Genomic DNA, 72,089 nt, shown 5'->3' with positions numbered 1-72,089 from the left:
TTCACTGATTTAATGCATATCAAATTCAAACTAACCTGGTTTTTACCCTAAAAAAGGCTTAAACTAAAGGGGTCCAATCGATACAGAAATATTAATCTGATGTTATTTCGTGTACCTTAAATTAGAACTTACTGGTTTACATACATTATGCTTAATTGCAACTGATAGTTTGTGACTCTAAATATCACTTTATTATGTTCACTTCAACTTAAATTTTTGACTAGAGGCTGAAAAAGTAGTTTCTGAGACATTAGTATGGTTGGTTTATGAAAACAGAGATTTATTATAATACAGAGCACTGTTCAACCCATTATCTAAAAAAAATAAAAAAAATAATACATGACAAGAAAACTTCAATATCACCCCAAACCGACCTAAAAAGGCATTGTTGAAAGAAAACCAGCAAAAGATAGTCTTACTTCAAGTGTTCACAAGCCAGAAAGGGGAGCAAATACCTGCAACCATAGAAATAATTGGCCAAAAAAAGAGTTTATTTCTGCATCTTTTAAAGAAATGTAAGAATGCCTGTACTTTAACACTAATAGCAGTGAGCACAATTCAGGCTTTTGAGGAAAATCAAATGAAGAAAATAGAATTTTAAGTCAGAATTACAACCCAGCATCAGAACAGTTGGTTCTCCTTAAAAATGAAAGCCCTCGGCTCTGCCTACATGATGATCACAGTGGGCATTTAAGAGGCTCAAATCATCTTTAATTTCTTCTGTATGCTGCAATATGCTTAGTGTTTTGTCTCAGGCAAATAATGTGATGCTCAAGAAGATTGTTACACTGGGATGTAAAGTTTGTGGTGCTGGGGCTATCTTCCCCTCCCAGGTGGCAAAATCTGCTGGCAGAATCATCAGCTGCTGCATAAAAGCCATCTGTCTCTGCGCTCATTACTCCCCAGAAAGGAAGCACAGGTCTCCTGAAAACTCCCAGCAGTTTTGCAGATAAATAAGCAGTCACAAACTTGGACGGAGTGCAGAAGTAACACAAAGAGGATAAGTTAGTGACTCACAGGCTAATTCATTTGGCTTTTACAGCACTGTTTCAATCAGTTCTTCTTTTGGCAGCTGGATGCAACCTCTGAGGAGCGAAGTCTTCTCTTATTCTCTGATGGCCTTCTCCCAGATTTATTGTTTCTTTGCATGCTTGTCACTCTGAGGCGTATCAACATGAAACAAATTTAAATATTAGTCAAAAAAAAGACAAATGTAGCTTTTGAATACAGGTTTTTAATACAAAGGGAGAAAAAAAAAAACAAGGAATTTTGTCCCACTCATCTTTGCAGAATTGATATAACTCAGCTACATTGTAAGGTTTCTGGTCATGAAATGCATTTTAAGGTCACTTCAACCCATTTTAATAGGAATAGGACAGAAATTCAATTTGTTTTGTTTCAGCCCTTCAGAGGTTGACTTTGAGGTGTGTTTTAGATTTTTGTCCTGCTGGAAAATGTATTTTTAATAAAATAAAATAACCCCTGAATGTTGGAACTGTAACTATACAGTCTTATATACATATAGTACTTTTTATTCACCACAATGTTTTTATCGATGCTGCTTACCTTTATCAAGGCTGCGCTTTAAAAAATGAAAAAGTCTAGAGGGCTGTACTTTCGTTTCTACAAAATGACAAAATACAATCTGTCTCAGTCTAAGTCTAGAGCACAATAATCTAAAGTTTATGATCTCTAGTTTCAGCTTCTCTTTCAGGATTTTTTGATAGGCAGAATTCACCGCCAGTCATCAAAGGCCTGAAGCAATAAAAGAGTCCCAGACCATCACACTACAATCACAGCATTTTTCTGTTTGTTTGATGTTTTTTTTTTTTTTTTTTTATGTGGTGTCACAGACTGGGACAGAGAATTTCTGAATGGTTTAGCTTTCTTCTCACTGGTCCACATACATCTCTTTTGAAAAGTCTTGGGATTTAACAGAACGTGTTCTGGAAAAATGAAGACAAGCCTTTATGTTTTTAGTTTTTTTGTTGTTGTTTTTTTTTTTTTTGCTTAACAGCACATCAGCTATTTTGCACAGTCTAATTTCTGCTGAAAGCATGAAAACTAACCTTAACCAAGGCAAGTGAGGCCTGCAGTTCTTTGAATGTTATTGTGAAGTCTTTTGTGAATCATTGCTGCACTCTTGGTTGTAAGAAAGGCTATTGCCCACTGAAGGGGATTATTTCTTACTGTACCAGTTCTTTCGCTTGGACCGATCGTTTTTTTTAAAATACCGCTGTAATTAAAATTTCTTGTTGTATAAAAAAACTCTCAAACAGGACTTAAACTTTAACATGATTTGATCTAAATTTTGTGGAGATATAGTGCAGAATTGCATTGCTGGGCTCATTGTCTGCAAGCTGATATTAGGGTCAAAATGATGGAGATAAGCCCTGAAAAACAGTTCCGGTGGGTTTTTATACCTTAGAGATATGAGTAAAACATGTGGCTCACCAGGTGGGTGTCTATCTGATGTGTCATTATTTGTTAAGCAGCCCTACTTTGTAACTGCATCTGCTCACTCTTCAATGCCACGGCTACCGACATATGTCCACCTTTATCAAACCTGGACCTTGAGAAGAGCATCTGTATCATAATTATCTTTATTGGCTATTATATCCTAATGCATCCCATCTTCACATTTTTTCCTCCTAAACTTCTGACTCATTCAATGAAGAACACTACTTTTATACTGACAAAAGGGATCTCTGCTTCAGAAAATGAGACTTCTAAGAGAGATGGATTAAAAACATTAGATGTATTTATTAAACTAAGGGTAGGCAAAACTATAATTAATTGTGAGATATACACATCTATCCTATTTAACAACCTATCATAAGTTGTATGGTTTACAATTTTTTTTCATGAATAATTTAAATTAATCCTACCATGGGGTAACATTTTGGTTAAGCCAGCCATGCCTGGGAAGGTTCACCATTGTTCCATGTTTTTACCATTTGTGAATAATGGCTTCCATTGTGGTGCCCTGGAGTCAGACATATTTAGAAATTGCTCTACAGTATAACCTTTACCGGACTAAGAGATCTCAATTACGTTTTTTCTTATTTATTTCAGAATTTCTTTATATCCCTTATTGGCCCAGCTTTTGGGGATATTTTGAATTACTCATCTTTGTCAGGCAGGTACTACCTACTGTAAGTAATGTTTTTGATTAAGGGCAGGTGGAGCAGTAGTCAGATAGTTTAACTGTGTTGTTTTGTACTAATATTTCAATTTGTTTTATATTCTAAAACACTTAAAGAGGCAAAACACAGAACTGCAGCTTTGTTCAAGTCATTCTTTTAGCTTTTCTTGTACTTTTCAAGGGTTGTTTTTTTCACCTTATATGGAGTTGCCATAGGTGTCTGAGTTGAGCTGGATACCTGCCCCTTCTGAGTATCCACAAAGTTCATCTTTAATGCTTTGATTGTTTGCTAGATTGGACCCATTCAATTTGGATATGCTTTACTTTACATTTGCAGAACAGATCTTCCCACTTGAAGTATGTTCAGGAAAAATAGGCTACAGGCTCATAAATGCATTGGCAATGAACTATTCAGGTGTCAGGCTGTACATCAAGTGATGTTTAAGTCATACAGTGTCAAATAAAAAGGCTATTTTAAAGCTACAGTGTGTAATAATTACAGGGATATACAGTCAGAAATGTAATATATAATACATAACTATGTTATTTATCATCATCTACGAGCTCAGCCTCTTAAACTTAATATTTGCGTTGCCTTAGAATTCGTTATTTATAATTACATAGGAGCGGGTCTCGCAGCCATGGAGGCAGACATCTTTGCGCTACGGCAGCGCAGAGCCAACAAACTAGCGATTGCGAGATCGCCCAACTACGGCAAGTTGAGAGAGATGAACTGAGATGGTACTGAAATCTATACCCTACAGAGACTAATGAAATACTATCTGTAAAATTATCTATGTAAACAAACCTCATCACTTAAGAAGGTAGGTGATGCGGACGTCGTGGAAGACATTTTGTCCCGTAACGCTCGCAGTACTGTTGGGGGGGAGAAGCGGTGGGGGGGAGATGTTCATGTTGCTGTGGTCTGCAGTCTGGACGTTAGATGTCGCTGAAAATTACACACTGTAGCTTTAAAGATATTTTTCAGTAAAAACATACATTTGTCACGATTTGTTGTGGTTTGTTGACCCAAAAGCAGAGGCAGGGATGCAGAGGTGAATTTCTTGTGGATTTAATGATGAGTTAACTGAATGCAGAAGCAGGTTTTCCAAAATACAACAGAGATGGGAAGTAACGAAGTACAAATACTTTGTTACTGTACTCAAGTAGATTTTTCTGATATTTTTACTTTACTTTACTACTTATTTTTATGGCGACTTTTTACTTCTACTCCTTACATTTTTACACAAATATCTGTACTTTCTACTCCTCACATTTAAAAAAATTGGCTCGTTACTTTATTTTTGAATCATTTCAATGGAGTTACCGTTATTATTTTTCACGTCTTCAATACCAAATTCAATCTAATTGGATGGGAATCTACGTTGCATTTGACGCACCACTACAAGATGAATCGACAGATTCGGCGGTATTCATTCGCGGCAAATCATTGCAGCTTGGTGGCGGTGGCGTTAGCATAGTAGTATGGACGACGAGATGATTGAAAATGAACACAATGGAGATCTAGTCCTATTGGCACACATCCATTTAAAATGTAGACAACGGCATGAAAAAAGTGGTTTCTACTTTTACTTTTATACTTTAAGTAAATTTACAAGCCTGTACTTTGTTACTTTTACTTGAGTAAAGAAGTTTAATCAGTACTTCCACTTTTACCAGAGTATTTTTTAATACAAGTATCTGTACTTTTACTCAAGTACAGAAAGTGAGTACTTTTGCCATCTCTGAAATACAAATATGAAAAACAAAGTCCAAACACACAAGAAACCAGGAATCCAAAATCCAAAAATGAAAACAAAGTCTAAACTAACAGGAAACCAGGAGTTCAAAAATTAAAAAGTCAAAACAAGAAAACAAGTCAAAACGAACCAGAAACCATGGAGACATCAGGGGGATAACAATCACAAGGAGGAAGGCTCAGAGAGACGGAGTTGGAGGAAGTATGACAAGGAACCAGCAAAGAAGAACTGAACAGAGAAAGTATTTAAAGGAGACTGAGACAAAGAGAGGACTGACGAGCAGATGGGTAGCAGGTGTGCACAGAGCAAAACCACTGAACTTCCCTTCTCACTTCCAGTTCCAGGTAACCAGCTCACTGAGTTCCAGATCCAACTCCTGTATGTCTCCTTCAATAAACCTGTTAAACCTTTTCCGTGCTCTCTGAGTGGTTTCTCTGCATGTGGGTCAGATTCATAAAACCGATCATGACATTGAGTCCCAGTTCAATATTAAATCAAAAGCTTAATAAACTTATATTGAAGAAAAATAAAATAAAAAGAAGAAGCTGTATTAAGACTGCTTGCATATAATGTTATATCAAATTTACAATAAATGTGTCCAATTTTGAAGTCAATTGGACACATTTGAAAATTGACTTTGTTCAGTCAATTAGTCTGACTGAACATTTCCTGTTTAAAGTCAAATAGTAATACAATAATTCCTAAGCAGGAGCTTAGGAGTTGTACAAACCCATAGTGGTAGGATCTGAGGTGTCATCCTAACCCTCAGTGGTGAGAGCTGAGGTGTAATCCTAACCCTCAGTGGCATGAGTCAAAGCTTAGATATTTTCCTGACCATCAGTGGAATCAGCAGATGCTCAGGTATCCACCAGACCCTCAGTTGCATGAGTACTTAATAAGTTGATAAAACAGACAGTAGCTGGGATAGTACTGCACAATAGAGAGGCAGCAAGACATTAGTGCTCATTAATAAATAAAGATAGATTTTTATTTAAAGCAAATTTAAAGGTTCATAGGGACCATTTTGATTTGGGACTTAGTTTGTATTGTAAAATACAGTATGTCATGATCTGCTTTTCCCAAAGTCCATGCCCTGGTTTGCATCCAGTCTTTTGCCTTGGAGAAACGACATACTGTAGATCAACCCAGATCTCTGACATATATGATTAAAGGTTTCCCTCAGTGTGATAAACTTCTGAATAAACTATGTCTTTGTGAATTCTTTAGCATTCTAAAGTTGTTAGAATCAGTTGCTGAATGATTGGCAGCCAGCTCCTTTTAATGTCCAGACTTCAGGGTATATGATTGGAGAAAGGTGTGCAGCAACAGCCTACTCATTCTTTCTCTCCAGAGAAGCACTTATACGGCACTTTGCTCTCCAACGGAACAACTGTGAACAACTGTGTAGTGATATTAATTAATGAGAGCTATTCCACATTCTCCATGATTCCTCCAAACGTCACTGTCCAGGTACTTGGTCTCCATCCTTCACCGTAAAAATACGGAGTAGTCCGTTTTTTTGCTCCATTCTGATCCATTGGAATCAAGCCAGGTTAAGGTCTGCAATTGCAATTGCATCAAACAGGAAAAAGAATGTCAACATCAACTGGTTTGTCAAAATAAAGTAGGGCAACAACAAATCAGTAACCACTGTAAAATTAGAACATCACTTTAAAATATTCCCAAAAAGACAGTAGTCGTATTTAATAATTGGATGCAAGCTAATGGTGCTTCTACATGCATGGAAGCAGATTTTCATCTCAATCAAAATATTTATTTTATTCTGAAAGGCTTAACATTTTCATCAAATCCAATCGTAATCTCAAACCTCCAAGTTTGCATCTTCCCACTTCAAGGGCAACTTCCTATCTTAGACATGCACAAAGAGACACTGATTTTGGAAGTCGAGAACAAATGAACTCTGTTTGATTCTAGGAGTCCTAGTTACAAAGACACACAACCCAAATAAAAAGATTGAGCAGTAATTGCCCATATGCTTAATGCGAATGGTAAGTTTTTTTAATGATTTCATATTAAATCAAGTATTCAATACCTCATATTATGCTCCTATGGCTTAACAAATAATAATATAATATGTGTAATAAGGAGCAAGAGGGGAGTAACAGCAGAAGCTATAGGCATTGCTTCATGGAGGTGGTCTGGAATGGAGTGGTGCAGTGGAGTAGAAAAGGTACAGAGGGTGTGGTATGTGGGGGTCAGAAAGAAACCACACAGACCAACAGAAATAAAATTCTGCATAAACTTTTGGGAAGTTGTTAACATCCCTGCTTACCATCGATGACTGTCTTCTCATCTAAGCAGCTGTGGTGTGCTGAAACAGCAGTAAAGTTCCTTGAAATGCCACAATAAAGAGTTTTACTCTCCTTTTATTTATGCTTTTCCCAAACAGCACCCTCTGACACTATAAATGGCTTCTGTTGTGCACTTAAATGATAACACCCTTTTCTCTGTGTTTACCGTTGCGCTATGACTGACAACACTCTTATTGTCCTTATGCACATGCGGTTCAGTTTGGAGCCACAAACAGTTTGCACTTAGGTCAGACATAGAAAACATTTTAAAGGTAATGGAAATGAACAAAAAAAAACATAGATTCCTGAAAAATTGGATTTTAGCATTTAGAATTTAGAACAGCAAGGAAAAAGAGGCTTTTGGTGAACTAAAATGTAAGGTCCAAGGAGAGGATCGAAGCGTTCCGGGTGTGTAGAGCTCCTGCAGATTTTGGTTAAACAGTTTGGAAAATTTAGACAAAAACAGTATTAGCTTTCCTTAATTTTAGTTCCTGACCTTTATGGGTTGTAGTTGGATGGCCTGAATTCCACTGGCTGTGGTCAAGTTAGAGCTTTGTTAGTTTATGACTCGGCTACATGAGATTGATGTTACAATCCTCTAGGTTTGTTTAGGGGAACTATGTTGACCTATGCACCAGGGCTAACATAGCAATGCCATGAACTGTACTTGCAGTTTGCTCAGCATATAAATTAACCACCTTAACGTCACACAAGCCTTTTTACAAAATGGGTTTACAAGTGTGCTGAAGTGCACTGGCCATATCTCATCTGAAAGAATTAAAACCTAACAAAGAATATTCCCAGCAAAAATTTGCTCTAAATGTAAATCAAACAAAACAATACTTGAAGATCAACGAAATAAAAGAGAAAAAGAGAAAAGATAAAAAAACAAAATCATAAAACCTCAAACAGCAACATATCATGACCTTTAGTTTCTCTAAACATTTGGTCTCAACTATATTTCCTGATTTGTGCTAGTTGCAGGCTTCAGTTTTCAAGAGTTTTGTTTTGAGCAGTTTATTATCTTGAATTTTATCTTGAGTATGTTCTTCGACAGAGTTATGTGGGAGGAATGAAGGTGAAGGGGTGAGTTACAAGAGGGAAATTGAAGTTGCAAAAACTGAGAAGTTTGAAAAGGAGCACTCGAGAATAGAACCATGTAGTTACAGCACTCAAAGCTAAAATTACAGATAACATATTCTTTGATAAAAGATTTAAATATGGTCCTTTTTTGTGATGTGTTGGTTTCACAGATCTACTAAGAACATGAGTAAAATACAAGAGGCACAGAAAAGCTCTTATTTGCAGTGCTTTAAGAACATGCTTACATGGAGCTACCTTACTACTAAATCCAACTCCATCTGCACTACTGATAGAAAATGAATAAACTGAGTGCTGTTATAAAATAATTTAAGTTCAATTGGCAGCGGGAAAAGAACATCAGCTAAAAGCCCCATGACAGACGCCTAATTGTGCTAATTGCTAAAAATTAGTTAAATGCAATGCATCTACCAAGAGGAGGAAAGCTGTCTTTGTGAGTGCAAAGTTATGAGTGATTACAACCCTGTAAAGACTTTATTAAAAAGACTTTAACTTTAAAATAAAATCTGCAAGTGTCTGTATGTTGGCTTCACAGTAATTGCAGTAAGTTGCTCCAAAAAAGATTAATTTATTTTACTGTAGCTCATTTTATCTCAAATCAATTCAGTTTATATATATAAAGAACCAGTTGTCAACACACATCTCAAAGCCCTTTACAGAGACAATTTAGACAAATCAAATAGACAAATTGGTCCCATCTAAGGAAACCCAGCTAATTGCAATGAGTTATTGACTTTGCAGGCATTTTGTCATTGACTAAGCAACAATTCCTCACAATGAGCATGCATGTAGCAACTGTGGAAATGAAAAACTCTTTTTTAACAGTAAGAAACCCCCCAACAGAACCAGGCTCAGTGTAAGCAGCCTTCTGCTGCAGCCAACTGGGGCTCCATGAGTCAATGGGGCAGACACGCAAAAACAAACATTGAATCACAGATTCATATATCCTTTCTGTTTGAAAAGGTAACTGGCCACAAATGTGTCTCTTTATAGGAAAGAAACATTTAAGCAGATGAGCTTTGAACTGATTTTTTATGCCAAAAAGGATTATAGAAATCTCCCATCTGATGCCTCCCTCCTGGATGGTCTCAGAGCCAAACAGAGTGCCAGGCCAGTTTAAGCTACTATGACGAAGAAAAGCAGAAAGTACATAAACGTATAATTGAACTCACAAATAATGCAAAATTGGCGAGTAAAAGTAGAATTAAGCAAATATGATGAAGAGTGGTCCGTATGTCCTCAAGCAGCCTAAGCCTACAGTAGCCAATCTAAGCAAGGAAAGTTTTAAACCTTGCCTTTAAAGTAGACAGTCTGCCAAACAGACTGGCAATTGGTTCCACTGGAGAGGAGCCTGATAACTAAAAGATCTGCCTTCCATTCTAGTTTTAGATATTCTAGGAACAACTTGTAACCTGCAGATTGAGAGGGGGGGATCTCTGATGTAAGTTGGAGGTTGGTTGTTTAAGTCTTTATATGTAGAAGGTAGGATTTTAAATTGTATTCCTGATTTAGCAGGAAGCCATTAGGAAGCTAAAATAGGAGAAATATGATCTGTCTTTTTAATGTTCATCATGGTCTTGGCTGCAGTGTTTTGGATAAGCTAAATGCTTTTAAGTACATTTTGTGGACTTGCTGATAGCAAAGAATAACAGAAGACCAGCTTTGAAGTAACAGATGCATTAGTTGGTTTCTCAGCATCACCCCTTCACAAGATATTTGTATTTTGGCCAGGGAGCAAGAGTGGTGGCAGATGCAGAAGTTTGCCCTGCAACCCAGGGATGTCGGTTTAAACTCCAGCTCCGGTTTCAATGTCATTGTATCATTGAGTAGGACATTTCACTTGATTTGCTTATTGATGGTGGTCAGAGGGCCTGGTGCCACCTGTATACGACAGCCTCACTTCTGTCAGTGAGTCCCCAGGGCAGCAGTGGTTATAATGTAATTTGCCACAATCAGTGTATTAGTGAATTACTGAATGTAGTATACAGTAAAGCACTTTGGTGATGTCTCCTGACTTGAAAAAGCACTATATAAGTAAAGGCCATTTACCACTATATTTTGAAGATGAAAGAAGGAAATTCTAGAAACCTGTTTCATCTGCGATTTAAATGACAACTCTAGATCAAAAATAGCATCACGATTTTTTTTTTTCATTGTTATTGGAAGCCATTTTAATGCCATCTAGATGAAGTGGCAGAATAATCAACTTATTTTTAAAAACTCTGGTACATAAACATTGACTTGTAGTGTACTGTAACTACTGTAAATAAAACATCCACACATGGTAACATCATTCAGGGGAGAAAACCCAACTGTAGCCTATTCTGCCTTAAAGTGTTCACTGAAGAGGTGTTACATTCTCTTCAGGCTGTAATTGTTCAGGCTAGACGGGCAAAACCGCTGTTGAAGAGTTCTCTCAAAGTGCAGGTGTTATCTGCATTTTCTCTATGCACCACTGAATGCCATAATTACTTCTATTGCATTTCAGGAGCCTGCTCAACACTCACATAGATGAGAGTTATCACTTTCCCTTCGACAGCTTCCCCACTTACTCTCTCACATGTGCGTCATGCAGGCAAATGACATGAATTTTTCCTTAAAAAAAAAAACTACGGCTATGCTCTGATATTCTTTTCCAACATTTTTTTCTGTTGGCTCTGCATAATAAACTCATTAACACACAGTAGCTCATGCTTCTGAGTAGCCACAGTTTTTTTCTCATGATCACATGGTATATAATTGATGAACCTGAGTACTCAAGCTTTAGGGTTCATTTAAAAAAGATAATTTTTTTCCCAGTGGAACAATAAGCTCTAATATTTTGTATTGTATGTACTATGGGAAACTCCCTAGAACTACAACTCTAAAAATGCCGGGTCTGAGGGCACTCCCACTTCGACCTTTCATTCTGTTCATAACGAGGTTCATTGTTTCTAATGAGCAGATTTACAGTTTAAAAGCATAAGATGCTGAAGTTGGTTTGTGATTGCAACTTCCATTTTAGCACACAAGGTTGCTACACATACTCCCCTTTTTATTATTTGATCAACTTACAGCTGCTCTGTATCACATCCATTAGTTATTCAGTTAGACTACTATTAAAAAATTGCTACTATTAAAAAGTAGTATCAACAATTTTAAACTCAACTTCTGATAGGAAGCAGCAACGGGATGCCAACATCAGCCCGATCCGTTTGGACTTCGACTTTTATTTTTAACTTTATGTGGTACCACAACTATAGGCCAAAGGTTATTATTCTCTCTACTTTAGGGGGAAGAAAGAGGCCTATTAACAGATCATTCCTGTGATGAGAGAGCTGTTAGAAATGTTGAGAGAACCTACCAAAGTTCAGACGTGGAATAGCAAGGAGAGCAGGTGTGTACAGTGTAAATTATTAAACATAGGTCATTGTAACCCAGTGCTATGCAGCTCTAACAATGTATTTTGTCTTTTAAGAAATGTAGAATGACAGCACCTAGTATTGCAATGGTCAACTTCAGAGAAGCAGCACAAAAAGCTGAGGAGGGAGATGAGAAGATGTTGTATCCGCTGCATTTTCATGTGCTCAAACATTAGTACAAGCAGTGTTGGGTACATTACTTTGAAAAAGTAATTAGTTATAGTTACTAGTTACTTCTCCCAAAAAGTAACTGAGTTACTAACTGAGTTACTCCACAATAAAAGTAACTAGTTATTAGTAAAAGTAACTATTGCATTACTTTTGCGTTTCTCGCCCCCGTTACCCTCACGACCCAGCCCCCACCTTCTCGCGGTGTGTTTCAAAAGCCAGCTGAATAGAGCGGATGACAAAGACAAGAACCTGCAGAGAGTTTTGCATTTATTGCAACTCAACGTAAATGACATCGGGGGGAACGCCATGTGAAGTTTTTTAACAGGGCATTCAGATCTGGTGAGTATATGAAATTAATAACTGGGGATGTCTAATTCTGAAATCCTCTGTGTTTGGGTTGTTATAGATACTGTAACATCTATCATCTATCTATCTATCTATCTATCTATCTATCTATCTATCTAGATGTATACTCTGTGTGTGACATAAAATATGGATCTCCATCCCTGCCACAAAGGCCATCAAATAATGTTTAAAATAAAAAATACAGTAGGTTGAAAAGGCAGAGTATCCATCCATCCATCCATCCATCCATCCATCCATCCATCCATCCATCCATCCATCCATCCAGATTTCTCCCTTTCTCCATATAGGCTATCATTTGTCGTTCACGCTCTCCGTAGTTCTCCTGTGGCGCAAGCACAGGGCGACTGTTGCGCGCCTTTAGCGAGCATGCGCGTTTCCTATCGCTTGAGCGGTGAATCGTGCCGCCTGCGCTGTGCGGAGATGTGATGGGGAAACGCAGCTCGAGGTAACACCGGTATTTCCATCTGGAAAACGCTGTTTTGCTGCTGGAGTCATCCTCACTCTCCATCTCTCTGTGTGTGCTGTACGTTAACACCCGCCAGCGGAAACACCCGCCTAACCAACTGACAGACGGAATCTCACTATACATCAGCCATTCTCATCCTCCCCTCTCTCATGACAAGGCGCGCACGAGTCCTATCATGAAAAAAGGTTAATTGTGGGACCTGAGTAACACGCAGTAATGGGGTGTCTGCAATGGTAACTGCGTTATAGTTACAGTATAATTAATTAGTTAGATTACTCGTTACTAAAACAAGGTAACAACGTTAGTAACACCGTTACTTTCAACGCCGTTAGTCCCATCACTGAGTATAAGTATGTTAAAAATGTGCCATAAATAGTTCCCTTCTCTGTTTCTGTGATTTTGAGTATATTTGTCAATACAAGCATTGTTTCCACGACTGCTTTCATGTTTGGAAAAACATGGGGTGTAATATATCAGAGATATAGAAAATGAAAGGCAGAAGGCAGTTGGATCTCCTCAGGATTTTTAGACTTAAACAAATTTTGTCATTTTGTGCACAGGAATGTAAACAAAAAGAAATTTTGTTAAGAACAACTCTCCAGACAATTTAATTTTGTTTTAAGTGCAGCCTTGAAAAGTTTTTTTTTTTTTTTCATAAATCTCAAACAGAGTTAAAACACTCCAATGAAAGCTTCTCGTAAAAGACCTCTGAGGTCACATCTGGAACAATAGTGTCCCACTGTAGCTGTAAGCATGGATATATTCAAACTTCATCCCATACCCTTTATATGATTTTAACAAATAACATTGCCATAATCATGACCGAACCCCGACCCCCTCAAGGGCAAATTCCAGTGGACTCTTTAGGTCAATCAGGATGTATCGATGGAAGTCCCTAATGAGAGACTTGTCAGTGATATACCATATCCTTACCACTCAACCAGATAATAAATGCCAGGACCTCTTGTTCTGGACCTGAGGATACATTGCACAGTGTAGATGGGTTCTCCATCAAGAAGTAGTTGGTTGGAGAGGGCCCGGAGGAAGACTTGTCTTAATTTCTCCCATAGCCAAATTCACAGCTAGCAGTTCTCGGTCCCCTACATCATAGTTTTGTTCTGCATGGGACAATGTCCTAGAAAAGAAGGCAAAGGGGTGAACATGGTCATCTGAGGTTCGTTATCATAAAATGGCTCCTAATCTTGTGCCGTAACTATCAACTTTTGACAATGAATTGTCTCTTGGGAACAGGGGACCATAGAAATGGAGTATATTGACCAAGGTTTTCATCCTGCAGAAGGCTCTCTCTGCCTGCTTATTCCAGGTGAACTTAGACTTGGTTGAAGTGAGAGCACTCATCTGTAGAAATTAGCAAGAACCTAGGAACCATTGCAACTATGTTTGTTCAGTTTGCCTTTGCTACACTGGGAAGGAAGAGACTTTGGAGGGATTCATGAGAATTTATTAGATGAAACGATAAAACTTAGGGAGGAAATGCATGTGGTGCGGAACACGATTTTCACCCTTCAAAAACTGATCGTTTTGTGCAGATGAAGAAGGATGGAATGGTCATGGTGCGGATGGGTTTCCAGATCTGGTGACTAAATTAACACATCATCCATGTAGACAAATACACTGTCCCAACTCATCTCGTAGAACATCATTGTGTCATGATCTGCCCTGATAGCTGGCCTTAATTGCTCATGTCATTCACCTTCTTAACTCTGCCAGGCTCCTAATTATCACTCATCTCATCCATCTGCTAGTTTTGCTTTGTATTCGGCTCAGTCCAGCTATTGGGGCCAGTTCATTGTTTGTCTCATACCTGTACTGTATGTTTCTTTAGTTTTAGTAGTTCCAAGGTTCGTGTCCTGGTTCCTGGCAGCTAGTGGATTGAGGGTTTTAGTGTTTGTCCTGTCTTCTGATCGTGTCCTGGTCCTTCTCCGCGAAGCCCTCAGGGTTTTGGCTCCGAATGCAGGGAGGGTCAGTTTTATTCCTGCAAGCCTGGCACCTAGGAGGCGACCAGTTTAAAGTCCTGCTTGTCTTGTTCCTTCAACCACTGAGCCTGCCTGTCTGCATCCGAGCATGTCTGTCTGAGCACCCTGCTGCACTCATTGGAACTCTGAACCTGCCTTCATGCTCTGTGGATTCCCGGAAGCCTGAATCCCTCTGTTCCTGTTTGGATCGGAACCCCTGATCAAGTTGGATGTCCCCAATAATGTCCCCAAAGGATATTACGAAATATTCAGTGTCCAGTAGGATAATGAAATTACATTTTCCATTCATCACCCGCCTGAAGGATGAGGACAAGGCTAGTAAGACTATTCTAGTTACGCTAGTAGTAAAGTGGTAAGCATTTTTAAGAACCAGCTTGGTAAAAATCTACTGAATCTGGTGAAAATCAGTATTCAGCAAAGAAAGAGGGTAATGATTCTTAATGATGATGTCAATAAGTCCCCGATAATTGATAAATGGCCTGAGAGAAATGTCTTTAATGCACACAAAGAAAATACCTGCACCAACTTAAACAGAAGAATGAATAATGACCGCTTTAAGTGATTCTTTAACATAATCTGTTGTCACTTGATGATCTGGAGCAGACAACGAATAAAGGCACCCCCTAGGGGGTAAGGAAATGGGTAAAAGATCAGTGGCACAATCATAGGGCCGGTGAGGGTGCAATGTGGTGGCACCAGGGTTATTGAACACTTCTTTGAGATCATGGTAATTTTAGGGGGTTTTGGAGAGGTTTTTGGCTCAAAAGTGGTGTAGGAAGAAAATGGGCAAGAAAGGGAACATGACCTAGACCATCCAAATATCTCTTTGCCCTTCGAGTCAATGTGGGGATTGTGAAGGCAGAGTCAAGATGCACAGAGAATTATTGTGATGTCAGGAGAATTAATGATAATAAATGAGGGTTCCTCTCAGTGGTGCACAGCAAGGAATAGGCAACATTGTCTGTAACTTGGTGGGACTTATTAAGGGTATGTCTATCCAATGCTGAGATGATTTGGAAGGATGGTGCTTTTAGAAGAAAATGTTGTGGTTCTTAATAAAAAATACTGATCCATGAATTCTGTGTCAGCTTTTGAATCAATGAATTTTTGGAATTTATATGTGATGGATGAAACCGAAAGATCAGCACTGATTGACAAGAAATAAGAGTATGGTAGATTTTTCCTGCCAAAAAGGGAGCACTTATTTTTTATTACTTGCACTCAAAACCTGTAATGCTCACATTCACAACTTCTGCTTTCTCTCAAATATATTCTCTTCTCCACCAAATCTTTGTTTCTGCTCTCAGATCTAAAGCTTTTTGCACAGATATTTCCTTCTCTCATTTACTACCAGTCAGAACCAGTCAGACTCAGAATCCCATCTAAAAACATTTACAGTTTTGTGAGCATATTTAGAATAACTTTGAATTTTGTCACATTTATTTGCTGTTGTTTTTCAATCCCCCTGAAAGGGAAGCAGCCCCCAGTCCCAGTAGGAGATCCCCATTCTTCCCGTGCTGGAAAGGGGCAAGATTCTGAACCAAATTTTGACTTGTGTCAAAGGCTGCTTCTGGTTATACAGTGGCTAAAATGCAGTTTAGTCATTTCAAGACAACAAGATCTGTGCTTGTCCTCTATTATCAATGCAAAATCATTAATGTAACTAAACATCTGCATCTGTTTTTTTGGATTGATCTTTTTTAAAAATCTTATTTTACACGCTAAACAGCACAACACAAAGAAAGGTTTTCAAGCACCAGTCTTTTACAAGCTTTAAGCATTTGTGTATGTACCTCAATGTGCGCTCTGAATCAGAGCAGACAGGAAAAGGAGTGGGCCACAGAGACCAAACATCTCCATTTGGAAGCACCAAGCTGCTGACCTGATGCGGATCTCATATGTTTCCAGCATCTCCCCCTGGGCTACAGAGAAATGTGCTTATACTTTTCCATTTGATTTGGTGTCAGTGGTCAGTCAGGATAATGGGTAAACACTGTAGCTCACTGAAAACTGGCTGAGAGGGGAAAAAATACAAACTCTTTTAGAACCTGGCATAGATGTTTTTTTTATATATATTGATGAAAGAATGACTTTGGATAATTTCTGTGTACACTTGACTGGTAGTAATGCTAGTGCTTGTGATCATGCCATACTGGATTGGGGGGTGTGGGGGGGTAATGACATCCCGGTAGTTCAGACAAATGAACCTTAACTTTTTTCATTGTTTCGACACAAATTTAATTTGGACTCCTTTACAGAGGAAATATGGATTCCCTCATAAACCAAATAAGGCACCAGCTTTAGATCAGAATGGCACTGAACTTGGAGAAAAGACAATCGTTAGCTATTTTTCTTACTTACACTTTTTTTTGGTCAATTGTTTCACCCTCATCTAGATTTTTTTTTGTCTTTGGACAACTGGCCTTTCATAGGTTTTCACTAAACATGACATTAATTATAAGCTCAAACTGACTGAGGACTGACTGAGGGCAATTCAACAAACAATCTCCTCTGAGGACTTGAAGTATAATTTGAAATTTTGTTGTAGATCTCCTCTTTTACTTTTTAGTACAAAGATTTAGAAAGTTTAATTTAAGAGTTATTTGGATCCCAGCTATTTTTCCACAAAGGAATGAGCTACAATCTTAAAGACTTAAAGCAACAATTTCCAGAAATTAACAGAAGGCTTTATCAGGACTTGTAGAGGACTCACTCAGGCTTGTTGCTGTTTTTAATGCTGGGAAGAAAGTGTTTGGTTTTTGTCTCAGACTTGCAACAACTGTTTTCCTTTTTTTCTTCTTTACTGTCAAAAAATATTCATCATCAAAGTACAATTGTCTGCAGTCCGGAAGCAAACATGCTAAGGGCTCATTTGGTGTTTTTTGTTTTCAGATGACTTGATCTAGGTTATCAAAAATGAATGATTTAGCTCCTTTGACATTTTGTTCCAACTTTTTCTTATTCTTTAGAGACCTGTAAGCAGAAGCTCCTAGAACGTGATATTTCTATCTAAAGTATTTCATATATTATAATTGAAAAATTCTTCTTTTCAAGTGTTACTAACTGTAATTTTGTTTTTCTTTTGTTTTATTTTCAAACAGAACACTATGGGTATTATATTCCAAGGTTTCAGATCAGGGGCAGGTACAATAAGTGGGCATGTTGCAGGTGATCTAAAAGGATTGTTTGTGCAAATTATAAGAAATGCAAACCAGTTTGGTTCTGCCCTATTACATGTCTACTGCTATTTTGAGTGGCTATAAAAGACAAGGTTCTAATTCAAGGAAATGGATAGGACGACTGGAGGAGTAAATCATGCAAAATCAGTGACTTCATTTAGTCAGCCGCATTTCTTTTCATAAAAAACTTGAGGACACCTGTCTGACTGCATGACTCGTTATGGATACCTCGCCATGCAAAGTACTGTATATTTCCCCCTAAATAATAGAAACAGGTTATTAAGTAGTTTTATTAATTACATTGACAAAAATCTCAAACCTCCTGGTTGTAGGTAAAACAGCTTTTCAAGATATTTCAATATTGGAACTGATACACAGCTGTAAAGCTCAGAACAAAGAATCCTGTATTTGAGGTAGACAAACAGTTCGATTTCTAAAAGTGTTTATTGTGAACTGAACCAAAGTGAACAGCCTCTGCGTCTAAGGCAGGAACATCTGCAGAAGGAGATTACAGGTTACTGGCCACATTTTTCTGGAGTTGAATGATAACAAACATGTGAGTCACCAACCTGGTCTTATAGTTCAGTTCGAGCCCAGAGGTTGAGGTGGGTTCCAGCCGGTCAACTGCCAATGAGTCCCAGACACTGATGTATCGATGGTTGGAGGACAGAAAGGAGATCAGAGCTGAGTAGAAGACCGCAGGCAGGATAATCCAGAAGGCGAAGCCAAATCCGATGTACATGCTCAGTTGTAAAAGCCAGGAGGTTAGACGGAGAATTCAGAGCGGAGTCGGGTAACAGTTCCAGGTCCAGTACTAAGGCAGAGATCCGGCAGGAGTCAGAACACAGGTCAGGCAAACAGATCAGACAGGGATAGGAAGGCTCAGAGGTCGAGAGTCAGAATGGGTCAGGATCAGCCAATCAGAATATAGGAATGCTCAAATACCTCTTAGCAATTGCTCAACATTAATCTGGAACTGATGACAGGTCTGAAGGCTGGTTTAATAGACACTAAGGCCGGTAGAGCAGATGAGTGATAGTCAGAACTGGGCAGAGATAAGCAGGGGGATAAAATGAGTAATCAGATCAGACATCAGTGCCAAGATCATGACACACAGCATCGTATTTGAAATCACATGTCTAAGAAAAGATGTGGCCATGTATTTGTTACTATATGGGGACAGTGTATGCCAAATTCCCTGATAATATTGTCAGGAATCCAGTTTGTGTGGTCTGTTTTTGTGTTTCCTTTCCTCCTCCACCAGGTGGTGCCCTGTCCTCATTGAGCCTCCCTGCACACCTGCAGCTCCTTGCCTCATTACCTGTGGAGTGCTCTTAAGCTGCTGACTGCCACTACCTTTAGGCCAGAGTGTTTGCCAGTTTGGGGTACTCTAGCCATGCTTAGTTTAGCAGAGTCTGACCTGAGTTTTTGTTATGCCAGTTTTGGGTACTCTAGCCAAGCTGAGTTTACTGAGTCAAACTGAGTTTTCTTTTACCTGAGTTTTAATCTTGCTGTTTTTTCCTTTGCCTCTCGGCAGGAAGTCATCATGCAAACTGGATGTTTCGGACCTTCTCTCCCCTGGAATGATCTTCTGAGAACCAAACTGAGCTGAGGATTAAAGTTTGTGGTTTGGATCAAAATTTCCCCCCAAGGATTGTCTGGGGCTTCTCTCTGAGCAGGGGATTCATCTCCTCAATAACCCGTTCAAGTACCGCAGGAAATCTAAGTGGCAGTCAGCTTCTCCGTTCACCAAGGAAAAACCGCAATCTGGGTAAACCCCATCCGCCCACCATCAAACAAGACAATCACTGAAACATCCCACACAAACTGGATTCAATTAAAGACACCTTTTTCTGGAAACGTGTGTCTGCAACCTATTCCTCCTCTTCAAGTCAAAGAATCAAATTTCCCACTGAGCCTGAACTAACCGCAGTGTCTTCCCCTCACTTTCCAGTTCCGGTTTGACAGTGTTCAGAGCACCACTGGACTCATCTTATTATACTAAATAAACCTGTTAAACTTTTCCCTTGTTGGGATCCTCAGGCTTGCCCACCAGAGGGCGCCAAGGATCCTTTTCTGCTCTCTTTGTTTTTCCCTTAGGTTTGGAGTTACTGTGGGGATCTGGAGATTACCCTCTGTCTCCAGCAGGATGCGCTGTGGGTCTTCTGGAGCTGGAACTTTCCTGTACACCTGTTCCTAATCCTCTCATTAGAAGACCTCTCCTTTATAAGCTCCTGCCTGACCTTGATCCCACGCCGCAGTGTTGATCTTAGTTGGTTATCTTCCTGAACCTCTGTTACAGATAATTCTTTGTTATCTCTATTGTGAGATCAGATTCTAATTCTTCCTTGTCTCTGCCTCACAGGAATCCTGTCTCTTCTTGAAAGCTCTGGATGAGCTTAACCTCCTGTCTCTTCGTGAAAGCTCTGGATGAGCTTAACCACCTGTCTCCTCGTGAAGGCTCTGGATGAGCTTAACCACCTGCCTCCTCGTGAAAGCTCTGGATGAGCTTAACCTCCTGTTTCCCTGTGAAGCTCTGGAAGAACTGTCTCTCTGGCAACCTGTCTCTGGCCTGCAGCTCTGGGAGAGTTGCATCTTAGGAAGCCAGTCCCAAGCCTGACGCTCTAGGAAAGCAAACCTGCTAATCTGCCCTGGTGAGCCAACCCAAGAATCCTACGTGGATGCTACCTGTTAACTTCCATGTGGAGTTTTCCCCAAGAGGTTCCCATGTGGATTTCCCCTGTTGTCTCCCTGCAGTGAGCTGGAAGCTCAGCTACCAGCCATCTCCCTTTCCCTGCTCAGACCCCTGTGAACCAGCCCCCTGCCTGAACTGTTCTCCACTCATTTCCCATGTGCTTGTGCCTTTAATAAACTTTTTGGACTTTTACCAGTGCCTCCGTGTGTGTTCTGCATCTTGGGCTTTACTCAGAGAAAACCCATCATGACATCCCTGGTCTCTCTGTTTGGTCTTCTGCATTTGGGTCAGATCATTAATTAAATTTTGACAAATATTCATCTATGTGGGTACTTGCAGGCTTGCAACCTTGCTATAACCAGTTGACTGGTCCCCATAGGAAAACTTTTCTTCTTGGGTTATAAATTATGTTAAGGACTAAGGTGTCAATGGTGTTTAGATTAAGTTTAGGGTTAGGTATGTATTATTGGTGGTTTTGGTTGGGGAAGGATCTGGGTTAGGCCATAGGAAATAATACAAACCTAATTGCAGTTAATGAAAAGTCTCTGTAAGGATAGTGGGCCATAAGGAGTGTGTGGGGGTTGTCTTGTTTTACCTATAATGTGGGAGCAGTATTTTGTAAAATATCATACATGCGGGGACTTGCAGGTACATACGGGGACATTCAACTGTTTCCCCAAAAAGAAAATTTCTGTTCTTTGAGTTGGGGTTAGGTTTCGGACTAAGGTGTTAATTCAGTTTAGGTTAGGGTTGATGTTAGGTAAATATAGTTAGGGTTAGGGTCTGTTTTAGGCCATATAAAATGAATGCATACAATGAAATGTCCCCATATGTCATGAAAACAAAGCTGTGTGTGTGTAGGCGGGGGGTGCTGAGACCAGAGCACAGTGAGGGAGATGTTGGCTACAAAGGGCCAGCTGCTGCTGTAGATGCTAGAGCTGTTTTGGGAAGCCGAGAGGTGATTCATGCCGGAAAATTTATTCATTTCTTGTGCTGATAAGCAGCTTTACTCTTTGTGCTCTCATGCTGCACTGGGTTTGAAAGGGGCCCCTGAACAACATGTCTGTTGTCACAGAGAAAAGGAGCAGGTTGGGAACACGACAACAGCAATATCTTGCAAATGCAGCACAGGTCAGCATCACAAACTACACCTTAATCAATCAGTATACAGTAAGGCTGTGGATCTATGAATGTTCTCAACATGTGCTGCATGACTCTAAGCAGTTGTTTTAGCTTTATAAATTAATCCAAACAGGTTGAAGTTTTGGTTTGAAAAATATTAGGCTCTCCTGAATCTATCTGTGTTTGATAAGAGTAAAATAGACATGTCCATGCTTTGGAGAGCTTTTGGGGTAATGGAAAAACTTCTTATCAGTATGCAGCAGTCCACAACAACAAGACAGGCTTTTAAAAGTCTGTAAAACCCCACCTAGATCTGTGTATGTCTGTCTATTCCAATGTAAAACTCTGTACTGATGGCAAGGTAAGGAACTAATATGAATATTTATTCAAGATTGAGTTTAAAGACGCTCTCACTTAAGCATGTTGTCTTTTCCCTGGGATATCATTGGAGTAATACATTTTCTTAATTGCAAGCAAAATGAGGATACCGGTCCTTATGTGATCCAGCAGCCTAAACATATAGCAGCATTTGTTTGAATAACCTGGTCGGAGCTGGATCTAACATACAAGTTTAAGTCTCAAATGAAGATAATAGTTTTGCTAACTCTGAAAGCTCAGCTGGATCAGAACAGTCAAAACCGAATTCAAATTCTACCGGGTGAGTTTGGCAAATGTATTTAAAAATAATTTAGGATTATTCCTATTCTCCTCTAACAATTAAGAGAAACACGCTGCCCGTGTTTTACAAAGGGTCATTTTATACAGCAGGAAACTGTTTTTCCAGATTAGGCAAGATTCCTGTAGTCATGTGTCATTTTTCCGGTGTCCTAGCATTTTGTTTCAACGTTTGCAGCTCTGTATTAAAACAAGTAGCCAGCTTTCTATTTTTCAATTTCTTCTGCTTTAAAGAGACTACATCGTCTACAGCAGCAGACAGAAAGCTAGAGATCCCATAAAAAAAATTATACATTTGTGAATGGGAGTAAATTAAATGGTTGCCCTCTGCATAATGTTTTAGTGATACATAGGAGAAAGAGACAGATTGTTTAAATTCTTCTTATCAGATTGGCTAAATTGAAATCTTCTTTTAGGGAAAAGAACTCTGTTAAAGTAATTTTGAAAGCTACTGAAAAGTGTTCAGATAGGACGGGTTTGTGAGGAAATACTGGTATTTCTTCACATTCAATGCCATGTTAGCACAAGGTGCAAAGCATCAATATTAAAATCACCCATTATAATGAACTTGTCACAGTTTTAACATTAATTCAGACAGGGGTTCTCAAAACTGATCTGAAAATTGAGAGTAAGGACCTGGTGGACAATGCAAGGCTTCAAGCAGAATAGGTTTCAATGCTTTACAATTTGGATTGGGGAAACTAAGGTTTAAATGTTCAAAAGAACTGTAACTATTAACTTGTTTTGGACTAATCATTAAATCAGACTGAAAGAAGTCGCTAATCCTCCCCCTCATGCAGAATTTCTGGTTATATGAAAACTTAAATAGCTGCAGGAAGTTGCCTCATTCATGCTAACTATCCTGTTGTACAGCCAGGTTTTTGTAAGGCAGTATATACCAATTTGATTACCACAAATCAAGTCAGTAACTAACAGACATTTAGAAAAAAGAGATCTTATATTAAATAAACCGCATTTAATTGTTTTAACTTTTTTTGGAGTCATTTTAATATCAATTATGCAACCTATTCTCATTATGAGTGCGTGTGAAATCGTACGAAAAGTTATGCACCGTAATTTTGTCCGTTTTGGACGTTTTTTTCATCGTATGCGCATGTGCATCTGACGCACCATTCACAAATATAGAATATAAATTACAATTAGCCCTAACCCTGACCCTAACCCTAAGAGATAAAACACCAAGCAACGTAGTTAGAGACATGAATAAGTGATGATTGCACTGTTTTTCCCATTTTTACGTCCGTCCACGGATCTGCTTTTTTTTCTGTCTGCCAGCACATGTGCACTGATGTGGTTTTTTGAGGAAAAGCGTCCAAAGACGTACGAAATAGTGTGCATAACTTTTCGTACGATTTCATACGCACTCATAATGAGAATATGTTGAATTATGTCATGATTTACTCCTTTAGAATTATTTTCTAATTTATTTGATTTTTATTCATTGGTATTACACTGTCTGGTTGAGATAATGGGTGTGGTACAGTAGAGAAGCTGCAGAGCGGTGCGTTAAACCATGACTAATACTTTTGGCCAGATTCTTAGGAAGAAGAGCTGCAACATCCAAAGCGAGATGGATGCCGTCTCTCCGAATCAGACCAGGATTCCTCCAAAAAGATGGCCAATGTAGTTAATGTGTGGGGGGTTGTGACCAGTGGGCGACGTACACCCCAGTGGGCAAAGCTCTAGAACTATGCCTACTGCATACCGTTACCCAATCTTTTTGGGCTCCTACCTTTCATGAACTGCTGGAGGACCACTACATGAACGTGTCCTTAGTCTCGGTGGCTCCTATCTGTTAACAGCTTGCCCTGGTCTAACTCCTACAGTATAGATGTTCAAAAGCCAGAAGCTGGTACTCTAGCTCTGACGTCCTCCCCTCTAAAGCTACAAAAATGCTAAACCTATTACACATACCATTATCACTAAAAAAGTAACTGAAGAGTAACTGAACATCTGACAGAGAGCAGGAGGGAGATTTAGAGAGAGTCGGAAAAGAGTCAGGGGAGACAGAGTAAGAAGCCATAGCAGTACTAAGCTGGCACTAGGCTAGGTCAGCTGCCCCTTACTACCAGAAATAATAACTGGGTGAATGCAACAAGTGCGCGGTAGAAAAGAGCAATAGTACAAGCTTTGTTTAAAAGTCCTTCTGGACAGTTAAAGTAACTATGAGATATCATAGAACAGAGAATTTAACTTAAGCTGCGTTCACACCAAACGCAGCAGAGGGAGCAGGCGCAGCTAGTTTACATGCAAAGTCAATGGTTGACGTGCGTCAAGGAGCAGCAAAATATCCCGCAGCGTGTTTTGAGCAGCAGGTGCAGCGCTTCGGGAGCGTTTGAGCATCTGTCGCGTGTGACGCGTCACAAACGTCAGATGCTGCTCGAGATGGAAAAATTTAAATTTTGCTGCTCAACACATTAGAGAAGCTGATCTGGGAGCTGGCAGGGAGACAGACACATCACTGATTATACAGAGCGCTATAATCACTCCTCTGAAACAGTTTATTAACGCCTAAATTAACTTAAAATGCTGAAACCTGCCAGCAATACATGTTCGCTTTTATTATCCTGCTGCCTGCAGGTTGGACGTATATGAAAACCGCCTTCCAGCCGCCATGGCGAACCGAGAGGAGGCGACTGGGCCAGAGGCTGCTGTTGAATGGGATTCCTACTGACAGAAGCACCGCCGGCAGCCAGAGCAGCAAAGCTGCTTCAGCCACGCGTCAGAACTTAACTGGTACAAGCATCAAAAATGAAGCAGCAGACACATTTTTGCTGTTCCTGCTGCATTTGGTGTGAACACAGCATTAGACTGTCAGTGTTCAGCTGCGGCTCGGTTTTCTTTTGTTTTTGTTTTACATTTTTTCCATTGAAGGTTTTTCTCCAGAGCTGCTGTGGTAATGAAATCATCAGCTGCAGATGCGGAGCCCCCGCAGCTGCTAATCATCAGTTACTCTACAGGGTGCTTATGTGGAGCTCGACGCCAAATACTCTCCGCCAGATTGTTAACCTAAGTGGTAAATCTCGAGCCCTTCTGAGCTCTTTGAGATCTCTTTGTGTATAGTAACTGGTTTTCATGTTTCTCCAGATATCCATTATTGTGAATTAACAAGTTTATTCTCCAAGAGATTCTCCTGAGAAGCTGAGTAGACCAGAACCATTCCTCTAAGCACAATTATTCCACCCAGTACTAGACCTGGATCTCACAAACAACCTTCACTGGAAGAACAGGTTCACTCTTAAGCCGGGCATACACTGTACGATTTTTTGCCTGTTTCGTGCTGATTCTCTAGTCGTGCGACAATTTTTTGAGAGGGCCGAGTTTCAGCCTCATCATCGGTCGTGTAGTATATGGGGGTAACGAGGTGCGATAAGCCTTTCACGACCACCTCTAGTCGATAAGCAGTTCGGGAAAAAACATCAGGTTTGAAATTCAGGTGGCCGACATAAGATTGCATCAGAGCGTCGCGCCACACAGTGTGAGAACATGCATGTGTTAGGAATCCAGTTTCTGTGGGTTGTGTTTTTTGTGTTTTTCTCTCCCTCCACCACCAGGTGGTGCCCTGTTCTCGTTGGTCCTCTTACACACCTGCGGCTGGTTGGCTCATCACTGAGGATTATTTGAGACTGTCACTACCTCGACGCCAGAGTGTTTTGGGAAGCCATCTTGCAAGCTGGATGTTTGGGCCTTCTTCCCCTGGAAGAATTGTTTTGAGTCTCGCACTGAGCAGGGGATTAACCTCCACAAGTTACATTCAAGTCCTCCAGGATTTCCAAGTGACAGTCCGCTCAATAGCTCAGCAGGATCCAATCAAGTCAAAACCTGTCCGCCCTGCAACGAGACCCTACCTCTGGATAAACCCACACTGACTGGATTCTGGGAAAAAGGTTTTCTCCACTAACGCAAGTCTCATTTTCTCTGTTTCTCCAAGTCCTCGGATACTCCCCTTCCCACTTCCAGTTCCGGTTCACCAGTACACTGAGTTTCCTGAATCCTAACCCCGCTGATTTTCCCAATAAACCTGTTAAACTTTTACCCTGGTTCTCTGAGTGGTTTACTGCATGTGGGTCAGATCTCTTAAGAAAATCATGACAGCATCGTGAACTGTGAACTTTTAAACCCTGCAGTTTCATCATACAGTTTCAGCTGTAGGTGCATACAACAATTAAAAATATCACACAGTGTATGCCCAGCTTTACCGGACTCTCAGTTACTGCAGTGGATCTAACCTCTCCTTTGTGGAAGAACCTCACCCTGAAAATAAGCCTGCTGCCTAGTCCAATATTTCCCACTCCCGTTTTGATCTAATCCTATGCCATTTTCCAGGGGACAGAACCTCCAGAGCTGTAGTTTCTGAATCTACCTTCATCATCCCTGCAATGTTATTTAATAAATCTGTTAAACCTGCCTGCTTGAGTCTTCTGAGAGTAGGCTAAAATCTTTCCGCATGTAAAGGCTGTTTTTTTTTCAAAGTCATCAACAACTTAAACTGTTCTCTGGCTGCATTAGTACGTAGCTTGATGTGCTCTTCTTCCATGGACTGATGGACTCACAAGGCAGTAGTTTGTGCATGGCAGTTACCAAAGTGAGAGTGCGTGTTTACATAAGATTAAACAGCTACTTTTTTTATTAGATAGTTGCACTAGTTTTGGGTCTTCAAATATAAAATACCTCATACTTTAGTGGAAGACCAAGTTCATCGTCCTACAGTCAGTTTCACTGTAATGTATTTTAGTTTATATCACCATACAAGCAATGAACAAAGTAATAAAATAAAGAGGACATGACCTTGGTGTCCTCAATGGTATATAATAACTATGAGTGTGAAGAAAAAACTCTGTTTTTGCCATTTGTAGTCCATGAAACCTGTCAAGCCAAAAATAGTGAATGTCCTTTTTAAAAGAAATTACACTAAAGCTATAAGGTGTTGGTGTTTTAAACCTAAATTAATTACACTTAGGACATCAGAAAGGGCATTGTTAAAACATAGCTCTGTTGCAATTGCACCCTTGCTGCTATGCTAACAGAAAAGTAGAAAGGTGCAAAAGTGTGACGCATCAAAACAGTGTAATGAGCTCAGAACGGATCTAGAATTCAGGAGAGACAAACAGTGGGAAGATTGAAAGCGTTTATTATATTAATGTTGCTCCTCAGCTGCGGCGGGCTCACTGGATTCTCTGCAGGAGTAGAGGCTCAGGTCAGTGACTTCAAAACTCAAACGAGGAACAGCAATTAGTATGAAACCAAAGTTCAGTCCTAGCCCAGAAGAAGGAGTGAAATCCAGAGGAGCAGAAGTCCGTTCTTTGTTGTGGAGCTGGGACCAGAGATCCAGAAGAGGTGCAGCGTCTTTCAGCAGCCAGAGCACACAGGCGAACTGATGGATCTAGGATGGTTAATCCAAGCCGTGGTCAGAAGACAGGTCCAAGGTCGACATCAGGCTGAATCTGGGTAACAGCCCGGAAACACAGGACAGGCAAAACAGAGCAGAAACAGGGTTGGCCGAAATTCAGAAGTCCGTGGACAAAAACTGCTTCTAAGCTTCTAAGTTATCAGTAAGACTCACATCTAACCTTGTCTAGCAGGTTTTTTGCTTGAGCAATACTTTTGCGCAATAAAGGAAAATAAGACAAGCCCACAATTATAATTATTAAGTTCCCCTCCACCCTGGGTCAGATGGCGACACAATTTTTCCATGATAATGGTATTGTGTCTCTCTCTCCTGAGTAATTCTCCTCAGGTAGGGTTAAACGTTTGACCTCATCTACAGAAAGCCTGATCCCTGTTCCAGCTGTCATCAGCATTTTTAGCACTCAGATGGAGCAAAAAACTGCAGTTTCTGTCAGAGACTTGTTGTGTATCTTTGTGGGATACAATTATACTTAGTGACAGTACAAAAGGCATTATATAGAGACTGGGCTGTTTTTTAATCTGAAGGACATGACTAGCAGGCATGTCCAGGGCTACACAGATATGGTAAGGTAGGTGCAGCGGTAGAGGTAAATAAACAGACAATCCTGCTGTACAGCTTGAACTGCTTACGAAAGACTTCACCCATAATATTTAGTACTCAAATCTAAACATCTTACGAAAGCAGAATATAAATGGAATTAATTGCTACTGAAGCAGTTAGGAGGAGTCAAAAATGCCACCAGTTTATTTATTTTTTTTATAAATGTGAATATGTTATTGTTATTTTCAATGCATACATCAAATGAATTAAAATATTTTTCTTCATAAATAATAATAAAAAATATATATATATTAAAGATATTAACAGGATTTTTATTGATCTGTTACTTTAGAAATCAAACATTTTCATGCTCTTGTAAAAGGTCACTTAAAAATTTGCATTTTTAGGCATGACTTTACCAAATTCTGTTTCAAAAATTAAATATATACTCCCCCTTGGACACCCAGCTGTTGAAGGGGATGTAACTGTTTGCCGATCACAACTTTGCGTTCCAGTGCCCCTTTACTAGGGACCAACCAGTCACTGTACAAGCATAGCAGGAGTCTGGTCCTCATTCCCCACATGTGAACTATTCCCAGTGCATATTGAACTCCAACAGGGCTGCTCTCTGTTAGTGGTCCTGTCCATGACCTTCATGGAAAGGATTTCTAGGTGCAGCGAAGGGCTGGAGGGACTCTGGTTTGAAGAAAACAGATTTTGTGTCAGCTCTTTGCAGCTCACATGGTTCTGCTGGCTTTCACCATCTTTTGACTTTCAGCATGCGCTGAAATGGTTTACAGCTGAATGCGAAGTACTGGAATGTATACCAACTCCTCCAAGTCCAGGTTATTGGTTCTCGATCAGAAAAAGGGGGTTGGAGTCTCCAGCTTGGAGGAGTTTCTGCCTCAAGTAGAGGAATTCAAGTATCTTGGGGTCCTGTTCAGAATGAGGAGTAAATGGAGTGGGAAGTCGACAGATGGAACAGTGCGGATGCCACTGTAAAGCTGATGCTAAACTGTTCTAATAAAAACAGAGCTGAGCCAAAAAGCAAAGCTTTACTGGTGGGTCTACATTCCTACCATCAGCTATCGTTATCAAATCTTGATCATGACCGAAAGAACAAAATCAAAGGTACAAGTGGGTGAAATTAGCATTCTCAACATGTGGCTGGGAATTCCCTAAAGCCGGGCATACACTGTGCGATTTTCAGGGCGAGTTTTGAGTCGTGCGAGAATCTTTTGATCGTGAGTTGTGAGTCATGTAGTGTACAGGGGGTTACGAGCGGCGATCAGCCTCTCACGACCACCTCCCAATCAGGAATCATGAGGTGTCGTGGCCCACTGTCGTGGGCAAGCTGCTCAGTTTGCATGTGCAAACAAGGATTCTTCATTAAACACAGAAGCGTGGCTGGGGTGCAATGAGTGAAATGCAGTTCTGTCTGTTAAATTGACAGACCGTAGTAGCCACGTTTGCTCAGCCATGTCTTTTTTCCAAATACGTCGTTGCCTTTTCTTTTTGCGGCTTTCAGCACAAAATTGCACAAATTGCCAAGGCAGCACGTTTCACTAAAGTGAGCTTCATATTCTCCTTCTTTTTGTTTGGCTTCCAGATAGACGAGTCAGAGCAGCTCCATCTCACTGCGGAGTCAGACGTGGTTTTTAGTCGTACAGTGTGAGCACATAGATAGCATGAGAGCGTCAGGCCGAACATAAATCGTGAGCTGTGAATTCACACTGTGTGACTAAACCCTGCGGTTTAGTCGTACAGTGTGAGCTGTAGCTGCATGCAACAACTGAAAAAATCGCACAGTGTACACCCGGCTTTAGAGATAAAGTTAGGAGCTCGACCCACCTGGCATGGATTTAAAGTAATGCCACCTTTCCTCCACATTACTCAGGTGTCTTGAACAGTCCTCCCCTCTGGAGGGGTTTCAGGCATGTCCCACTGTGCCAGGGGATGTTGATCAGCTAGTAGGACTAAGTGCCTTGGCTCATCCCCCTAGAGGAGCTAGAGAAGGAGTCTGGGGTTCGAAAGCATGGGTGTCTCTGTCCCTGCGACCTGATTCCAGGTCAGCAAGAGACACTGGAAACTAGTGTAAGTACGAGTGCACTTCTGCACACCCACCCAATCCCACAAACATAGACACTACCACAGCTGACTAGAGGAAAACAAAATTATTTTGCATGTACAAATCCAACATATAAACATCTTTGTATTGCCAGCACCAGGGTAACTTTCTCATGCTCTCTGTGTCCCTTACATAAGTGCTGTTTTGGGGTTATTTAGGCAAAATGTCTAATGTAGTGCATCAGTAAATGTGTGTTCTGTATGTTATGTAGTGTATCTCTAGCGTGCTTTTGTCAGTGGGGAAAAACCGACAGACCTTTGTTTATAGAAGCGATCTGTCCTTCACTAATGAGGAACTGGCTTTGTCCTGCCAGCTGGATGGCAGAAAATGAGACATTTGGGTATTACACACTGACACCAGAGCAAAAGTTTTGTCATCTGCGTTGTTTTTCCAGTCTGCATAACAGAAATTCACAACATATGGAAATGGCGGCTGTGTTCACGTAGCCATCCAATGCAAATCATGCTGTGATCTTATTGCAAGTCTGGGTATCAGTGAGCTTCTAACACCACACAAGCAGTCAAGAAGACAGGAGCAACCTATAAAAACATGTTTTTAATCTTCCTCCACCAGACTATACAAAATAATGTACTTACTCCAAAGGGAGGGAAGTAATTTACCGACAAACCCACTCTGTGTTTAGAGTCTTTGTCCAGCAGGTCAACAATTATTACAGTTGCAAGACATACAAATTAGTTAACATACAGAGTCAATATTTGTATTTAAATGCATTGCAAAGAGTCAGAAATATGGATAAAAAAGCTCCATTGACAAATCATATGATCTTTACATGCAGGTCAGTTTCAGATTAGGTTTAGTTTTTTTGTTTCTTTGTTTTTTTAATCCCTTTACATTCTCAAAATCAACTACATACAGAGGTAGAACATTAAATTTAAACTAGTATAAACACTAATTAACAGTTTATCTTTACTTAAGAATCCAAGTACAGTATTCTAGCAGTTTCAAGTAGTTCTATATTTGTGGACATTTTGCTCCTCAGCATTCCTGTGGTACTTGAACAGTTTTTGATTCTTTATACAGCTTCTCAGTTTAACAGTGTCTTTGTCTCAAAGATCACCTCTGCTTTTATTGTCAAGCTTTGACAGTATTTGATTTGACACTTCTAAAAAAAACATCATAAAACTGTAAAGATAATAAAAAGCAACCAGAAATATTGCCTTAAAGCTTGGTGTTTACATTTTGAAGTGTTTATTCACACTTGCAGAAAGGAAAATTGGCTGAGCAAAGAGCTCCATGCAAATATAAAGAACCAGGTTAATGCATACTATCCAGTTTATCAAGTGGATGATTAAAAATTTTCAGACTTAAGTCAAAGTAACTTTGATTTTCAGTTTTAAATGTTCTGATATTTCAGGAAGATAATGATGCGAATAGCATCCAAGACAATCAACCATGTTTACTCTTAATAATGAGGTTCTTTTCGATATATCCATCCTTTGGGTCATGAAGGACCTACCAGGAGTGTTTGTCACTGAAAACATTAGGTGGCAGGGAGGACGCTGTAGACTATCAGCTTAGTTGTCCTTTTATGACAATCTGTTCTACTAAATTACTCTTAATAGGCTCTGATTAGTGATAAAAACATCAAATACTGACATATAAACCATTTTTTCTCTTATGCATTAAATGCTTCAAAAACTAAGAGCTTACATAAATTTCAATGTCTATTTCCTTAACCAAGAATATGCATGCTGGTGCACATTTAAGCAATTAATAACATACAGATAAAGGTTTGGGACACTTGCTATGATTTATTAATAGAGATGTTCTTAATTTTACCACTGAATTAAAAGCTGCTACACTAAGAAATAAGAAGAGACTAAAAATGGTTCAAAATCTGAATTGACAGGTCAAAAATCAGAAACTAGAGAGTAATTAGTGAATAAGTACCCCATCAGAATTGATGGAGCAGCTTTTAAACATGTAATGATAAAATCATCATCATTAAAATTTACTGAGGTCTTGCAGCTTCTTCTTTGCTTGCATTCTCTGGAATTTCACAATAATTTACCACAATACCAAGATTTATTGAAAGAGGATAAAGAAAAGGAGTGCAACTAAAATTAACTGCTTCTTCTGGTGACCTTCTATGTTAATAGTTTGCATTTTAGTGTGTATAGACATCTTCTCTGTCTGAAATTGGTGGATATACATGAAATTGTTTAATTTGACCACAGCAGCAGAGGAGCAGCCATGTATGACCTCTATCTCCAGCATTAATGGCCACACCACACTTCATAGCATCTGTACTCCAGCCTCAATTACAGAATAACACGCACACTGCGTGACCCGAACACTTCTTCTGTAAAAAACAATCCTACACAGAAACAGAGGTGTGATTAAAGCTACATGATTCTGGCTCTTTTAGTAGATGTTGATGTTCTCAAAATCATTGCTTAGCAAAGAAGTAGAAACTCCACTTGCTTCATCAGTAAAAGGCACCAAAGGTGAAGAGGATTTCTTAAGGAAACTATTCTTCATGTTGAAAAGAGAGCTCAGTTTGTACTTCAAATACAGCCTTCAGTCTTCTCCATATTAATTTGGGAACCATTGTTTTTTTTCTTTTGCTTCTACATATGGTATTCCTTTCAAAGGACTCCATAGTCCCTTAGGGACTTCAGCAGCACAGTGTCTCTTATGTCGATGAAAACCTTGCGAATGTTGTTGGTGTCTGTGGCACAGGTGAAGTGTGGGTACAAGGTCTTCCAAGCCCGGGTTTCTTTGTTGACGGCCCGCTGCTCATACATTTTAAGGATGTACTGCTTTGCTTGTTCAGCATTCCGTTTTTCACCTGGAAGATAATGGAAGATATTGCAGAGTGAACACAATGATGTAACGACACAACAACAGGCCCATAAGCAACATTATCTGGGTTGGCCACATATGAAGTACAACACACATTTCTATTGGTGTCGTGTTTAAATGGCTCACCATCAAGTTGTAATCTGGCATGTGTTGGGATATAAATAAGGTCCGGTCAGTCAAACTAGTATCCGGTGGGTTTAAGATGAGTTTTTCGCACCATTACATCTGAAGATAAACGTCCTAGTCCACAATTGCGTAGGGGGCCTGCCAGATGTCAGTGACGGGGTCCCTAAGCAACTTCAGTCTCTGCTTACTGATAGTTATGCCATTGGTAAGACAAAAATAGGAGAGGAAACATCTATGTTTTAATTGGTATTAACCTATGTTTAATATCAAACTGTATTTAATGATGAAATAAATAATTTATTTCAGTTTCTCTACATATTAGACACCTTCACCTGGCCTTATTGTTATTCAAGTAATGCTTTACAGATGTTAATCATTGGCAAGACAAGATGAAATAAAATATTTTTTTGTCATTATGAATCTGAAAGACTCTTATCAGCTTCACCAGGACCTCCTGCAATGTCCCTCTCTCAAGCTTCAGCCAATCAACGACCGCACCCCCTCCTAAGCCAATTATCTTTCAATATCCCCTTCATCTAGCTTCAGGCCTAGCCTCCCTCTAGCACGCCAACAAACTTTCACCCACCTCCACCCCATCTCCTCCCTCACTCTCTGACTAAATTTCATAAAGGCTCCTAAACATGGGAAAATGCTTTCCCAGTTTTAGGTCATCCTAATGCAACAACAGGAAAAGGGTAGAGATAAGCTGAGTTTTCTCCAGCTGGATGGTGCATAGCGTAGTGCAGCATTTTGTGGTGAGCATTGCTGTATAGAAAGAAAACTGCTACCCCTTTTCTCACTTTAAATAAAAGATGATTTGACTGCTAAAAAATATGACCCAGGGTCAGGAAAAATAAAGATATTCACAGTATGGAAACTAAATTAGTCCCACCTCTCACTTTCCCTGAAGTAACACTGTTTATAGAATTAGAGCATTAGCGTTTTGAAAACCGTTGGATCCAGAGCAAAGTGTAAAGATGAGCTGAGAGGTCATTAGCAACTGTCATGAGGGATCAAAGGAGCAAGCCCATATGCAGAACACACACGGAGAAGGCAGGGAAAAAGTTAAAATGTTTATTAAAAGTTCTGAACATGAGATCGTAAATAAGTTCTGAGACTGGTTCACTGAAGTCTTGACTGGGACCGGAGACTCTTGGTTAGCAGAGTTCATGAGAGGCTAAGCGTCTAGCTTCAGGCTTAGCATGGCAGACCTTGATCTGAGCTTCTAGCTCACTGCAGAGAACAACAGGGAATATTCACATAGGATTCTTCAGGCTGAGCTTCCAGCTCATTGCAGAGAACAACAGGGAATATCCACATAGGATCTTCAGGCTGATTCCACATAGGAATCTTCAGGTAAACTCCACACAGAAGTCTTCAGGTTAAATCCACATAGGAATCTTCAGGTTGGCTCACCAGGGCAGATTAGCAGGTTAGGCTCACCTAGAGCTTCAGGCTAGAGACAGGTTTCCTGTGAGACAGCTCTCCCAGAGCTTCAGGCCAGAGACAGGTTTCCAGTGAGGCAGCTCATCCAGAGCTTCAGACTAGCGACAGGTTTCCAAACTAAGATCAACACTGCGGCGTGGAAGCAAGGTCTGGCAGGAACTTATAAAGGGGAGGTCTTCTGATGAGTAGATGAACGACAGGTGTGCTGGAAGACTCCAGCCCTAGGAGACCCACGGCGCACTCTGCTGGAGACAGAGGGTAATCTCCAGATCCCAACAGTAACTCCAGTCCTAAAAGACAATAACAAGAGACAGAAGAGGATCCTCGGCGCCCTCTGGTGGGCAAGCCTGAGGATCCCAACAGTGCCCCCCCCTCAAGGGCGGATTCCAGACACCCTCTGAAAAAGTCCAAAAAATAAACAAAAAACAACCCACCCAGGGCGGGCGGAGGGGGCACTAGGGCGAGGAGGGCCAGGAACAACAAAAAACAGAGTCCAGAAAACAAAAAACAACCCACCCAGAGTGGGCGAAGGGGAAAACAGGCCAGAAGGGCAAAAACAAAAACAGGGTCCAGAACAAAAAACGATCCACTTACGGTGGATGAAAACAAAAGAAAACCCAGACGATTTCTTGGGCAACGTCTCAGGCGGCCGGTAGTGGGACCGGCAGGGGGACAGAGTCTCAGGTGGCCGACCAAGGGACCGGCAGCGGGACAGATTCTCAGGTGGCCGGCCAAGGGACCGGCAGCGGAGGCGTAGCAGATGCTCAGGGGGCCTACCGCTGGGCCGGAGGCGAGACAGATGCTCAGGAGGCCGACCATGGGGCTGGAGACGAAGCAGCGTCTTAGGGGGACCACTGCCGGGCCGGAGGCATGGCAGAGGTTCTGGATGCCGGCCGAGGATCCGGCAACGGAGCAGAGTCTTAGGTGGCCGGCTGCGGGGTCGGAGGCGAAGTTGACGCTCTGGGGGTCTGCCACGGGGCCAAAGGCGAAGCCGACGCTCCGGGGGTCTGCCGCGGGGCCGAAGGCGAAGCCGACGCTCCGGGGTTCTGCCGCGGGGCCGGAGGCGAAGCTGACGCTCCGGGGGTCTGCCGCGGGGCCGGAGGCGAAGCTGACGCTCTGGGGGTCTGCCGCGGGGCCGGAGGCGAAGCTGCTTCTCAGGAGGATGACGCCAAAACTTCAGTAGGTACCCCCACGGGGTACCCCGTCCCCTCTTCGGCAGCTCAGGAACAGGCTCTGTAGCGACCGCCGACTGCGGCTCTGGAGGAGGCTCTGAGGAGACTGCCGACTGCGGCTCTGGAACAGGGTCTGAGGAGCCCACCGACTGCAGCTCCTGGACTGTAACAGGGGAGCCCGCCGATTGCGGCTCCGGGTCTGGAACAGGGGAGCCCGCCGATTGCGGCTATGGGTCTGGAACAGGGGAGCCCGCCGATTGCGGCTCCCGGTCAGGAACAGGGGAGCCCGCCGATTGCGGCTCCCGGTCAGGAACAGGGGAGACCACCGACTGTGGCTCCCAATCTGGAACAGGAAAGACCACCAACTGTGGCTCTTCATCAGGAACAGGGGAGACCAATTACACAAAAAATAACAAACTGATGAAAAAAGGCACCACTATAAAAGTATACTATATATGTACTATAATGAGACATGTTAAACCAAGGTGCGTCCACTAATTAGAATCAAAGATGTCTTCAATCATGCAATCAATCATTGAGCCTATATACATATAAGGCTACAGGGAGTCACTGTGCTATTGGTGGCACGGTGTGTAACAAACTCAATATGGACAAGAGGAAGTAAAGGAAAGGGTTCTCTCAAGAGATTAGAAAGAAAATAATAAGCTTGGTAAAAGTAAAAACTATAGGAACATCTCCAAGCAGCTTGATGTTTCTATGACTGCAGTTGCACATACTTTTAAGAGATTTAAGATCCAAGGGACTGTAGCCAATCTCTTTGGGAGGAAAGTGATGACAAATTAAAGAGACAGATCATATGTATGGTAATAAAAGAGCCAAGAAAAACATCTAAAGGGTTTAAAGGTAAACTTGAACCTCAAGAAAAATCAGTGTCAGATCACACCATATGTTGTTCTAGCAAAAGTTGACTTAATGGAAGATGACCGTGCAGGACACAAAAAAAACTGGAAAAGGCCAAAAACTAAATGTTAACAAGCAACAAAGCTTCAGGGAAAATATCCTTTGGACAGTTGAGACGAAATTGGAACTCTTTGCCAAAGCATATCAGCTCTATGTTCACAGAAGGAAAGATGAAGCATATAAAGAAAAGAACACTGCTCATACTCTGAAACATGGAAGAAGTTCTGTTATGGTCTGTTATGGTCAAGAGCTAAAAACAGCCAAGAATGGCTAAGAGGAAACATTGGACTATTCTGAAGTGGCCTTCAATTATCCCTGACCTAAATCCTATTGAGCATCTTTGGAAGCAGCTGAAACACGTTGTCCTTCAAACGGCTGGAACAGTTTGCTCATAAAGAGTGGGCCAAAATACATCTTTAACAGGCCTTTTCAAGTTTTTTTTTTATTGTTATTCTTTTAAAGTTTGGTTGAAAAGCATAGTGTGACTTCTATTTTATTCAACTTATTTCTATGGAGTTTTCTTCCATTAAATGAGGAGTACCCACAAATTAGTCCACATGTGTAAATTACACTTAGATTCCGAATGCATCGTACTTAAATAATTAGTTATCAATGTTGAAGTCCAGGTGGTTATTTTGGGATATTGCAGTGATACTTAGACCAACAGTGAGGTTTCTTGCAGCTTCTATGCACATTTTTCTATCCACCTGTGTTACAAGACCAAGAATCAGAACACGAAAAACCCCTGGACACCCCTGGGCCCCCAGTATGAATCAGCAGGGTAAAAAAAGATGAAAACTAGCCTCATATATTTTCAGCTGTTGCTTAGTATTTTGTTTTGATCAAGTTCAAGGATCGGAAAGATTAAGTATAAAATCTTTGATCTTCTAATTGGGTTTTACTGTGTTTTTATTACGGTAAGATTCAAAACATGCATAAAATGAACAAAGTAAAAGCTGAATGAAATGCTTTTATTATGATCGGGTTCTTTTTTTTGTTTTGCTCCAGAGTAAGTTTCCCACCATTGGAGAACAGCGTCAGGGAGCAGAGCTACTTAACAGCTGGGCTTTCAAATGCAGTTACAGCAGCAGTAATAATAGCCACACAGGAACACAACAGCATTAGCAGCAAACAGCAGCCAGTGGTAGGAGCTGCTCAGAGTTGTCATTAAGGTTAAATTGACATCAAGAAGCTTGACCCTGTATGAGTCATTATTTTACGCTGCTAATGCTGCCAGTAAAACAGAGTGGGTGCACAGAGGCACACTAGTGTTCATTCACAGTCACTAAACCTAACCCTAATCTAGCCGAACTAACAAAAAAAAACAGCTAATACATAGAGCACACCTGAAGGGGGGTGTTCAGGTGGTGGTGCAGGGCTCACTGGGAACAAAGTACCTGTGTGTAGTTGCCAAGGGAAACAGAGGGAGAGAGGGTGGAGGTGATGTAGTTGTGGGGAGTGTGATGAGACACTATGCAGCCTTTTTGCACCAGCAGAACCTAAGCAAAGCTCATCAAAGCACCTAAACACACATATTTATTACTTAAGATGAAAAGAAAGGCAGGGCATAAGTAAATAAGGAAAGGAAATAAAATATGTAGAAAGGGTTGATAAAAGGAACAAATTCAGTCAAGATGGATAACTAAAAATGTTGAAAAGAAGAGAGAAAGAAATATGTTAGACAGGAAAATAAAGAAAGAAGAGAGGGCAAAATTAAAGAGCGGGCAGAGAAGTAAACAAGCAAAGAAGAAAAGGGCAAGCATGATTAAGGATAGAGGGGAAAAATGTCAGAAAGGGAAGAAGAGTAAGAACTGTGGAAAGAAGCTAAAAAGAAAGTAGATATCGGAAGTAAAAAGCAATGAAAGAAGGAAGGAAGGATAAAATGAAGAAGGAAGGAATAAGAAAGAAACTGGGCTGGGAAGAAAGGATGTAGGACAGGTTGATACAAAGAAAACAATGGAGCAAAGAAGAATGTAGAAAAGATTAATTATAAGGAAAAAGGCAAAATAAAGGTACCAGACAATGAAGCTAAGAAAATGAAAATGAGAAGAAAATATATAGTAAAGTAGTAAGTCCAGAAGAAAAATGAAGAATGAAACGAAAAGGAAAAAGAACAGAGATAAACATATAAGAAAAAAAGAATAAATTAAGTGACGGACAGATGAATAGAAAGAAAAGATAAAAATGTAAGAAACAAAGGAGAAGGCGGTTATGAAAAATATAAAGGAACAGATGGAAAAAAAAAGTAGGTGTCAGAAGGAAGGGTAGAAAAAGAAGAAAAAGATAAAGATCATAAAATGTAAAGAACAGAGGAAGGAAGAAGGGAGGAAAGATCATTTTGACCGAAACAAATAAAGAAAAGAAAGGAGGAGTCACAGTGGGGCTGAAAGCATGTTGTCAGTATTTCTGGTGAATAATTCATTATTTCTCCAGACTGTGGTGAGATGGTTGTAAGTCAAAGTAAAATTGGCTAGAGGACAACATCATCACAGTCCTCATGTCACTGCAGCGGTCCTGCACGCTCTGTGATGAGAATAAACAGCTGCCACTGTGCTCGCTGATGGCTCTGAAATTGACTGATAACCGCACTCTGACTCAATGTTGGTGTAATTTCTGCTCTGGATGTTTGAACATCTGCTGAAAGCTTCACCAAAGTGATTCCCTGGTTAAAAGTTTCAGACCATTAATGTCAATTTCAACTCAAATCCACCCACACACATAAACACCCAAACAAAATAAGATCAGTAGAGCTAACAGCTGTTTAAGCATTTGGGTAAAAATAACAGCTGGGAGCCTCATATTATCTTTTACCGAACACACACTTACCTAAAAGATCATTAATAGCCAATTAATAATTTAAATTGTAGCATTGTATTTATCGTGATAAGTGAAAACTGAAAGCAAATCTACTAACTAACCTGTGAAAACTGGGAAGTATTTATTCAGATCAGATGTCTTAATCTTGTTCTCCAGGATATCTGTCTTGTTGAGGAAGAGGATGATGGAGGTGTTCTGGAACCAGGCAGAATGGATGGTGGTGTAGAACAGAGCCAAACTTTCATCCATACGGTTCTGAAAAACAGAATCAATACATACTTTTATAGAATCACATTTATTTCATTGTTTTTATTGAAACAAATTCACAAGAATCATATAAGTTTCTAACTATAAGCCTGAATATTTTGCATGCTTTGTTTTGGTGAAGCTGGAGTTAGGAAATATTGAAACACATAGCAGTGGAAGAATATGAGCATGAAGGATGCAGACCAACATGGAGGGTAATAAATGCTGTAGGCGACCAAAAAGTGTCTGGGAGAGATAACCGTGTTAGTTACATTCTGAGAGGGAAGAAGAGATCAACAAAGGAGCAATGGAGAAGAGAAGTGTTGTGCAGCAGTGGCATCTGCGGGTAAAAGGATGTAATTACAAAAAAGAACAGAAATACTAAAATTACATTAACAAGCTGAGACATAACTGTCAACAGAAAAGGAGACAATCAAAAAATGCACTGATCTAGTAATAATGTATAATAATAATAATAATAATGTATGAAAATGGATAAAAAGCTGCAAATTTAAAAGGATCAACAGTTTCTAAACATCTCAGTTACCATGAGTTGGTTCCCCATCTGACATGGGTCTGTAAATGAGCAATTATTAAAGATAAGTATCTGCTTTATATCAGGGGCAACGCTGCTGAAGTTAAGGATGAAGCTCTGTACAATGGGAGATCGGGCTTTCTGCTCAGCTCCTCCCAGGGTGTGGAAAGCTCTCCCGGACAACGAGGCCCTCACAGACTCTGGATGTTTTTTATTAGGTCTTAAAACACACCTTTAAAGGAGAGCTTTTCACTAAACTCTTGCTCTTTTATTTACTGTCTTTGTTTATTTTATCTGTTTTTTTTTTACTTTCTTTTTTCATGCTCTCCATTCATTTTTAGTTAGCACTTAACTGATTTACTATGTAGCACTTTGGGATTTGTATAAATAAAGAGTGCATTATTATCATTATTTTATTATTTTGACCATTGCACGACAGTCTGGGTCTTCAACAGCTTCGGTATAATTTCATATAATTTAGATGCACTGATTAGTCTGGATGTTCGGGAAGCATACAGTACGTTTTCAAAGGTGGAGCCTTATACAGCCTGTCATATCCTCTGATTTCAGCCTGCATGGTTGTTGTTGGACTGGTTAGAAGATTTAAGGAGCGTCAAATGCTAAGATTTGTCAGCTTCTCAAACTACAGTATATAAGGTCTGAGCATTATTAAACAGTCTAGATCGTACTCTTTTAAATAATGAATTGTATTTTCTGTTTTTTTTTTTTGCAGTTTGCTTGTAGTTTAACTGCAACTAATGTAATTTAATGGTATATTAAAATACAAACAAACTGCATAGAAACATGCAACAACTTTCAGAATGCAGTCTGTGTTTTTTTTAAGTAGGTATCAAATCTCATAGTCACTCACTTCTTTTAGTTGGTTATTGACAGACAATCCCACTTAAATACAGAACAGTTTGAGGGGTAAGATGACAAAAGGTAATATTTTTGTAAAGTATTGCACAAGATGCACAAAAATGTTTGTTTTGTTTTTTTTCAAACGCTAAAAATGTACAACTAGAATGACTTCAATTGTTGAAAAGTCCAGGAAATGTTATACTTTTCAAAGTTCAGGGTCATAATCAGGTCAGAAATTTCCAGACCTTAACCCTGTTTTACCAATGCGCAACGTCTGAAGTGTAACTTAATAGGCTTCTTCTTCAAACTGCAGTTCAAGGGATTTTTAAATTAAAACAAAGAGCTGAAATAATTATTTTTAATGTCAAACAAAACAAGAACTAAACTGAAAAAGCTCTTACAATGCTCTCTCTCTCCTCTAGGACCTGGTCGTACTCGCTGAGGGAGGCCAGGAAGATGAGGGAGGTGACGTTTTCAAAGCAGTGGATCCACTTCCGACGCTCCGACTTCTGACCGCCAACATCCACAATCCTGAGGGAGGGAAGAAGGATGGAAAGTAAAAAAAAAAAACCTGTATGCATCTAGAATAAGGAAGGAAGGAAGGAAGGGAAATTATTAAACAAAGAAGGGCTGACGCAATTAAGGCCGAAAAGGAAAGTATTCAGAGAGGATGGCTGTCTATAACCATGACAGGAGAAAGAGAGTTAAAGAATCAGTTTTCATCGATAGAAAGAGTGACCCAAATATTGATCAGTAAAAAAAATAAAAGGATCAGTTATTACAATAAAAAAATGTTTATAAGGTTCTGCTAATATGGACGTAAATATTCATCAAAAGAATTGAGTTTTTGTTATATAAAATAGTTACAATAGCTATTATTGTGTTATTAAAATGTCGTGATGGCCTCTCCCAGCTCTGACAAAGTGAAGAACACCAGTCAGTAATTTTAGGATGCTATTCACACTGGCAACTTGTGCTGTTTCAGAAGACAAGCAAGCACCTCCTCCAGTTTTCCCAAACAAATAAAAAAAGAAGGAAGTGAGCTCAAAGCAAAAACAAACATGGTCAGTCAGGATTATTAAAGAAGCTTAATATTTGTTTTACAGATGAAGTTTAAATCTCTAGAGCAGAGATCCTCCTTTATGGGATTTGGATCAAAATCAAACCCAAAATGGACAGTTCTCCTCTTAGCAAGAACAGAGATGCAATTAGAAATGTGATCCTGCTGTGTCTAGGCAGACAAAGCCTCAACAGTATTTTATTCACAGTGCCTTGAATAGTGTTGGTATTGGATTAGTCCCTGTGAGAGGGCAGTAATGTGAGGCTCAGCCACCTTAGCGTGATGTTCTTGATGGTGAATGAGTAGTCGTGGATGCCCGTGGTGGGAAACCGAACACGCAGCACGTCCTGCTCTGTGGGGATGTAGTCGTGGGCCGAGATCCGCTCCAAGTTGCTCAGGTAGCTGAAGGAGGAGAGAATGAATTTAAAGTGGAGTGCAGACAACTAAACATTATTAAAAACCTCTGGCTCTGTTTACTTTGCAAGAATCTAGTTTGTGTGAAACAAACTGGACGTGACAGGACATGTGGTGAATTAGTGAGGGAAGCAAAAGGTGTGATTAAAAAATACTAAAAGAAAGTGGTGGGTGAGGGCTGCTGTGTGCAAACAGCAGCTTTATGGCCTGTGTTGAAACAAGCTGTCATTAGCTAATGTTGACTGACTGTCTCTTATCGTGCTCACATCATGATGACAGAGCTGGTGGGTAAACACGGGACAGCACGGCAAAAGAAAACAGAGACTAGAGGGGCAGGCTGGAGCCAGGCTTTTTTCTGATCCTGCAAGGATGACACCTACTGCTATACATTACAGGAAGATTACAAACAGCTATTAAGACTGTAACTGTGCACTGTGACATTTAAACCCATTCAAAAAAAGTTAGTTGGTAAAAAAATACGCCCTCTAGTGTTGGAAATACAGCAAATCTCAAAGCATTGAGCTTATTTAGACAAAAAAAGAAGAAAAATCAACAAATAGACATATTTTTTAAATAAAATGTGACAAGAAACTAAAATAGAACAGGAAAACCAAATGAATTTGATTTTACAAACTAGGATTTTATAATTGTTATATAATCTGGTAATCATTTTCTACAGAGGCATGGTCATTAATTCTTGTTCTATCCTGACAACAAAATATATTCAATAGACCAAACAATCAACAAGAAACTGAAAACTGCAACTTATAAAGTTATTAGGTTTGAAAATAAAACAAAATCAGAATCAGGAGGTGGGAACGCATAGAACACCAGTATTGTCTCAGCCAGCAGGAAAGGCTGGAAGGAATCTCTGTAAAATGCAATATCCAGGGCGTTATTTAATGCTTCAAATCTGTGATCCTGAAAGCTTAAAGCTGACATTAGTATAGTATAGTATAAGATAAAAAGGCCCCGCAACTTCCACATATGAGTCTTGTCGCTAATCTATTATATTTGTGTTTATTTATTTTTTACCTGAATGCTAATGAAAATATATGTTCTGTTTTGACTCCTTTTTCTTTAAGGTCTTCAAAGTTTAAGCTTATCCCAACACAGCTCTAATTTAGGGTCGAACCCAGAGCCAGCTCTAGAATTAGGTATCCAATGTACTATCCAATGTACGGTATTACTTAATACGGGCCATTTTAGGATTTTTCTTCAAAAGAACGAAACTTTTATATTTATTAATTAAACAGAAAATCATTAAAAGTTTTTATTTCTATTAGTTCTAACAATAAATGGTGAGTTTTTCAAAATGTTTATATTATATAAAATCTAAAAATATTTTTTTAATATAGAAATGCAGTGGTGGAAAGTAACAAAGTACATTTACTTGATCATTGTACTTAAGTAATTTTTTTAAGTGTCTACTTTACTTGAGTCCTTTTTAGGGGAGGAACTTCGAACTTTCACTCCACTACATTTCAAAATCAAATATTCCTCCTTGTTACTGTAGAAGCTTGTTACTTAAGAACCCCTTGGATTGTTTTAGAGATTTGCATGACGTTCCACAAATGTGAGAAACTCAGGGTAGTTATTATTTGTAGTTTATACATTTAATTAAGGTGTTAATTGTTGCCATGTGGCCAAGTTGTTCAGTAGGAGGAGTTCTAAAAGCAGAGTTGTAGTTTCTTTGTGGTAATAGATTCAACCCTTAGCTTCTATTCCATAGTAAAAGTGGAGAATCAAGACAATCTGGTTTGTTTTTTACTTTGTTTTTAAATAAGAAATAATAATCAAAATAGCTGTCCTTATTTTTTGTGTTTTTTGTGTTTTATTATGTTGAAGTTGTGTTGAATTGGTACCAGAGTTGTTCTATAAATCAATGCATCAGGTGGTTTCTGAAAGTTACAAGTCTCTTTGAAAATTACACAGAAATGTATAGAAAATTTTATTTGTACTTTTGAATACTTAAGTATTTTTAAAAGTGAATATTTCAAAACTTTAACTTAAAGCTGAAGTCTGTAAGTTTTTAAAAATCACTTTTTTGTCATATTGGCTAAAACTGTCCCTATGCCCAGACAGCAGCACATGTGATATGTAACCTGTGAAAAAAACTGCTTCAATTGGTACCGCCTACTGCCTGTATTTCAATCTGGAAAGAATAATTCGGGACGAGTCAAAACAACCAATCACAGCCAGAGGAGCGTCTGATGGAGTGTCAATCACAGCTCACACGCGCTGAATCCCGCCCCCCCCTTCTGGTCGCATGCGGTAGCCGCGCAGATGCTGTGAGAGGGGTGGAGCTTGGAGGTGGGGCATGAGTGAAGCAGAGAGGGTGGGGGAGTGGCGTGAAACCTGTTTTTCTTCAAATTTTCAGTCGAAGTCTGCTCTCTCCTCAATGTTACAGACTGCAGCTTTAAGTAGAGTAACTAAGTTTGAGCGAGTAACTAAAGGCTGGTTTATACTCAGAAACTATGATTTGAAAATAACCTGCGTGTGTCGCAGTGAATGCCAATGTGCCCCCGCCCCTGCCGCAGCCACTCTACTGCACCTCTCCAAAATTGTAGGTGACCAACCAGATGAGGCCTCTGATTGGTCAAATCTACATCCGCTCTACTCTATGCATATTTCCTGGTTGGTACCTTACCGGCTTGTTCCGCCATTGCGGAACGAGGTGCGTGAGAACGCTAGGACCCTTGGATCCCCGATCTTTTTCGCCCTCAGGTCCCTCTGTTGTCACACAAACTTGCCTCCACCTCCTCTCAGCTAGTTCCTGATTGTCCCTCTTGCGCTGTGGCGTGACATAACATAGCGCAGCCCGCGCTTCAAAATTGGACATAAATCAAAAATATCTGCCACAAGCTCACTGCGACACACTGCTGCAGGAGTATAACCAGCCCTTTACTTATAGTTGAGTAACATTTGACTATGAGTATCAATACCTTTGCTTAAGTACTACTTTTAAATACTTCTTCCACCACTGGAGAAATGTCAGTTATGTGAGAAGTCAGTTATGTTTGATGTCCTTTACTGTACTTTGCTTATGTGAATTTATTTACATTAATGGCCTAACAGCAATGTGTAATGGACAGGACCCACCCATGGTACTACGTGGTGATCAGGCAGCCCAGACTAATCTAGTAATTTATGTCATCTTCCTCTCAACAGAAAACTACATTCTCTGTATCTTTAGACGTAGGCTGTATAGATTCTGTACTACTCATCCTTCAGATTCCAGGACCTTTGCTTTACAATGAAATGGATAATAAAGCTTTGGACTGCAGTTCAGTCTATTTCAAGTATGACGTTTCTGATTATTTCCTTGGTCCATGATACTACAACAAATTAACTGCTGTGGCCTGGGTTTTGGTTTCATCTGTGTAAAGTGACTCTCCTGCTGCAATCCTTTTAGGGTTGTTGCTTGGTCACTTTTTTCAACCACACCCTTGATCTGCATTCATCTGCCCATTGAAATGCTTGCATTTAGCACTTTGAACAGCCAGCTTCTTTATGACCTGTAGTGGTGGAGTCAACTGTTCAACTGTCTTTTCTTAACTGCGGGGGTCACACATTGTAGAAACATAATATTTCTCTTATAAATTTGCTTTTCTATTTGTATTTCATGATAAGTTAAATTTTAGTTTCTATTGGTTTAAAACTATTAATCATCATTTAGATCAGACTAAATGTGAATTTGCACCTGTAAATACATAAACACTAATTATATTCCATTAATATTTTATGTAACTCTCTTTACTATTATTTACTATAGCTCTTTGTGCTCTTTGAGCATTTTAAGACATCGGAGAATGGGTGCCTAAAGAATTTAACACTAATCATTTACATCTAGGCTCATTTGTATGAGCTGCTTTTGCCACTTAAGACCCAACTAGTCTTTGTCTTTGTTCATTGACTTTGTTCACTTATATTCCATTAATATTGTTTGTAACCCTCTTATACTATTAACAAAGCTCTTTGTTTACCCTAGTAGCATTTTAAGACGTTGCACAGGAGAAACTTATGCTCTACCCACAGCACTTCCTGTAACAGCCATGTTAATATAAATATATATATATATATATATATATATATATATATATATATATTTATATTCATACATAAAACAAAGCAGGGCTTCCTTTACTAGATTTATTTTAATAGAGATCAGTGCGTCAAAAGGCTGTCTATAGAATATACCACTAATCATTTACATCCAGGCTCATTTGTGTGAGCTTCTTTAGCCGCTTGAAACCCATCTGGCCTTTTTATTGTCTTTGTTCTAGTAAGGTTTTTTTTTTTTTACTTCTTTGCTTTGAGTTTTTTTTCTTGTTTTCCTTTTGAAGAGCAGCTGGATATCAGTTTTGAAAAAAAAAAAAGTGCATTGTAAGCTGAAACTGTATGTTTCTCTACAGACTTTAAAATAAGAATGTTTTAAAATGCTTTTACTTGTTAATAATCTAAATTTAATGCAAACAAACTGAGAAAACAGCAAATCAAAAAAAAAATAAAAAATTTGATTTGAATTTTCATTGCAAAATGTGCGAGTTGAAGATTTAAAGTAACCACTTTGTGCTCTAAGTGACAGTTTTAGAGGTTTAAAATGAATAATTATGTGTTTAAACCCGGCTTTTGTTTGATTAAAATCTCATCTGGCCACATTTAGATTTCGGAAAGGGGGCAAACCTGCAACTGGTTCATAAAGCGGCTTTTTTTTGGCTCATACCAGGCTTTTGAAATGCATGTTGGGCAAAAATCTGTGTGCCTAGAATATTGCTACTTACAAAGATGCGATTAGATAAAAGGAAGTTCATGTGCTGTGCTGTGCTGTGCTGTTTTGAAAAAAAAAAAATCCAAAAAATGACAATAAATCCAAATGTGCACTAAGTTTCACAATATCTGTTTTCTTTTAAGGTAACAGTTTGCTCGACTCCATAACACTGTCCCTGCACTCCATCATTACAATAATTGAAGGTAACCTGAAGGTGAGGTCACTGAGAGAGGAGCTGTAGATCAAAGTCTTGTTTCACAGTGTTTTAAGTGGACCGGTAAGATATGATACGCACAGGGCCAGCTCTAGGTTCTTTGGATCCCAAGGCGAGAGTGGTCCTTGGCTAACCCCTCCCAATGAGTTTGCACTCTTCCCAAACATCAACCCCACAGTTATTCCATAATTATGGATTTTCTATTTTAAATGTCAATACAAAAACTCTTTGAAGGCAATAACCTGAAGAATGACCATCATTTTTAGGGATTGAATTACAATATTACAATAACCAACAATTTAAAATTGCATGCAAATATGATGGGTGCAAAATCAAAAGCACAGCTAAAATATCAAGTTTAAGACAATAACTTTGAGTTAAGGTTTCATATTTTATTTCACATCCAAAAGATGTTTGTGCAGTGCATCATGTAACACAAACATTGTAATGCAGTGCTGTCAATTACCTTAGAACCTAGAAAAACTGTGCAGTTTGTATACAAGCACTGCTGTTGCAGGTAAAGTATGCAAAGGTAGTGAAATAACAGTGTTTGACATCACTGGAAGCTGACATCCCACTATATCAGGACCTGTAAATAACTCAAATCCTCTTATTTTTAAATAACTTAAAACATCCCCGGGTCGGCTTGTCCTGTCACATTCTTTAATTATTGCAGTAGCAACCTCCAACTGCCTTTTTAACTTTATCAGAGGTGCCATTAACTGTACCTGAATAAAAAAGTGTTTTCATTGATATTCTAGAATGCAGAGACACTGTTAAATCATGAAGATCCGGTTTCAAAGTCGTTTTAGGTTTTTACTCACTATTCAGTGGAGTCCAGGAGCTGGTACTCGCAGCGGCGGCTGTAGCAGATCCGTATTCCCCCGTCCAACCAGAGGCGACGGATTGCATCCACATATGCTCTCTCCAGGTGAATGATGTGCAATGTGTTTACATCCTGCAGCCACTTGGCAAGCTTCTGCAGAACAGACAACTCATGGTCAGCAAAAGAGTAGGCTAATGTTTACAAAGAGACAGGTTATACTAGGGATGGAACGGTTTTTGAAAACCGTCCAAACCGTTCGGTTCGACTGTCTCGGTTCGGTTTGCGTGTGTTGCGTTCGGTTCATGCGCTGCTCCTTTTTCTCATAAGGTGAAGCGTTTACACTCCAGAGCAGAAGGTGGCGCTACTGCGACCAAAGCCAACCACCAGTAGTAAACATGAAGAAGAAGCGAAGCAGCGTAGCCGGGTGTAGCAGAAAAAAATCTGTTGTTGTGGAGAATTGTGTCGGACTGGCGAGTGGGAAAGAACAGGAGTTGGAAGACGCGCCAGCAGCACTTTATAGGTCTGCTGTATGGGACCACTTAGCATTTAGAGTGACCTACGATGACGGCGGAAAGAAAGTGTTGCACTTTTTTCTGGATAAAAGTGCAACAGTGTGCAAGCATTGTGCAACACGTTTTGTTTATGCTAACAGCAACATGACCAACATGTCATGCTCAGCGCTCCGCTGCGCTCCAGACCGCCTGCACAAAGCAAAGTATACAGCGGCTCCCGTCCTTGTAGTAGAGTTCCTTGTAGATCGTAGAGAGCATGCGCGAGATGATTAAATTCAAAGCAGCAAAACATGTGGAAATGATCTATGGTTTCCGCGAATTATTAAAAATAATTACAATTCATTAATTTTTTTGATTTTTTCATTAATTTCATTTAAAATAAACATTTTCATTCATTTTTATAGTTTTTTATTATTATTTTTTTTTTCGGTGTAACAATAAACATATCCTGAACCGAAAACCGTGACCACGTAACCGTGATCCGAACCGAACCGTGGATTTTGTGAACCGTTCCACCCCTAGGTTATACTGACTCTTCTGAATTAAAAAGAAACACCTTTCACCCTCTTCTATCCTTTGCTTAGTCCAAGGCTGTAGCCTCTCTGTCTTTGTGGTCATACTTCAGGATATTTTGACACTACGGCATGATGTGCAAGTGTTTTAGCGTATTAAATTATTTTTCATGCACAAACCAATATTCCTTAGTACTATTTTTAATCGGATGCCATCACACTTGTGTTTATATTTGTAACTAAGTGCATCTGTGTGTTTTTATGCTGGCAGAGGTTTATGTGTGGGATGCATGAGTCTACCTCATTCTCAGGGTTGGCATAAGGAATTCTTAGTGTGGTCATGGCTCCAGTCATGGCTTTGATGGCAGTGAAGATATTCTGGTAGATACACTTAGCGAAGGACTTTCTCTCCTCTTCTGAGAAGCCTCGGCCATGGATGATCTTCATCTGCCTGATGAAGGTGGTTTTCCCGCTCTCCCCAGTTCCTGGAGAACAGATATGGTTGATGATAATTAGCTTGATGTGGCATTTCCTTCTCCATCGTTCTATCAGCTGTATCTGTGTTGACGTCTTCTTCTTATTTACAGGATAGATTGCCCTTGTTTCCTGCAACATTCCTGACATAAATAGTTTACGTAATGGACAGATTTTCTGATTAGCCTACCTCCCCTCTACTGGGTCTGATAGGTTAGGTTGAATTCTGATCGTTTTGAAAGGATATTTTTGTAATCAATATATTCATCTAAGCTTTAAAATTCTATATTTTCTGGTCTACAACTTCATCAACCAACAATATTTTTCTGTAAGTTTGATAAAAGCATGAGTAGTTATTTTAAATATGAGTATTTTGTTTCACTTTGGCATTAATAAAGGATTTTGGAACTGATTTGAATTTCAAATTCCCATACTTTTTCCAAACTGAGGTTTCTTGACCTGTCCAGCACCAATATGGTAATTTGAGTACAACATATTTCACCAAAAAAATACTTGTTTATAATGCTTTAGAATTAATGAAGCGGGAAAATGCTGACTTCCTTTTTGGCTCTTTGTCAGATGGCTTCCCTCACTCTTTTTTTGCCATCTATTCTTTAAACCAGTTTTCATCATATAGTCTATTTATGCTTGTGAAGGTTCTCAGTCATCCAGGTCATAACCACAAAAAATGATAAACAATCCACTGGACATGGTTTCCAAGTATGAAGACGTTTCACCATCCAGGAAGCTTTTTCAATTCAAAATGTCAGGAATAGTGTTGAGTTCAAGCTTTTATACACTCACCAGCCACTTTATTAGGTACACCTGTCCAACTGCTCGTTAACACTTAATTTCTAAGCAGCCAATCACATGGCGGCAACTCAGTGCATTTAGGCATGTAGACATGGTCAAGACAATCTCCTGCAGTTCAAACCGAGCATCAGTATGGGGAAGAAAGGTGATTTGAGTGACTTTGAACATGGCATGATTGTTGGTGCCAGAAGGGCTGGTCTGAGTATTTCAGAAACTGCTGATCTACTGGGATTTTCACGCACAACCATCTCTAGGGTTTACAGAGAATGGTCCGAAAAAGAAAAAACATCCAGTGAGCGGCGGATCTGTGGGCGGAAATGCCTTGTTGATGCCAGAGGTCAGAGGAGAATGGCCAGACTGGTTCGAGCTGATAGAAGGGCAACAGTGACTCAAATAACCACCCGTTACAACCAAGGTAGGCAGAAGAGCATCTCTGAACGCACAGTACGTCGAACTTTGAGGCAGATGGGCTACAGCAGCAGAACACCACACCGGGTGCCACTTATTTCAGCTAAGAACAGGAAACTGAGGCTACAATTTGTACAAGCTCATCGAAATTGGACAATAGAAGATTGGAAAAACGTTGCCTGGTCTGATGAGTCTCGATTTCTGCTGCGACATTCGGATGGTAGGGTCAGAATTTGGCGTCTACAACATGAAAGCATGGGTCCATTCTGCCTTGTATCAACGGTTCAGGCTGGTGGTGGTGGTGTCATGGTGTGGGGAATATTTTCTTGGCACTCTTTAGGCCCCTTGGTACCAATTGAGCATCGTTGCAACGCCACAGCCTACCTGAGTATTGTTGCTGACCATGTCCATCCCTTTATGACCACAATGTATCCAACTTCTGATGGCTACTTTCAGCAGGATAATGTGCCATGTCATAAAGCTGGAATCATCTCAGACTGGTTTCTTGAACATGACAATGAGTTCACTGTACTCAAATGGCCTCCACAGTCACCAGATCTCAATCCAATGGAGCATCTTTGGGATGTGGTGGAACGGGAGATTAGCATCATGGATGTGCAGCCGACAAACCTGTGGCAACTGTGTGATGCCATCATGTCAATATGGACCAAACTCCCTGAGGAATGCTTCCAGCACCTTGTTGAATCTATGCCACGAAGAATTGAGGCAGTTCTGAAGGCAAAAGGGGGTCCAACACGTTACTAGCATGGGGTACCTAATAAAGTGGCCGGTGAGTGTACAGTAGCCCAACGAAGCCTTGTTTTTGTTTTGAATACATGCAAACTGGAACACGCAAAGTGGTCACCCTGTTTGGAATGGGGGACATTTGGCTTCTTTTGTTAGACCGCAATACCCCATACCCATCTAAGTGTCTGAAAGGTTGGTTTTGATGGAAATTTGAATAAATGATCAGATTTCTCTAAGTTCAGCTTCTTTTCAGTCAAGCTTTTTAATGTATGACCAAGCTTTGTCATACATTAAAACACCCATAACTCTGTATGTCCCTAACAGAGCACCTTGTGCTTGCAGGTTGCATTAGTCATTGCATCATTAAAATAAATAGTTGCAACAACCAGATTGTATAGTGCATTCTCAGTAATAAAAACATTTTAAAGCAGCATTACTGTATTGCTAAAGCACCTTATCCTCAAATTAAGTATTAATTCTTCTTTGGGAGGGTGTCAGAAATTCAGAAACTTACTTGACAATATTTGCCAACTCTGTCTTGTAAACATTCTCCACATCTAACAGATTTTAAAGACATCTCTTATCTTAAACCTCACAGAGTTTATGTCAGATATACTTCAACAGTTTAGCTATCCAAAAACTAATTTTCCTCGAACAGTAATTCTTTTGTTGAGTTTGACATATTCTTTGACATTTCCAGATTACTCTTCGACTTCATATTTCTCTCCGACAGCTAACAATTTTAGTGCAGAGCTGATTGACTCTTTCCATAATTTCCTTTGCAATAAAAAAAGTCTTGTTTCAGATTAAACAAAACTTTCTGTCAATGTTTGTTGTTCCATTTTATCTGAAGAAAAGTTAGAAGAAAGTTAGAATAAAAGGTGCTGCCACTCTCATGTTTCACTGAGGACATTGTGTTTTTCCTCCAAGTCCAGTGTTGTGTTTGTGCCAAACATGTGTTGTTGTAAACAAAACTTCCTGTTTGGTTAGCTCAGACCAAAGCATTTTATCACATCATCATATCACACCGTTTTCAGAGACTTTAGGCCGAGTGGTTTTCTTTAGAAGACAAAACTGTTCTCCTTAAACCCTTTCTCTTAGCCTAGACCAGGATTCAATAAACTTTGGCTCCAGAGTCATGTGTAAAACACAATTATACTTGCACTACTAAAGGAAATTGTTTATCTGTTGCCAAAACTGAACAGTTTTATAGACAATTTTCATAAACATAATAGGAGGAAAATTGTGGTTTAATAAATAAAGAAACCACAAAACTATTTTTTGAACATTATGGGCTTTATCTTTAAAATGTTTTTACGAAGATTATACAAATGTTAAAATATGAAAACTGTTTTGGTTCCATCCTATATAAATCAACAGATTGTGCATTCTATATTCTATTTATATGGGTCGTATAAGAAAAATTAGGTTCTAAGCCATGTGGTTTACAGGAGAAAAAGATGTGCCAACCCCCCCCCCCCCCCCCCCCAAGTCTCTTTACATGATCTTTTGATATTCTATCTTTTCATATAAACATGCCACAACATTGAAATATTGGAACACAGTTATTTTCTTCAGTTTTATATTGTCTGCTGTCTTGCTTCATTTATTTGTGCCCACCTGGATTAACTATACACTTTTGTTACTTAGGACAGTTTAAATAAGTTTATATGTGCACAGAATATCTCCATCATCTTGAACTGTACCAATGCTTCATTTTTGGTAACAATCACCACAGATATTTTTGTTTGTCAGTTTGTACCTGACTTCCAGAAATACTAAAAAAGGTGCAAAAATTCATCTTGGAAGTGGTAAATGTTCACCCTTGCGTAGTTTGGTCATTATAAAGGCATATAAGATAAATGCACATCACGAAAAAAAAAAGTTTCCAGATGCTTAATGTTGAATTGCAAATATAAATCACTCTGCACCTTCTTTGAAGATATTCTCTGCTTTTACAAACATGTTTGCACCTCTGTCAGTCGTATAGCTTTTAACATTATTATTTAAATGGCCTGCTCTTTAAAACTACTTTCAACCAGGAAGTTTGTTTCATGGTCATCTCTTAAAAGATAATAAACTTATGCTAATAAAGCATCAACTTCAGATCAAAATATTTATCTGTTTTATTAATTTATAAAAAAAAATGTGTCAAAATATTTACATTATTAACCCCTTTATATAAATGCTAAAGTTTTTTAAATGTTTCTACCACAACTGGAACCAGATATCTGTGGATAGTCTTGAGGTTAGAAGGCCATCAACCTAATCTTTACAAATAAAAACCAGCAGAGGCAGCAAAACAGAACACTAATAAAAATAAAAATTGTATGTCTTTGCTCTTTACAATGACCAAACCCACTTAATTAAATATATCAAAGAAGCACTACAGTGACTTTATGTGACAAATGTCTATACCTGTGATGTAAGCATATAGTATCACATACCATTTCAACTGCAGAAGTGAACATTCAGCCACTTTCTTAGCATTACGGCAGTTTGATGAAAAATATTGCAAGATTAAAAAGATCTAACATTAAAATGTAAAATAAATGGACAGTTACAACATATTAGCATCCTATAGACCCTGTCCTAAAATGTAAATGCAAAAATGGAGATTTAAGGGGAAGGTATAATTTAAAAACTATCAGTGGTCAGCAATTACTTAAACTAATTGTAAAACAAATACATCTCACCTCAGCCAGTTATGAACTTTTTTAAATGTCTTATTATACTGACGCTCATATAACTTAGAACAAATGTAAACATCAGTCAGAATCAATAATCATTATTTATTGTTTTGTTTACCTATTTGAAATAAGGACCGGAAAAAAAGCCTAAATTTACATCGTAACCAGGGCTGCAACTAACGACTATTTTGCAAATCGATTAGTCTGCTGATTATTTTTTGATGAATCTATTGATAATCGGATAGAAAAAGGTTCCTTAAAGAAGACCTTTTAGAAAATTAAACCAAATGAAACTAAAGCTTTTCCACTTGCGGAGTTCTGGATAAAGCAGACGCCAAATTAAAAAGTTTTTTTAATCTGAAATAAAAAATATATATTTCTTTTTCTTTTTTTTTTCTTACAATTTTGGTATAGTTACTACTCTAAGTCGCTCTGTCAGCCAAAGGCATGTTTTAGAGTCTCCATAATCCATAAACAATTATTCGATTACTAAATAATTTGATGATTATTTCAATAATTGATTAATCCAATTTGTTGTTTCAGCCCTAATTGTAACCCTATTTTAGTGTAACATTCAAAAATAGGTCAGCCCCAATGCGATCATTGCTTAGTCTGATTGTAAGAGGTTGAATAGCTAAATTATTTTCCTCTACCTACATGCCCTCGAATGCCATGTGGTTCTGGATTACAGTTCGGTGGAATTTACTGAACATTTCATTGGATGTATTTGGATTTGGATTGATATTGAGCAGGTGAATACCAAAACATTTTGATATTGATCTATTGCCCAGTTTTAGCTGGTATGGTGAAAGATGGCTAAAAAACAAAAAATAGCTGCAAAATGTAAGACAGTCTATACCTCTCATCTTCTCCCTGACCTCTTACTTCATAAACAGTGACTGCAGATGGACACTCAGAGTAAGCTTTGTTCTATCAGATCCTCCCAGTTAAAAGGGAGACGTTCCTCTCAACCAACATCAAACTATTGCAAATTATGTGGACCTCCACTGTAGTCAAGATTTTACATAAGCAGGTTCACCGAGCAGATTTTTAAATTTTATTTCGATAATTGATGTTTAATTCAGTCAACTGTCAGTTTTTTTTTTTTTTTTTTGTTTGTTTTTTAAATTGGGCCAGTTAATTTTATTTCTAAATTGTCTAAAGATAATTTGTCTTGTTAGATCCCCTTTTCTGTCATCCACTTAAGAGGCCCAAAAAAGAACTGTAAGAGTTGGAGTCTGCTAGCATTTACAAACAACACTATAAAATAGATACAGAGACATAGGAGTTAAACCCTTAAGCCCAGACGGTTTTAGGAACAATTTCCGCCCAAAATTACATATCTGATTAAAGCCTTGCCAAATATTTTTCAAAAAACACTGCAAAACACCATGAAAACCCCTTTTAAACTCTAGATGGAGCCTCAGAATGTGTATAACCACATCTAGACAACTTCAGCAAATGATGACTGAATCGGTTGAAGCATATTTGTTCTATTAACGGTTCTATTGGACAATATGCCAGGCAGACCTGCGATTTTGGAAACAATGTGTCCAAAATGTTCCAAATGGATTTTTTTCCTAATAAAAACAAATCTGGTCAAATTAAAGGGCTGATTTTCATTGTATTGCTACTTCTGCTACTTCTACATAAAAAAAAAAAAGTTGTTTTTATTTCATAAGATTTTTTATTCAGATTTACCATTATGCAAAATATAATATCGATAAAGTGAATAGAATGGTAAATGTCAAGTATTTGTTTCTGAATACAAGATACTTATATCCAACTATCCAACAAAAATAGCCAGAAACAAATACTTGACTAAATCAATTCCACATACAGTAAAGCACAGTAGAGTACAGTAACCATAGGGCTTAGGAGGTTAAGATAAAATTGGAAGTTTATTCTTTCCCACTAATGCTAGTAGACGGTTTGCAAGTTGCAATTCCAGTGAAAGATGTAGTCCAGCAGAAACTAAAGCTGTACAGCATTGCAAGCACCTCTCCTCCTGGGAGATAAATTATTTTTGTACTATTCCTCTTCCTTCTGTAATCCAAAACCATCTTTTAAGAGAAGTTTTTTTCATAATTTCTCTGTACTTCTCCTCTTGTCCACCTCTAAGGACAGATTTATTTGAACATTTCTGCAGATAATACAGACTTTCAGGTTTCTTGGGAGGTCTAGCTGTGTAAACAGAAAACAAGCTCCTTTTAAGCTTCTTTTGATATTTTGTGCTACTATGCTTTTAATTGCTTGGATCAGATTTTATCCTTAAAAAAATATGGTGTCATTGCTCCAATGATTTTTTTTCCAGTTGGATAAATCTAGTTATTTTAATTTGATTTTTAGCTACAGTACCCCGATGGAAATGTCAGAACCTGTGTAAATGTAAACAAGATGTAAAACCACTGTTTTTGAGTAAACCAATAAACTATGTTGTATGCATGATTTGAGCAGCATTATGATATATTATATATATCATATATTATATATAACAGTATATTTTCTGAACCAAGAAATGGGCTGGGGAATACAAGGTTTAAAGGAGTTTTAATTTCATACATATTTCTCTGATAAAAGTGACCAGGCCGGACTCTCAGCTCTAATCTGTCGTGAGAGGTGAGGTTGTAGTGGGACCAAACTGCAGATAGGCACTCATACAAGGATTCAATAATGAAATAAAATGTAAACAAACAAAAGGCACAATGATATCAGGGGCCTGTTTCAGAAAGGAGGTTAAGTGAAAACTCTGAGTTTGTTAACCCTAAAATGAGGGAAACTCTGGGTTTTCTGTTTCAGAAAGGGAGGTAAGTTAAACCTGAGAAAGCAGAGTAAGTCAAGCCCGTTTCTGAAAGAGAGGTAACTTATACTCAGAGGGCCGGATTTATCAAGATCCAATTTTGCGTGCAGTCATTTGCGCTCGCAAACTGGAATTTTGCGCGAGGGGCTGAACCATGGTTTGCGGGTGATTTAACAAGAGCGATTGCGTAACTGGTGGCAGGCGCAAAACTGTTGGAGACGCCCTATTTAAATGATGGTTTTGCGCGTTTTGTGGTTTGCGGCAAAGTAGTTTGTAGTTTGTGCAAACTAGTGCATTAAGAAATTTTAATCTTACAGTGACACCACCCCCTCCAAAAAAAGAAATATATATATATATATATATATATATATATATATATATATATATATATATATATAAACTTTGGCAACCTTTATTCCCTAAGGTGGTATGTGGCTGAATTTCTACTTCACCGCAGTAAGAAAAAAACACACAAACAAAAATAAAACAGGTGTTTTTTATCGGCCTGTAGAAAAATGCACATACCAAATGGCTCACAAGAAGTGACTGTGGATAAGATGACTGCATTGGCATGTTGCTCCACAGGCGCAGAGGTCGGGGTTCTCCGGTAGTCAGGGCGACATGGCATTTAGAACGTCGGACAGCACTTCTGAAAAACGAGATTGGGAGATCCCAGATGCAAAAAAGTGCAATGTTGCAAGGAGTTTCGTGATATCTGGTATTGCGTGGGTCCTCCTTGTGCCTGGCTCCAAATCCATTCGGAGTTCCCCCAACAGCTCCAAAATGGCAATGCTGGATAAACGATATGTTTTGATGATCGTTTCCTCGTTCATTCCAAAAATATTCACACGGAGTGAAAAAATGCGTTCTCTGCGTCTCCTTGCTTCATTTTGATGTCTCCTTCTTGCGACAATAACCGCTGCCATGTGTGCGCAATTACGCATACAGACCATTTGCACCTTCTTTTGAAACGTGTTAAATATAGAGTCAGATACCGTTAGCAAAATTGCTTTCAGGTTTGATAAATCACTTTGCGAGTGCTAAATTAATATATTTACATGTTATCCTCCCACAAGACGCACTTTTGCGTGTAAACGCCCTATATTGAATATTCATTGCAGAAAAAGTACTAAATGGATGAGACGCTATTTAGCATGTTTTAAAGACCAAATCCTTTTAGCACGCTGTTGATAGATCAGTTTGTACATTTTTTTGCGTGCGCAGTGAAATAGCTCACGTTTTAATACACGCAAACCTTTGATAAATCCGGCCCAGAGTCAGTTACCATGGCAATTTACTCTGTGAACCTAACCTGGTCGGGAGCAGGTTTTCTTCAGAAAATCCAGAGTTTATTTTGGTCTCCTCCCCTTTTTTAAAGAGGAAGTGGTGTTTAAACACCTGATTGATTCTTTGGGGACATACAGTATTCATTGCAGACATTTCAGTCACGTAGAGCGCATCAAAGGGAATGAAATGGCATGTCCTTTTATGGATGATCCTGTTTGTAAAGCCAGGTAGCTACTCTACTCCCATGATGTGCTCAAGGCTTACCTGCTTGAAGTATGTTTTTATTGACTCTAGCAGCTATTTTCACCCAAGCTAACTCTCTCTCCTTCGCCGCTGCAGCCGTGTTGCTTTTTTTTTTAAATACATGTTCAAATTCTGCATATGCTTGCATAAGCACATCCAGTTCTGCTGTTGAGAAATATGCACACCTTTTTTTGTCTGACGCTGTTGCCATGGTGACTCGTAATATCTGTGCTCTATTGATAATGGCTTTTTATAGCTGTGGTGCACGCGCTTAACTCAGAGTCAGTCAATTTAGAGTTGATTGAACTAACTCATTTCAGCTGTTCTGAAACCCAAAACTCAGAGTTTCCAATCTCAGGATAAGTCAACTCAGAGTTCAAGTTTTAACTCACAGTTGGTTGAACTTCCTTATTGAAACAGGCCCCAGGACAAGAAGTGTGAACAACCGACTCAGAAACTAAAAACAAAAAAAACATCATAAGGCTGTAAAGAAGAAGAAAACCAGCAGTTAGTATTGACAACTAGAGAGCTTATAAATTGAGGAAGGTTTCAACAGGGGCTGAGCTAGATGGGGGGCCAGGGGTGGCCAATCACCCCTGCCAATCATTGGCCAACCCCTACAATTTATTTCCCTCTAATACTCTCAAGTACATTTAAATTTTTCATATATTAACAATTAACAAATACTTGACAACAAAAACACTGTGGTTAATTATGCTCATCAATATACTAACATTAAAGATAAGTATAGAATAAAAAGCAGAAATAGATTTTGTGTTTCATGGGGTAAAGAGAAAATGATGTGTCTCTGCAAGTCATTCTTCAGTGAAATCACAGATAAATAACTATTTTTATAAAAACGTATTAAATAATATAATATATTAATAAAAAAATGTTATGCTGAATGATTACTGATAAAAGCAGGTAAGTAAAGACAATGGAAAAGATCGCCCAAGATTCGCCCAAAACTCAAACCTGAAAGAACTTTATCCACTATACCTTTTATCTAGAAAGCACGAATGTTTGAATATATTCGCCTATTTGTTAACAAAGGCTGTGGGAAACTATAGCTTGTTTTTATTAAGAAAATATGTATGTTTTGTTCGTTAATTTTCCTATTAGAACAGCTTAGATTGACCGTGAGGTTTTGGTGCCTACCTACGTTCCGCCACCCCTCAGTGTACATTGGCTATTGCCTGGCCACCCTCATAAAAAATTTTCTGGCTATGCCTCTGAGTTTAAAGAGAAAATGGAAAAAAAAAAGTGAGAGTAATCATGTCATGATGCAGCACAACTGAGGTTGATGAAGGTAACACAGATGATGCAAAATGTTTACTACAAAAGGGAAATAAAGAAAAAGTAAAGGGGAGATATGGAAGAAAGGCAAAGTCTTCTTCAAGATCAGAGGAGAACCAACAAGGGAATCAGAGTAGCGAACTAAACGTTTCAGATAAAAAAAAAAAGACTTTTTCTACAAGGTTCTACAATCGTTAAAGTAAAGATTGACAAATCAGGTTTTTTGAAAGCTGATACCAAAAATGATTATTTTGAAGTAATCCCTCCGATCCCTGATGTGTCACTTCTTGTGTTTGGCATTGCTATCTCTTCCATTAATTAAATAATAGAAAAGACAAAGTAATGACAAATGTTATATTAGTCTCATTTTAAGAGAAACATTTATTAAAAAAATTAAACTAAACATTAACAATGGATAGAAAATGGAGAGACCAGCAATGCATGAGCTTCAGTGATCTCAAGGCATTGCCGCTTATTGCACTAATCAGTCAGTGAAGACATGCACTCATCTGTCGAAACAAACCACTGGGTTTAATATCAGGGTTCCCAACAGCATATTTCATCATAGGTCTTCACTATATGGAAATTCAGGCCACCGAGCTAGTCTTTCATCAGCGTGTCTGCTGTTTGAAAGACATCTGGGCCTCCTCCACTGTGTGGCACATATCAGCACAAAGCTGGTTATGCTGAAACACGCTAAAATTATACTAATATTAACCTGATACGCTGACTTCTAATGTGCATAATGGCAACAGAGGGAAACTGTGTTTTGAAACTAATTTAACTCCTTATTTACAAATATATGAGAAAAGCAACTGCGATGGACTGGCGACGTGTCCAGGGTGTACCCCGCCTCTCATCCGTAGACAGCTGGAGATAGGCACCAGCACCCCTCATGGACCCACTCGGGATTAAGCGTGTAAGAAAATGGATGGATGGATGGATGGATGGATGGATGGATGGATGGATGGATGGATGGATGGATGGATGGATGGATGGATGGATGAGAAAAGCCCTGTGAAAATGTGAACCGCACTCCTTTTCTGGGCCCTTCTAAGCAGGTGAACACATGAACCACCATCCTGCCAGCAGAGAGCAACTTTTGAAATCTGGTTAAAATGACCACATTCTGAAAGATTCCCAATCGGGCGATTTGTCAAGCCGAAATACCAAATAAAAGACGGCATTGTTCTGCTGGTGTATTTTCACCTCCAGATCCGTCCCTGAAGCACCATCCCAACCGGAATCACAATCCATAACATCGACTCAGTTGCGCATGTGCAAGCAGATATTCATCCAGGTCACAATAAAAATATAATTATGGTACTAAAAGTACTTTTTTTCTACCCCTAAATCGATAGATAATGCTAATACACATCTTTAAAATGTTTTGTGACTTTCCCTAGAAGATTTGATGCTTTTTACATTTTCTCAGTTAAACTGCTTGTCTGACGTCATCATCGGACATGCTCAGAGCAGTCTGGCAAAATATGATTAGACCATGTTTATCTGCATTTGAATTGTTTCTTTCTTTTAATTAGGCACTATATACTATACGTTTAACATGAAAGGAAAAAATGAAACTCAAAAAGAAAAGATATATGTTTAAATTCAAAGTTGATAAAGTAGTGTAGGATCCGATTACCCGCACAGACCGGACACAGACGAGACGAGGGATAAAACAGAAAGGGTTTTAAGGCATTTATTTTCCCAGGAAACACATTATTAACCTTTAAGGCATTATAGTTTAATACACTTACTATTTTTATGGAGGGAGAAGTGTAAATTAGGTCGTTTTTACTAAGTAAAATCAAGGGCGACCCGGATATATATCTGGTTATGCATGCGCAAATGAGCTGAAGGTATGGATCTTGTAGTGACATGTATAACCACAGCTGCAGATGGATCAGAACAACAACTCTGGGTAAATAGAATTGTCCGCATATTAAGGGAAGATATAAACATGGCCTATAAGAAGGAAAAAACAGAGAAGAAAAAGGAGTGGGCTTAATTACTAAATAGACAAAAGAAAAGAAGGAAGGACAACAGTTTCCTCGAACCAAGCCGATAATCATATCAATAAAAGATGCTGGATGAGGGTTTAAATCAGAGAATGACAGACTCTAATGTAACACTACTGACATTTATGGATGCCATCTACTGTGTCTCATTCAACCAACCTCTTTGAGCAAAACAATCTTCTAACTTGTTGGGTTTAGCTGTAATTCCCAAACAACACTTTCCAAGAACACCACATAATTCCCAGAGCAGGATCCTGTATGAAATGCTGACAATGTTTAACAGACAGCCCTGTTTCCGTACACAAACATTTGTTTTCTGTCTCTTCAGACAGTCCCACAGGCAACAAGACAGGGAAATCATGACACGTTGTTAACATAATCTCCATGCTGTGTCAGGATTTCCCCTAATCCTGATTCATTCCTGTTATCTGCTTACTAATATTACACTTAACTGCAACCATGGAGGGTCATTTAAATGGCTTGTTATGCTGTTCCATATACTAATCTATTTAAAGCTACAGTGTGTAATTTTCAGCGACATCTAACGTCCAGACTGCAGACTGCAGCAACATGAACGTCTCCCCCCCACCGCTTCTCCCCCCCAACAGTACGGCGAGCGTTAGGGGACAAAATGTCTTCCACGACGTCGGAATCACCTACCTTCTCAAGTGATGAGGTTTGTTTACATAGATCATTTTACAGATAGTATTTCATTAGTCTGTGTAGGGTATAGATTTCATGTAGACTTTAGATAATAAATATACCCGTTATTTTTTCTACATCGTTGTGACGTTTTAGTGAGCTGCTTTGCATGGTGATATAAACAGATGAAGTAATTGTAGTCATTAGTTTAACAGCGAGATTGTGTTCACTGGAAGAATATATATTCCCCGTTTACAGAGTCCAAGTCTTGTTTGTTGCACGGGGGTTATAAGGCGAGGAAGAGGGAGAGGAAGAGGGCGAGGAAGAGGGAGAGGAAGAGGGCGAGGAAGAGGGCAGAGAGGCCGGGGTGGGCGTGCAGCTAGGGCCAGGCGAGGGAGGGGTGCCAGCGGGGCGAGAGCAGAGGAAGAAAGGCTTGAAGATCTCCAAAGGAGCCGGAGAGAAGTAACCGAGGTATATATCCAGAAAATTATTTTACAGAAAATTACTGAATCATTACCTGTGAAACGTCAGGGACGTTGCTGAATAAGTATACTGGAGAGTAACAGCATCATCACGCAGCATGTTATTGTTTTAGACAGGTCTGAGCATCCTGTACTCCAAAAACTGCAGTGATATTAGACAATTGTGTGTGTAGGATTAATTACCTGTCCAAGAGAAAACTGGCAACTTGAGCGTCACTTTGAAAACCTTTTTCCTCCATCAGTGACTTCCATCGTGTAAATGCCGTGCCAATGTTGATCCGTGTTTTTTGTCGTTTCTTGTCACGATTGCGTTTATTCTCGTCGTGTTTCCGCTTCTTAGATGACGGGGGTTCGGTGTCCGACGCTTTTCGTTGTGATACAGAGTAGGCATGATCCTCCATTCGTCTGATGTTTGGCCACACAGTGCCAAACAGTTTGCAAAGTCACTCACGCCTGCCGCCTTGTTCACCTTTCTTGTTACTGAGGCGCAGTATACCTGCTTCTTCTTCTTCTTTGGTTTCAGGCAGACTAAACGCTTCTCAGGCATAGTACTGCCATCTACTGTTCAGTACCGTCTCAGTTAATCTCTCTCAACTTGCCGTAGTTATTTTCGAGCGTAATGGGAGATCTCGCAATCGCTAGTTTGTTGCTTCTGCGCTTGCCGTAGCGCAAAGATGTCAGCCTCCATGGCTGCGAGACCCGCTCCTATGTAATTATAAATAACGAATTCTAAGGCAACGCAAATATTATGGTTAAAAGGCTGAGCTCATAGGTGATGATAAATAACATAGTTATGTATAATATATTAAATTTCTGACTTTATATCCCTGTAATTATTACACACTGTAGCTTTAAGTTTCGTGTAAGGTTCATCAGTTATAATGAAGATGAAGGAAAATGCTAAACAAAGCAGGTAAGAACCCATCCCTTGAGTAGATTTTGTACAAAAATGTAAAAATTACTAGACCTAAAGACTCAAAAACCTTTAAAAGAAATACACACTATTACTTTATTAGAACATAACATCAGCAACTAAAAATATTTTAAGGACTCCAGTGTAAAAACAACAAACAGAAAACCTAGAATGTTATCTGTGAGTAACTGAAATGCATGGTGTTCTACAATGTAATCTATTACTAGCAATAGATTAGAGATGCACCAATCCGATATCTGGATTACATATCGACTAATTAGCTATCAACGACAGAGATCCAATACAGTGTACTTTACAGGGAACTGTTATTTCTTCCTTTTTGCTGCTTATTTATTCATAAATAATACAAAGTACATTTATATCTGTGTTCAATGTTACCTTTTTCTCACATTGTTTACCTCATGGCTAAAATCTTTACTCACATGGCAAGATATATGGTTCATTCATTCAACGATTGAATTGGATCGGTATCTGATATCAGCAGATACGCTCAGCCCAGGTATTTGGATCGGAAATAAATGGATATGTGCATCTCTAGTATAGATGGGGAGACCAACGATCGACAGAATGAGCAGAAGACTTTACAGGCAAACCTTGGGAGACGTCGATACGTCAGACGTACAAATGAATTGCGACAGGTTTTTTTTTCATACTTTTAAATTTTCAGCCTATCCAGGCATTGGGATCTTTTAAGTTCCATAGTTTCTCAGTTCATGTAAATAGTATATCTGAGATGAATTATGAAATCAGTTATTTAGAGGAAACAATTAATTTGAAATGAAATCATCAAGAGGAAAATTTTGATTTTTATGGGCCCCTCTCCCATCATGGACCCAAAGTAGGCAGGTTCACTTCTTTCCCCATTACCACATTCCTGGAAAAACTATTTAATCTTCGGGTGTAGGCCAGTAAAGCACAAAAGCTTGGAATAAGAACACTTAACAATGTACAACAAACAGCCACAGGGGTATAAGCTCTAATTATCATTAACTATTTATACCTCTTCATATCCTCTATTACCTGATAAACTATCCCTGAATGTAGGTAAACTCTGTGTTTTCAGGTGTCTAGCCCATCCCCATCTAGATAATTCTGCACATACCCACAGTGACACATACCTAACATATTTTTACTATCCTCTCCGACAGCTACCAAACAGGCAGAACGGTTTCAGCATGTCTGCATGATGATTCAAGGTTTCCTCCTATATCCTTGAATTGCATTTTAAGTTTCTGATAACTTTCCACCGCACGCTTTAACTTTGATTTCATGCGTTTAGACTGGTGGAGTCCTGCTGCAGGTATAGGTGACCTACTCACCCAGTAGCAGGATTTTTATTTCTCTCCTCTCCTTCTTCTTCTGCTGCCTGAGGATCCTCTGGATTTCTTTGTCCACAGCGATTGCTGTCTTCTCCTCCTCTGACAGACAGCACGCACAGGTGCGGTAGATCCAGCCACAGCAGCCAGCCATGAAGAAAACTTATGAAATCCACCTGTTAGTAAATAAACGAATAATAATGTTTTAAACAGCTATGGTTATAAAGCTGTTATTAAGTATCACTTCCATACGACTGTAGTTATCGCACATCATTTCATCATACTTGGGAATATTTATTGATGCTGTATATAAAACTCTATATAGGCTACAGAACAGGTGCTGTAACTTAACACCGTTTCAATACAACAGGTGTTTTGTGTTCATCTAGAGCGTTTTATGGTTCTTATCTTAAGATAATAACTTGTAATCAGAGCGTTTCTTTTAAAGACTAAAGTGCCTTTTAGCTACTTCTTTGTATTTGATCTGCTTACCTTCAATCAGAGCGTCAGACTTCCTGGAGAGGGTACAGGTACAGGCTCTGACTCCTTTAAGTTATCCATGGCCCACCTTGTTCCCCCGCAAACTAGTTCCCCTCTCCACCTGAGGCTACCAGCGAACGGCGGCCGTCATTCCCTCCGCTGATGCCGGGTTTCCAATGTGAACAACACACCGGACAGATGAGAGCCAGCCGCGCCTACAGAGGAATGCGCTGCCTCCCTGATCCGCTGAGCGCGCTCTGGAACTGGAATGTGCGCGCGGTGAAGCTGCGCACAATCAGGCAGAAATCACGGAAATGCGCCCTCCACAATAGAAGCGCGTCCTTTCCGTGCTCTAAGTGTAAGACGCTATTGCGTCATTTTAAAATTGGACATAGGGACTATAACTGGCCCAATCTGACGGTATGCAGCTGCTTGAATCGCTTTGTTATAAACAGATGTTCTTTCTGAGATGAAGAACAAGACGATGTATGGAAGACTGACATGCACCTTCAAATTAGAACTGTGTATTTGTTTTTTCTTTGACGATTTCAAATAAAAACAATATTTTTTTTACAAATTTAAAACTAGTAATAATTTTACATATTGCTGTTCTTTGTAATCTATCTATCTATCTATCTTTATATAGATATAGATAGGCTAAATATGCTTGTGAATACTTTTTTTTAAACACATCAAAATCAAAAGTAATATTCAGATTAGCAAAATGAAGTAGGCCTACACTATATTACATTTCATAACAAAACAATTTTAAGAGCAAATATCATTTGCAACAGGAGTGATGTTTTGGGACCCAAATGTTAACTGAGGATTGTTAGTAAAATGGCTAATATGAAGGTAATGTTTATTTTATCCTGACTTCTTCTTTTTAGGATGTAGCCGTCACACTTTAGAATGTGTAGAATATTGAGTTTTTTGTTTATAAAACAAAATACGATTAGTAATAGGATTTGCATTTTTATTCACATAATTGCCATCCTGAGCTGCAATGCTTGGTTATAATTTTTTATCTCATGCAACGGATATGTGCAGCTGTAATTTCCAGAAGAAAAATAGACACATAAAATAGAACAATTATTTTGAAGGTACCAAAGCAGAAGTGAAATCTTTTAAAACATGTTTGACTTTATGGTGTTATGACTGAGTCTGCAGAGCCTGTGGATAAAGTTTCGGCCGCTGCAGAAGCTCACTGCTTCACATTTCAGCCCAGTTCAAGTGAAACCACCGACCACAACCGTTTTGTTTTGCTTTTATATCTAAGTGAACTAAACAGCGGATTTGCATTGGCTCTTTCTTTTCATGTTCTTTTCCACCCTGTGATTGAGAACATCTATTGCATATTCTGAGGAATAAAAATTCATTTTGGACATTAATAGAACACAATAAAAATATATAGGCAACATTAACAACTATATTAAGCACTAACAATATGGGGGAAAAAATCATGTATCTCTCAAATTATAACAAGCACTAATGGGACAATGAGAAATACTGATGTCAATTAAATCTTTCAATGTGGTGCATAGTAAGCTTAGATTTGTTTTATTTCACCTTTGCTAAATAGGAAAATCTCACTGAGACACAAAGTCAGAAATTTTTAAAGGGTGCAACTGTGATTTTGTCGCATTGTCTCCTTGGCTATCATCTGGATGTCAACTCTTTTGTTGGAGCCTGCAGAACCGGTTTATCCAGGCTTTTTAGATTTTCTGATCCTCTGGGCTCTGCCTGAAAAGGGTGAGGCGAGGAAAAAAAGTATGGTTGGATGTTTTTGGTCTTAAGTAATCGGAGTACTTAGAATAAGGAATATGTTTAACAAACTAAGGTTCACTGGAGTTTTGTAACTTTTGTCTTTAAGAATTGAGTTGAAAAATAAATAATTCATGCAGTCAAATAGAAATTTCAAGAAAGTGGAAGTCAAAAGGACAGGTGAACTAAAAAATGAGGAGGTGGGCAGTGATTGCTGAGAGGCTCAGTCTGAATAATCACCTTCTGTGTGTAAAAGCTGTAGCCTGTAACTAGAAACTTCAAGTAGTTTTCAGATTGGCTCAAGGACAGAGTCTGAAGGGCTTTGTTGGAGAGGTGTGTATGGGAAGACAAGCACTGGATGAGTTGATGAATGGTGTGGCAATAGTTTTTGAACCTATGAAATAGCAGGGGAGCAACAAGTTATAGTCTAGTGCTTACCAAGTTAATGGCGACTGCATTCCAGTAATTCTAAAGTTTTTATGGAAGGAGGGTTATGATTGTTGTTGTCCAATCAAGAAAACATGTTTTTTTGTAATATCATTGGTTATATTAAGAGTGTTTCCTCTCTACCGCCCCTTCCAACTTGCTTGAGCTTTAGCATTTTTGGCACTAAGTTATGAATAAAAAAGACAGGAAAATTCAAATTAATAACCTAAATACTGCATCCATTTAGTCATTAAGATTTTCCACTTTTCACCTGACCCTAAAAAGGCCACAGTGGAAATGTGTTGGTCTCTATTAAAATGTTTTCCTCCACTTCAAGTTTTTTCCTCACCAGATTTTCACCTTTTATATCAAGTAAGGTTTTGTGCAATTAATTATATTTTGCAACTTCTGGGGAAATAACTCTTAAAGCTGCGGTATAAGGAGTCATTTCCGACAATCCACTTTAAACATGACTGCACTTCAATATATAAGGAGAGGCATTAATGAGCAAAATTCAACATAGTGGAGCATCTTTAAAATAAATTAGAGCAGTGTTTGTGAGACAGCCCATCTCATCCAGCATAAGGGCTTTTCTTAATTGTTGATCAAATGTTCATATAAATACATATAGATATTGTGGACAGTTATAGCTGCACATCTTTAAAGGGTATTCCGACTTAATATTATAGTCAACTTATTAAGAAAGGGATGTCTATAAAGTTCATGGCAAACCTAAAAAATACTTGCAGGAACACATTTGATATAAAAATAAATTTTAAACATGCCCCCCTAAATTATACAGTGCTTTATTAGAAATAATACAAGAGCAAAATCAAATATTTTTATTTTGCTGTATATAGTGAAAAATAAATGTTTTTAATCAATTTACTTTGAAAATACACCTAAAAATATATAGATATGTTTGTAATATGATGGAATACATGGAAAAGAAACTCAAAAACTGTAAACTGGAAATGTGGAAAGAGAGCAGGGAAATCCTGGATAGTGAATGTGAGAAGATACTTAGAGGAAAGAACCAGCTTCATTCTTCTTGAAGCAGCCATTTGATGTCATTGCTGGCAGGCTGTGAAGAATTTGCTGGAGTGAAATGACACCCTTCTTATTGGTGTCATGAATATGCAACAGGAGACAAACTGTCTCTGTCATGGTGAAGTGCTAATCGGAAGATGATCAGTGCGTCAGCTCTCAGATGGGGTGACAAACATGACTCAAGACAAAGCATTCAGGGCATTTTTCCTCTATATACACTCCATAACTGCAGTGTTTTAAGCAAGAGAACTACCGTAATAGAACCTGGCATTTTTCAGATCAGTGTTAAAAGATCTGTGTCATCTTATACTGTTACCGATTTCTTCTGAGGTAATAGAGAATGATTAAGAGGAAATTCTCATATTTGCAGAAGTGAGAAACACTTGTGTTCTTACACTTCCTTTCACAAGTATAGGAGAGATAGTATACAGAAACCCCCTGAAAGCAAAACACATTTAGATTTATTTTGCTCACAAAAGTAAAACAAAGTGTATAGCCATAGCACAAATGGAAAGAGGTTTATTATTTAGAATATGGTGCTTTTTAAAGTAAAAGTGAAGTTTGTGTTTGTTTAAGCTCACCAGTGAATGAATGGGTTTGTCAGTTCAAAAGGTGGAGCCAAGCTGGCCCAGGCTGTACCCTGAGTGAGACTTGGGCATGCAGGACTAAAATGTCATGAGTCACGCCTGAACATCTTCCCAATCATACCAAACATACCAAGTGTTTGTTAACATCTGTCACGTGTCTGTTTGCCAGGCTGCAATGTCAGTTTGTGGCATTTGAGTTGTGTGAAATGAAATCTTGAAACAGTGGGACAGTGTCTAACTTTTTTTCAGTCTGTAACTATGTATTAAACACCATCAGTGAACAAAGGAAATGGATTGCACATTATTTTGAATCGTGTACTTTCAATTTCAATTCAGTTTATTTATATAGCACCAATTCACAACACATGTCTTATCAAGTCACTTCACATCCAGACCATACTGTTTGATTGGTTCAAAGTGTTCTATCTGAGGAAGACCAGCTGATTGCATCGACTCATTGCCTCGACTGCAATCCCTCACACCAAGCATGCATATAGTGATAGTGGAGAGGAACATTCCTTTTTAAAAGGAATAAACCTCCAGCAGGACCAGGAACAGTGTGGGAGGCCATCTTCCAAGGCTAATTGGGGTTCAAGGAGACAGAAGCAGACATACAAAAACAAGCAGCTATATAAAAAGTAACTGTTAACTAGCCCCACAGACGGCCCGTCCAGGAAACACACGGCCAAGCAGAACACATAGAGCAAGAACACATAGAGTTAGTCATAGTAAGAGAAACAGGACTACACTGAAAAACAGCCCAAGCTCCAACATCCATAAACAAACATGTTGATGGCAGCAGCACAGCTGACGTTTCTCTTGAGGGTGGTGTAACAGCCGATCCAGAACAGACCAGATGAAGCTACTTTGAGAAAAAGCAGAGAGAGCATAAAGTTAGAGGTTGAACTAACAAATACTGCAGAATGGGAGAACAGAGATAAATGAGAAAGAATGATGAAAAGTGGTCTCCTGGTCCCCCAGCATTCTAAGCCTATAGCAGCATTAATATAGCTCAGGATAACCCGAGGCATTTTAACTATAAGCTTTATCAAAAAGGAAAGTTTTAAGCCTACCCTTAAAAGTAGACAGGGTGTCTGTCTCACAGGCTAAAACTGGTATTTGGTTCTACAGTAGAGGAGCCTGATAACTAAAATATCTGCCTCCCATTCTACTTTTAGAAATTCTGGGAACCACTGGTAAACCTCCAGATTAAGAGTGAAGTGGTCTGCTAGGAAAATATGAAATTATCAGATCACGGATTTAAGATGGGGCTTGGCCTTTTAAAGGCTTTATATGTGAGAAGGAGGACTTTAAATTCTATACTGGATTTAACAGGAAGCCAATAAAGAGAAGCTTGGATAAGAGAAATACGATCTCTCTTTTTATCAGAACATTGGCTGCAGCACTGTGGATCAGCTGAAGCCTTTTAAATACAGTTTCCTGACTTCCTGATAGTAAGGAATTACAATTAGTCCAGCTTTGAAGTAAGAAATGCATGGACAAGTTTCTTAGCATCACCCCCGGACAAGATATTTTAAATTTTTTTGCAATATTCTGGAGATGAAAGAAGGAAATTTTAGAAACATCTTTGATATGAGATTTTAATGACAATCTCTGGTCAAAAATAACACCAGAGTTTTTTACTTTATCATCTGAGATCAATTTCATTCCATCCCCTGACAATACAGCTTCTTTTACTGATACCCAGTTCCAAAAACAATAAATTATCCTTTTTCTGGATTTAGAAGCAGAAAGGTCACAAGACATCCTTTTTAAAATTAAATTAAAATAACATTGGAAGACCTTTCTCAGGCCAAGTGTCAAGAAAAAAAAAGCCCATTGAGTGTAGTTACATCTAATTTCCACAGGATGTCACTTTTT

At 39.1% G+C, this 72,089-nt stretch overlaps 1 protein-coding gene across 1 annotated transcript; it reads right to left on the bottom strand.

The window, feature by feature from the left end:
• Window positions 1–32,279: 32,279 nt before the first annotated feature.
• LOC119794280 (guanine nucleotide-binding protein subunit alpha-11-like) lies at window positions 32,280–66,640 on the bottom strand. The gene is made up of 8 exons (XM_038301757.1): window positions 66,394–66,640; window positions 65,905–66,077; window positions 50,049–50,233; window positions 48,723–48,877; window positions 42,773–42,901; window positions 41,841–41,970; window positions 39,899–40,052; window positions 32,280–33,301 (listed from the first exon to the last, which is right to left on the bottom strand). Exons 2-8 carry the CDS (start codon window positions 66,053–66,055, stop codon window positions 33,099–33,101), a joined length of 1,107 nt encoding a protein of 368 aa, XP_038157685.1. The 5' UTR covers window positions 66,056–66,077; window positions 66,394–66,640; the 3' UTR covers window positions 32,280–33,098.
• Window positions 66,641–72,089: the final 5,449 nt, after the last annotated feature.

The sequence above is a fragment of the Cyprinodon tularosa genome, unplaced genomic scaffold (genome assembly GCF_016077235.1).
Source record: "Cyprinodon tularosa strain WSP-4 unplaced genomic scaffold, ASM1607723v1 ctg473, whole genome shotgun sequence".
In the NCBI taxonomy this organism is placed as follows: domain Eukaryota; kingdom Metazoa; phylum Chordata; class Actinopteri; order Cyprinodontiformes; family Cyprinodontidae; genus Cyprinodon; species Cyprinodon tularosa.
This window is presented reverse-complemented; position numbering and strand designations above follow the sequence as displayed.

Excerpts from the sequence above, each read along its gene's own strand:
- LOC119794280 (XM_038301757.1), bottom strand. The coding sequence starts at position 66,055 with ATGGCTGGCTGCTGTGGCTGGATCTACCGCACCTGTGCGTGCTGTCTG. Across the intron at positions 40,053-41,840 it reads TAGAGGAGAGAGAGAGCATT|AACCGTATGGATGAAAGTTT; the intron begins GTAAGAGCTTTT and ends TCTGTTTTTCAG. Across the intron at positions 33,302-39,898 it reads ATACTTCCCAGTTTTCACAG|GTGAAAAACGGAATGCTGAA; the intron begins GTTAGTTAGTAG and ends ATTATCTTCCAG.